At 43.2% G+C, this 71,931-nt stretch overlaps 1 protein-coding gene across 1 annotated transcript; it reads left to right on the top strand.

Annotated features, from left to right (window-relative positions):
- The first annotated feature begins 14,485 nt into the window (after positions 1 to 14,485).
- NEIL3 (nei like DNA glycosylase 3) lies at positions 14,486 to 65,592 on the top strand. The gene is made up of 11 exons (XM_047092340.1): positions 14,486 to 14,591; positions 23,003 to 23,035; positions 24,626 to 24,639; positions 28,916 to 29,046; positions 38,546 to 38,680; positions 38,960 to 39,173; positions 41,912 to 41,986; positions 44,056 to 44,222; positions 54,571 to 54,728; positions 63,433 to 63,647; positions 65,109 to 65,592. The coding sequence occupies exons 1-11, from the start codon at positions 14,486 to 14,488 to the stop codon at positions 65,289 to 65,291; spliced, it is 1,431 nt and encodes a 476-aa protein (XP_046948296.1). The 3' UTR covers positions 65,292 to 65,592.
- The last annotated feature ends 6,339 nt before the right edge of the window (positions 65,593 to 71,931 follow it).

Raw genomic sequence — 71,931 nt, 5'->3', positions numbered from 1 at the left:
CGTTAAAATCTCCATTGGATTTGTCTATTTATCCAGTTTGTTCTACCAGCATTTGCTTTGGGTTTTAATATCAACATAGCTTATCCTTCAGATGTCAGCTCTCAGGGCCACTATATGAACAATGATGGCAGATTTGCCTTTGACTTTGTACCCAGTGCCGCCAACCTAGCACAACTCCCTAGCCTTTCTGCACGTACAATTGGGTCGTTGGTGGTGCTGTTGTGGAGCACTGTGGAAGAATGACCTTGAGCAACAAGCTCTCAGGATGACAATCCTTGAGAACATCAGCTCTGTGCCCTAAAGCTGTACTGAACAAAATCCACTTCTAATCAAGCAAAATCAGGATAAGAAGGCCTGGTGTGCAAGTAACAATCAGAACATCACAGGCATTACCAAATCACAAGGGACCCTGGTAAATATCTTGAAGCAACATGTGACAGAGCATACTGCTTGCCCGCCCAACATCCATCCTCTCCTTCGCCGTTCTCAAAAGAACCCTCATGTACCTTTTATGGGCAGTAGAGCCAAAAAAGAAAAAAAGGGGAGAGGAGAAGACAGGAAAGGAAATCTAAGAAAAGAAAAAATATCTACATTATTTCTCAGACTCTGTTACAGCACAGACTGATCATATGGCCTGTTTTGGTCAATGAAATCAGCTGAAACCCACCAGGAATTTCTATATAGTTTTGCTTTCCTGATATATACGTACCAGCCCTTCCTCCTCGTAACTTTCTTATTCTTCCTGCCCGGAACACGGAAGGAAGTTCTCCAGAGGTAGAGAACGCTATCTTGAAACCATGAGGTATCCATGAGGTTGAAGGAACAGAAAGACAAAATAAGGCCAGGATGTTGATAATGTCATGCCGCAACACTAACCTCACCTACCTATGTCCAGACGTAATGTATGAGAAAAAGAAACCCCTATTTGGTGAAGCCACCATAATTGCATTTCTGTTATATGCAGCTGAACATAATCCTAACTAAGACCAAAGGGGAAAGTCTTAGGAAATCCACACGTCTCTCCGAAGGCAAATTCAAACTTCTGCCAGAGAGTTACACTTTTACATTTTCTACTCTTCTAGCATAGTTTCCATAAAGAAAAATCCTTAAAATTGTCTATGTTATCAATGCAAGAATCCTGTGCAGACTTTCTCCCATTATGCATCATTTTGGTAATGGGGAGTCTTGCGGCTAGTGTTTTTCTCTCTTTGAAATGTCACTCCTTTTTCTAAAATGAAGCACCCAGTGCAGGTGATACTGAGGAAGACGATTGCCCTTCAGTAAAACAGTTCAGCTTCCTACACGGTTTGAAAGACATTCTAAGGTGAAATTGGCACAAAATTATCTTCTTATCTGGAATCCTTGCAAATGTTTCTGGAACTTGCCTGGCCTTTTCTGTCCGAGTTGATGTCATGCTTATTACCCCGTCCCTTTGGGGGAGTTTTGAATTCCCGAATGCAGTGCTAATCCATCCCTTCCATGCTAGCACTCGGCCTCAGAGGCGAGTTCTGACGTGCATGGGCTGAGGAATTAATGACACCACTGATAATCAAGCTGTCACATAAATGTCTGCTGAAGCAAACCTCCACATCTAAAGTAGACCATAATTCCAGTCGGCATTTAGGATGTGGCTCTGTATGCCTTAGTTGAGTTAATGCATGAAGAGAATGCAGAGGTTCTCAGCTTTGCTGATCTAAAGTAGGATATTTTGTAAAGGTGGATGCTTATCCCTGAAAGACTATAAAACGTGTTTGTGTGTATGCACATGCGAGCGTATGAGCGTGTGGGCAGGTATGCACACACGCACACATGCACACACGTACACCTTAGCATTTTTCAGTTGCTTCACAAATGAAAACACTGAAACAGAAAAATCTCAGGTGTCACTATTTAGCAAGTAAGCAAAAAGCCCATAATTTTAAATGTCTCATCACTTTGGGTCTGATAAACCTTTCAAGTCCAAGAGATTAATAATAGAAAACAGAGCCTGTCATGGCTTAATCGCTAGCTCCAACTGGGTCCAAGCCAACAATAATGAGATGAGAAATGGCAAAGAATCCTTCTTGAAGCTCAACAGGTAAACTCTGAACCCCATGTGCATAAAAGGAACAATATCAAAATCTTGTTTTGTTTTTTAAATGGCTCTCAAGACATCTACAAACTACATAAGACAGTTTTTCTGTTGACTTTGGTAGCTGATTAAAATTATTTGCTAAAAGTTAGGGCAAGAAGTGATCTTGTATTTGGCTGCCGAAACGGACCCCTCGGTTCTGTTAGGAATGTAAATCCATTTTACTATATTATAACTATTGTGTTCTTATTAAGACATCAAATACAATGGATTGGGCTCAGCAACTTCCTGAGATTTCTGTTTGGTTTATTATATAGGTAAAGATGGATACTCCTAGAGCTGACAAGTTACCCCTAGGTGTATAAATGTGATGAGAAGGATAGAGCATCTCTGACTGTCTTAGACAAGCTCACTATATTTATACCTGACCTTTAGCTGATGATATAACAACTTGCGTCTATATGGTTGTCAGGCTCAGGATTGAGGATTTTTGCTCAGACATTGCACACCTTTGATCGATTCACGCTAGCAAGGTCTATCCGTTGCCGTCACTTCACAAGCTCGCAATTTCAGTGCTGCCTGAACACAATGGCTCAACACAATCCCGGCGAGTGTGGACTGTCCACAGTGTAGATGACAAGGCGTAATGGCGTGATTCAAGTGCTTCCATTTTAAACTCCAGCTTCATTCTCAGGCTCAAGACCTTCCTGTGCGTCTTCTTTGTAGTGGCCGGAGGAGTATCTGCCCTTCCTGTTGGCAGCCGCCTTCCACTCTGCCCTTTGCTCCCACTTCTCCAAATGCCTTCCTGTCCCTACAAACAAGCACGTGGATTGTTAACTGTCTTCAGAGTTTTCCAGTTCCTCATTATGGAAAACCAGCAGTCATTAAAAAGAACAATGAATCTGCAAGGAGGAAAGATTTCAAGCCTCTTAAAAGTCTTGGTCCTTGGTCTAAAATGAGAAGATCCGTACCTGGGTTTGGAGTTAAATACTAGTAAGATTTGTTTCTCAGTTTTTATTTCTCAAGGGGAGCTCCTCACTAAACCCACCCCCCACATTCTGACCCCATCAAGGCAGATAAAACGGTTGCCCCTTTGCCTCAGTGGGAGTTCTGCACGTTTGAGAAATGATTACCTTGATGCATCTTCTCACTGGAAGAGATGGGGTCCCCGCCAGAGTTCTAACGTTTATAGTAATTGCCTTCAGGGAGCTGATTCCTTTTTGTCCATTTATTTGACCAATAAAGCATGGTGTGTGTTGACATAGTTATTTTAACTTTTTGCACTCATAACCTGACACGAATTGTGGGGGAAGTGGTTGGCAACCAAAACGACAATGCCACGTCAAACAAACATACGTGTTAATGTTCGTAATCCTTTCCCAAACAGCCCAGTGCTATGAATTTCCAAATTCTGCTGTGAAGTTTTAAAGCTCGCTTATCTTATGATGAATTGTAGAAAATACTTAACCAAGTAAAGCAGCTTCCTCTAGAAAATGCCATAGGACTGCTTTGCTATCCATCCTTCCCTTCCTTGCTCACTAAATGTGTCAGAGTTCATTGAAATAGGGTCCGTTAAAGATTGCTAAGTGAAAGTTTAAAAGGCAGATAATTTTATCTTATGAATGCTCTTCCAGAAAAAACAAAGATAGCACAAGTCATTTTATAAATTTAATATCTTGATATAAAATTGAATAAGGACAATATAAAGGAAAAAGGGAAATAAATAGTCTTAGTTCACGTCTGAACACAGATGAGAAAATGAGAAAGAAAATTGTAGGCAAATAAATTCATAATCAGTTAAGAATAATACAGCGTGAATTGGTAGGAAGTATCTTGGGGATGCTATAATGGTTTACTGATCAAAATTCTATCAATGTAATTCATCATCATAATGGACTAAAAAAGTAAAATAAATTATCTCAGTAGATATAGAAAGGACTTAATAAGTTTCACACCTATGTAATGATAAACGTAAAACTAAGAAAACTGAAAACAAATATGATGCCTTTAACTTGATAAAAATATTTACTCAAAAGCCTCAGTTAGTGCTTATGGAAGAATTTTTGAACTCAACAAAGCAAGGATATCTTTTATCACCACTACTATTCACTATAGTACTGAAGGCCCCAGCCAACACAATAAGACAAGGAAAATAATTAGCAATGATAAGAATTGGAAAGGAAGAGATAAAACTGTCATTATTTGGGAATGATAAGATTATCTACATAGAAAACCCAAGAGAATGAACAAATTGGTGTATCTAATGAAAGAGTTCAGTGAATTGCCAGATACAAGATAAACTTCAAAGATTAATAGCATTTTTCTACCAGTCTCAAAATATCGGTTCCCCTAAAAGTTGATAAATAAAATTTAAAAAAAAATTAACTTAATCTTTAAAAAGCAAGCCAACTCCTCCTATGAGCCTCGCATGACTCCAATATTTATTTATAAATTGCAATTCTGTACTTTACATACGATGTCGTATATGTATTACGAGCAAGATTGCCTTGGGTTCAAATCTTGGTTCTGTTACTTAACTCCTTGTGTGTACTTAGGCAAGTTACATAAGTCCTCTCTGCCTTGCTTTTCCTGTCTGTAAAATGAGAATAGTAAGAATAATAATAGCAGCACTTACCACTTAGGATATTGTGAGGATGAAGTGAATTCATACTTGGAAGGCTTTTGTACCTGGCACAAAGGTAGTGCCTCCTAAAAATTAGCTATTCTTATTATTATAGAACTAATGCATTAATACACTAGATACATTTGCCTAACATAAAAATGTTAAAGTAAAATAAAAAATAAGCATACAGAGAAGTGCTAATATTTTCTTTCCTTCCCCCACAGGGTGTATATGTTTCACTGTGTAGTCTAGCACGTCATATAGGAAAAACAACCACAAAAACTAAAACTATAATACAAAATAATATTCCACTTGAAATATCAACCCAAACAATACAATAGTGAGGAATTAAACCAAGGGAGAAAACACAATTTCTTTACCTAGAAACTTATAAAATTTCTAAAGTTGATTAAATGAGACCTTAATAAAAGCAGATATGTTAACATTGCAAAACTATGAATGGCTTCCCAAGCTTATCTATACGTTTTCTGTATTTATAGCCAGTATTTCTGCAGAATTTGGGGGAGAACAGGGAACGTTGTCTAAATAGAACATGAAAGCTTAAACATTCATACAAAGCCAGTATAATTTTGAGAAGGAAGACTGAAAAGGGAGAACCCACAAGACATTGAGACACAGTATAATAGCACAGTCATAAAAATAGTATAGAATTGGTGCAACAGCAGATAGGTCAATGAAATACAATGGAGCCACCACACACATTAATATATTAAGGATAACTTTGCACATGACAATGACGGCATCATCACTAAAATGCCTAAATATAGACATAAGGGTTTTAATCAAAGTTTCCTGGATTATGCTGTATAACAAACCGTCCCCAAAGTCTCCAGCAATGAACATTTTATTTCCCATTCACAAGTTTATGATCAGATAAGAGAACTCACACTCCACTGAGCCAAGGTAGTCGAACGGCCGTTTCTGACAGTGGTATGGTGAGGTCTATCCCTCTATAGGAGCATGCGGCAAGGGTGGGGTTAATAAGTCTGCTTTGGCGGAGTGAGTGGATAATTGGGAACAATAATCTATCATAAGGAAACTATAAATAAAGTTGGTAGAAGAAAATGTAGAGAGATATTTTATGACACTGAAATGACTTTGAATGGGGGAGGAGTGTGAATCATAATGTGAAATACTGACAAGTTTGAATAAATCAAAAGTAAAACTTTCTGTTCAAAATAGAAAACGTTAGCTGATGTACAATGGATTGGGAAAGGAAATTAGCCTTATATAAGGGATTATCTTCTGGAATATAACAAGAACTCCTATAGATTACTGGTTTATAAACATCAAGAGAACAGGAATTCTGTTAGCTTCCTGCCTTGATCACTGTTGTATCTCCAGCACTCAGATAAGTGCCAGGCGATGTTGACATCTCCTTCCTGTTTATTCTCCCTTAAGATTTGCTTCCCATTCACCCCATCCTCCCAAACAGATGTATTAATTTCCTATCGCTGCTATAACAAATTGCCACAAGTTAAGTGGCTTAACGCAACACAAATTTATTCTCTAACTGTTCTGGAAGTCACAAGTCCAAAGTCAATCTTCCTGGCCTGACATCAAGGTGTCAGTAGAGCTGGCTGTTTTTGGAGTCTCTCAGGGAGCCTCGCTCCTCACCCCTTCTAGCGTCTGGAGGCCCCCTACTTTCCTTGGCTCCTGGCTTCCTCCATCTTCAAAGGCATCAGCCAGGTGACATCACATCTCCTTCATTGACTGCTTCTGCGCTCACATTGCCTTTTCTGACTCTCCTGCTTCCGTCTCGTCAGTGCTTGTGATTACATTGGGCCCCCAGATGATCCAGGATATTCGCCTCATCCCACAATCCTTAGTCACATCTGCAGGATTCCTTTTGCCATGTAAGGAGACAAGGTGACAAGTTCCAAGGATTGGAGCGCGAACTTGGGGAGCGGGGCATTAATCAGCATTCCACACCAGGGGTTCTCAACATTGGCACTATGGACATGTTGGCTGGAGACCTCGTGGTAGTGGTGGCACTGATAGCTATTTAGCAGCGTCCCTGCCTTCTGCCCCTTAGACGCCAATAGCACTCCCATTCCCCTAGATGTGACCAACTGTCCCCAAAAGTGCAAAACCGCCCTGGTTGAGAATCACTACTTCACACTTTTCTGGTGATTATTAAGTAAAGCTTATGTAATCATGTCACTTCTGCATAGGTTGCTTTATTTGCTCCCCCCCCCATTACTTGCAAAATAATATCCATACTTCTTTGCATCTCATATTAGATTTTTCACCATCTTGGTTTGCTAACTTCTTTGGGCCCCAACAGTCCTCACTCCCTGACCTCTTTCCATCAGGTATTCTTAACTGTTCCCATAATATGATGTTCTCTCACACCCCCTGGCCTCGAAAATAGCTTCTTCCCCATCTGCCTGAAAATCCCCTTCTCCTATTCTTCTCCTTCTCCTATTCCTACTCAAAATGTAGCTGGAATGTCTGGAATCCCAGTCCCCTTAGGATGTCTTCTTGTGGTGCTAGGAGTTACCTGTTAGAGAACTGGTACTTCCTCTTTTCCCGGCACTAGTCTGGGAGCTGCTTAGATCTCTTTTATCTGTACCTATGGATCTAGCATCTTTCCTGCAACATATGAGGTGCCCAATGATCACGTTTTTTTTTAAGTTTATTTATTTATTTTGAGAGAGAAAGTGGGGAGTGGGGATGGGGCGGAGAGAGGGGCAAGGAGAATCCTAAGCAGGCTCCTTCCCGTTAGTGCAGAGCCCAATGCGGGGCTCAAACTCACAAACCGTGAGATCATGACCTAAATTGAAACCAAGAGTTGTTTGGGTTTTTTTTAATTAAAAAAAATTTTTTTAATGTTTAATTTTTTTTGAGTGTGTGTGAGAGAGTGTGTGTGCAAGGAGGGGATGGGCAGAGGGAGAGAGATACAGAACCTGAAGGAGGCTCCCGGTTCTGAGCTGTCAGCACAGAGCCTGGTGCAGGGCTTGAGCTCATGAACCATGAGATCATGAGTTGAGCTGAAGTCAGGCACTTAACTGACTGAGCCACCCAGGTGCCCTGAAACCCAGGGTTGTTGGTCAGATGCTCAACCGACTGAGCCACCCAGGTGCCCTGCCCAGTGATTGTTTTTTGAATGAATGAGTAAATGGTGCATTTCATGCCTCACCGGGAATACATTCTCTGGTGGCTGAGGCTGATATTAAGATGCCTCAAGATATTAACAAAAAAAAAAAATAATAACTCGCTGTTCTATTTCAAAATAAAAAAGAAATCAATCTGATCCTGTATCATGGAGGGAGTCACAAAGGGATTATTTTGGCTTCTGTGACTGTTTAATAACTATTTAGTTATTAATTTCCTCCAAATCAAGTTCATGCATAGAAACTACCTCTGTTTACTTATGCTTAAATTACAAAATAAATGAGAAAAATCCCTTCCATGGAGAATTTTGCAAAACGCCACAATCCTGGATTTCCCAACACTGTGAATAGACTAGGTAATGTCAGGATGGTTTCGTGTATCACCTAGGAGGCCATGGTCGATTCTGCAATTTAGATTGTGACTTTGCTGGCAGAAAACAGCCGCCTGGCACCTCCAGCCCTCACAGTGGAACAAAATCCACCGCTCTGCAAAGTCTCAACATTTGGTATGTGCTTCCAACAATAAAACTGTCAAAATGGTTTCTGTTGCTGTGCGTTTTATTATTCTTCTGGTAGTCTAATGTTAAAAGTTTCTCTTAATGGGTGGAAACTGGAGACTCTTTAGTAAATACCACCAAAACACCTGCACGTAATGTTCACTAATGACTGTTTCCTCTATTCAGAGCTTAGATTAAGAGGATGTTGAGAGAGGATTGATGTTATCTTTCTATCTGTTAAATATATTCAGGTAATTTATGTAAAACACAGAAATCAAAGAAATTTCCCCCTTGCTACGTTTTTATCATTCCACCTAAAAATCTGCCCACAGGCTTTGTCAAGAGAGGGCTAAAAACAAATTTTCACTATCCAAAATATGTCAAAACTTAATATGCTAAAGGAAGGTTTTTTAAAATTGTCTTTAATGCCTATGTAAGGCTAACTAAAAGGTTGCTTTTCCCCTAAAACACCATTTCTCAAGTCATTGCTAAAAATATTTGGTTGAAGGCCAGTGTAATATAATTGATGTTGCTGAAAATATTTGGCTAAGACCATGGCTTGCCTGGTTGAATCCCAACTCTGTGGCCTTGAACAAATTACCTAACCTCTCTGTGCCAGTTCCTTCATTTGTAAAATGAAGATAAGAATAGTACTCATCTCGGGGCGCCTGGGTGGCGCAGTCGGTTAAGCGTCCGACTTCAGCCAGGTCACGATCTCGCGGTCCGTGAGTTCGAGCCCCGCGTCGGGCTCTGGGCTGATGGCTCAGAGCCTGGAGCCTGTTTCCGATTCTGTGTCTCCCTCTCTCTCTGCCCCTCCCCCGCTCATGCTCTGTGTCTCTCTGTCCCAAAAATAAATAAAAAACGTTGAAAAAAAATTTTAAATAAAAAAAGAATAGTACTCATCTCAGAGGATTATTGTGAGGATCAAAAGAGTCTGCAGAACACTTTGAGCATTGCCTGGCACATAGAAGCCCTAAATAAATATCTGCGATTATTGTTAGTGAAAACAGAGGGATTCTGAACTAAGGACTCTTCAAGGCATTATGAACTCAGCAGTTTATAAGCATCTGCCCACCTACTGTGAGCAATTGTGACCCATCTATTTGTCAATGAGGAATAAATAAGCAAATAAGGGCTCCAAACTGCAGAGCCCGGTCTTCTCCATGGTCGGAATGGAGTTCTGAATTTCCGTTTTAAGAAATAAGTATGGTGAATTCGTGGGCTTGGGGTCCCTACACCGGCTCAAAGGTGTCATGGCTGCCCATATCCCAGGAAAATGAATTCTGCTTTTCAATTGTCCTGGGTTCTCCACGTGGCTGAAGAGAGTAATCTTTCCAGTGTTATCTGCCGCTACTCCCCTCCCTGACAATTTCTGCTTTAATCATTGTGTCTCCAATACATCACCTGTTTTTCTGTATTCCTGTTACTTAAAATTCTCTTAATTGACCTTTCTACTTGCCTAGGGCTCTCCTTCTTGAAGGATGGGCTCAGACCCCATCTCTTCTCTGAACATGTTCCACAGTATCTTACTTCTTTTTTTTTTTTAATGTTCATTTATTTTTGAGAGAGAGAGAGAAAGAGAGAGAGAGAGAGACAGAGTGTGAGCAGGAGAGGGGCAGAGAGAGAGGGAGACACAGAATCTGAAGCAGGCTCCAGGCTTCGAGTTGTCAGCACAGAGCCCCATGCGGGGCTCGAACTCACAGACCGTGAGGTCCTGACCTGAGCTGAAGTCGGACGCTCAACTGACTGAGCCACTCAGCCGCCCCCAGAGTATCTTACTTCTGAGTGATATGTCCCTTCAATGAATTTCCTTAGCATCTAAGTCCTTTGTTGTACATGAGATCTCTTTTCCTTTTATGGTTTTTGAATATCAGTATCTCTAACCACATTGTAATTTTTTGTGTGCAAAGGCTTCTCTACATCCCTTCTTACCGCACAGCCTGACTCAGTGTCTCCTACGGAGCAAGGATTCAGTATGTTTTTATTAGTGAAAGTCTTTGCAAGTAAAATTCATGTTTATTTTCAGCCCCTCTCCATCTCCTTTTAGTGATTCCTTACCCTTTTCGACACATTCTCCACTCATGCCGTGGACCCATGTCTTATGTAGTAGCCACTTGAGGTCCCGGAGAAAGCTATCTTTTCCAACGTTTTAGACATTTTTATTTCATTTACCCTCACCTGCGGTGTTAGTGAAAAGAATATTGGTATCGGAGTCAGAAAACGTTTCATATCTGTATCTTTCTTGGTCCCTAATGTCACCGTGCAAAATAACCACTGGTTTAAAACTCAACTTCTTTATCTATAAACTACTAATATTATCTATCCTGACTATCATACAGGGCTATTGTGAAGCTAAATACACACAAATGAATGAACACCAGTGACTGCACATGTGATTGGTCTGATTTCCTCAAGGATGCATCAAGATTCTTGGCTTGTTGATCTAATAAAGAAAATATGCCAGGGCGCCTGGGTGGCTTAGTCGGTTGGGCGTCCGACTTTGGCTCAGGTCATGATCTCATGGTCCGTGAGTTTGAGCCCCGCGTCGGGCTCTGTGCTGACGGCTCAGAGCCTGGAGCCTGTTTCAGATTCTATGTCTCCCTCTTCCTCTGACCCTCCCCTGTTCATGCTCTCTCTCTCTCTGTCTGTCTCAAAAATAAATAACTGTTAAAATAAAATTAAAAAAAAGAAAATATGTCACAGGGTAATGATGTATTACCTAGTTTTGTCGACGTTGATTTCTAACAAGGACTTCTGAAAACATAAAACCTCAATTCATGAGAATGACGCTAAAGATATAAGGAAAGGTATTTGGGGGCAGAGAAGTCCAGTATTTTCATTTATAAGTTAATAATGATAATCCAATTCAACAAATATTTGTTGAATGTCTATTATGTGCAAAAGAGCATCCTGGGTGTTATAAGAAGTATCAACAGGACACCCACTCTACTGTCTTCAAGGACAAAGCTAGTAGGAGACTTGTAGGTACCCAATTAACTTTAACACAAGGGAAGTTTGGTACAATCTGTGGAAGAACCAACTTCAAAAGACAAGAGATTAGTTCTGACAATACCTGGAAGATTTTTTAGAGGAGATGCATTCAACTAGGACTTCAAAGTTGGGCGGATTTCAGTGAGCTGGGTTGAGGAGTTCAAAGGGGAATAAAAGGTATGGGGCGCCTGGGTAGCTCAGTAGGTTGAGTGGGTTTTTTTTTTAAGTTTATTTATTCATTTATGAGAGAGAAAGAGTGCGCATGAGTGGAGGAGGGGCAGAGAGAGAGAGAGAGAGAGAGAGAGAGAGAGAGATATTGAGAGAGGGAATACCAAGCACAGAACCTGATGCGGGGCTCAAACTCATGAACCGTCAGATCATGACCTGAGCAGAAACCAAGAGTCAGATGCTTAACCGACTGAACCACCCAGGTGTCCCGAGTATCTGGTTTTTTATTTGGCTTAGATCATGATCCCAGGGTCGTGGCATCAATCCTTTCTGTGGGCTCTGTGCTGTGCTTGGAGCCTGCTTGAGATTCTCTCTCTCTGTCTCTGCCTCTCTTCCCTGCTCACTCACTCTTTCTAAAATAAAAAAAAAAAATGTAAGAATAACAGCATGAGCCAAGAAACAAAAAGTACAGAAAATACTCTAGGAGTAGCAAGTCGAATTTATCTTAATTCCTTTAATTTGTAGAGTGTCTTCTATTTCTCAAAGTGCTTTCGTATGTGAAGTTTGAGAATTAGAACAATCATGTGGATGTTTATAGTAAAGTTGTATTTTATTTTACATATGAAGAAAGTCAGGTTTAAAGAAAACAAATGATTTTTATGAAGTCATCAGTGAATAAATCCTGCTTAAGAAGATTACTCTGATAAGAACGTGACAGGGTAAGTGCAGGAAGGATGGCACTTAGGAGGTTTCTGACAGTTTTGAGAGAAACACTGAGACTGTAAACCAAGGTTGGTTTGTTTGCAGTGGTGAAGCAGCTCTTTATAGCTACTGCAGATGCACCACCATGTGATTTTACTGTTTTTTTTAATTTTTTAAATGTTTATTTATTCTTGAGATAGAGAGACAGAGACAGAGTGAGCAGGGGAGGGACAGAGAGAGAGGGAGCCACAGAATCCAAAGCAGGCTCCAGGCTCCGAGCTGTCAGCACAGAGCCTGGTGTGGGGCTTGAACCCACGAACCGTGAGATCATGACCTAAGCCCAAGTCGGACGCTTTACCTACTGAGCCACCCAGTTGCCCCTTCCCCACCCCCACCCCCGATTTGGAAGGATAAGAAAGAAGCATCAAAAGACTCAGAGGCTAGTCACGTATAAACAAAATCTGGCTTGGCTGTTTGGGGCACATCAGTGACGTCTCTTAGTATTTTCAGTGTTCCTGCCCAACTCTTACTGAGCTCTGTGGGGAATGGTAAACTTAATTCTAACTAAAGATTATATTTGATCTAAATGTGCACCCAGCACAACCTAAAGAGAAATGAGAAGTCCATGATGGAGCATTCAGATTAATGATCATTGCGATGGTTTTAAAATATGTTCACAAATTATTTAATACTCCTCCCTTCAAGAGATAAAGCTGCATTCCCCACCTCTAAACCCTTACGGGCCATACTGACTGACTGGATTCTAAGGAATAGAAATCGTGAAGGTGTGGTTGTGTCACCTGGGAGACTAGGTAATAAAGATCCTTGCAAGCTCTCTCCTTGGCTTTTCTTGTAGATCACACCTCTGGGGGAACCCACCCTCAGAAGATGAGAAACCAAGGCCTCCTGTCAACAGCTGCGCAAGTGAGCCACCTCAGAAGTGAATTTTGCAGCTAGAGTCAAGCCTTTGATGATGGCAGCTTTGGCCAACGTCTTCACTGCAAATGCTTGAGAAACTTGGAGGCAGAACCAACCAGCCAGACCACTGCCCAATTCCAGACCTGCAGAAACTTTGACATAACAAATGGGTAATTTACAAGGTAGCAATAAATAGTTAATGAAAAGGGAGAAGCAGATAAGCAAATAGCACTTTCCTGCACCAAAGGGGCAGAGATGATGACTGAATTTGGCCTGTAATGAACAGGATTCTTTCTTGATTAGTCAGTAGCTGGACCTAGAAGAGTAAACACAATTAAACAAGGGACTAACGTACAAAGAATCTTGAAGGTGATCACGCTACCTTGAGCACTAATCTCTCCCCACAAAGAAAAAGGTTGAATTCTTCTCAAATGTTTGAATTCAAGTCTCTAATATATATTCTTCTGCTTTAAGTGCAGCACAGTGATGGGCTTATTGAATCACACACAAAGTAACATTTTGTTTTAGTGCGCTGTATTTTAATTTTCAAAAAAGATTTAAGATTTTTCATTATTTACAAAATTGTATGGAGCCATTAGCTTCATGTATTTACATGGAAGATCTTCGTATAAATTTGAAAAGCTATGCATTGCCCTCATATCTGTATAGACCCCTGGCTTTTACAAAGTGATTTCATATGGCATTCACGCAGCAACCCATAACAGGGTTGATGAATTTGGGTACAACTTAGCTTAGCCATCTAAAAAATGAAAGGGTTTTTAATATGAGACACTAAAATATATTTGGTATATAAAGCCACATTTTCGAAAGCATGCTAACTCTATCCGAGAAAAAATACAAGCTGCTTGTTCTAAAAACCCTCCTCCTTACCCACATCTGAAGAGGGCATACAAAAACTAAAGCCTGCAAGGCTGTGACGACCTTGAATTTTTGAGCAGACTAAGAGGACAAGGTCACAAAACATGCGTGTATGGAGTAGTTCAAGGACAAGAGCAAAAACCTCAAAACAAAAAGTTAGAGTTTCTGACGTCCCAGTTGCCTGGGCTCTTAGAGTTTAGCGGCGTTGGGTGGGCTTGGGGCACCCTGGACGGGGAGGGGCCTGGCAGAGCTGAGCGCCGCGGGGTCGGGGCGGAGCAAGGCGGATCTCAGGGGGCGTGACGGGGGCGGGCACGGGGCGGGGCCTGGCGGATCTCGGCGGGCGTGACAGGGGCGGGGCCAAGCGGGCTTGGGCGGGGCCGGATGCGCGGGAGATTTGAACTTCCTCTCTGCGCCAGCGAGGGCCCGCGCAGAGCTTGAGGTGCACAGCGGCTTTCTCCGCAGGGCCCTGCAGCTAGTGAGCCACGGTGCCGACCGGGAGATGGTGGAAGGACCAGGCTGTACTCTAAATGGAGAGAAAATTCGGGCGCGAGTGCGCCCGGGCCAGGCGGTGACGGACTTGCGGGGAAGCGCCCTGCAGAGCCTGGGTGTGGTCTCTTCCCAGGTGAGCCGTTAATATAATTTGCTATGGGGCCAGCAGGGGGAAATGGCATAAAGACCCCATTAGGTTTCCAGGGCCCAAAGTGTCATCTCTTTGCTCTGGAACAGAGTCGCTGGGGCTCCGCGTTTCCCAGACTTTAACTTGATTTTGCTGGTGGAAGGCCGTGCTCGCGCGCCTGCGTAGTAGGGACTACTGGACCGCTGCGCTAAGGCCACCACAGAGAGATGCCCAGGCAAGAAGTGATGGAGATGTTTCATTAAGAATCACCTTGCTTAACTCTTTACAATCCTCCAAAAGATGGTCTCCGTATAGCTATAGGTGCGTTTTCTGCTGTTAGTATTATCAGATCTCTACATTTTTTTTCGCGTGGTTAAAACAATAAGCTTCTAGCACGAAACTCTCGCTTCTCGCTTGCCTGCTATTCTGCAGCTGAGAAGTGTATCGCAACTAACATATAATTCTAAAATTGCGTATAGAAAATTTAGCCCTGACCCTCCCACTCAACTTAATATTGCCATCTAATGAAGGGGCTGTGAAACCCAATTCTGGTTCCCTTAAGTGAATTTCTTTCTTTTTCAAATAAATTGTAGCACAGCTTCTGGCCACTCAAGGCATTCATTGCAGATGGTGTGATATTCATTTGGTAAGAATTTATAACTTGTACTGAAAATATTCTGATTAAGCCGTCATGCTTTAAAAGCCCTTTAGATGTGTGGATGATTGTATTTCACGGATGTATGCAATATTATAGTGCACTTCAATTTCTCCTGCAAAGCTTCCTCCTAGCCTTTGGTCCAGGAAGAAAAGTTGCTTGCTATGAAATTAGCATACGCTTACAACTTGAAAGAAATGAGGCTCTCGGTCTGGGGAAATACATTTTCAAACTTGGAAAAAGAATAAGTTTTTGTGTGTTCTTCCATTTGTCCTTGTATTTTATTCCTTTTAACTTTATACGTCCTTAAGTGCTCCGCATTAAGCATTAAGTGCTCTTATTGTTTTTAGTGTAGTGTCTCTCAAAATCGTGTCAGGGTAACTCGGGTGGATCTTGGGTGAACTCTCAGTAATATCAAGGTTTATAAAAATCACGCATGCCACAAAATTCGGAATATGAAAATCACCTGGGGAACAAAAACAAACGCTTCCCCTTGTGGAGCCTACACTTTAGTTGGGAAGATACACGGGCAGTCGTTAAGGAAGAACGTAAATATAAATTGGTAAATTCCCTGAGGGCTTTCTTGCATGGTTCTGTAAGAGCTCAGGAAAGTCAGGAAAGTCTTGGGTGGGGAAGTACAATTACACTCAGGTGTGGAAGTTTGGCAGGGAGAACAACTTCAGGCAGAGCGTTTGCAAAGGAAGAGAGCTTCAGACATTGGAGAGATTGGAAGAAAGCCATTGTGACTGGAAAAGGGAGAAAGAGCTAGAAGGAAGGCCATTTGAAATAAAACAGTTGGAGTTGCTGGGCAGGACCAGACCATGGAGATGTTCGTAGACTTGGTTAGGGACTTTGTATTTATCTTAGGAGTTATGGGGGTCTTCAGAGTGTGGTGAGATCCGCTCACACTTTGGAAAGATCACTCAGCCTTGAAAAGGAAAAACGAAAGACTGGAGGAAGGCCCAAGTAGATCCTGCAGCCTCTCTTAGGAGAGGGCCACAGGAATCCAGGGGTGGGGGTGGGGGGCTGGTGGTAGAGGTGAAGAGGAAGGGACAGAGTCGCTATCTCACAAGTAAAGGCAGTAACATGAATTGTGTATGGGTATCATGATTTACATATTCAACAGTAATGTATTTCATGTTAGGTTTTATGCTAGCTCCTGGGGATGCAAAGACGAGTAAGATAAAGTCCCTGCTGTGAGAATCCAACTTAATGTTTTAAATAGATATCACCTCATTGGTATTTAGGCCAAAATAGCATGAACATTTCCTTTAAGTTTGTTGTGATTATCTCTAGTGGCAAGGCATAAAGTGCCTTTGAAGAACGTTTACGTTTCATGTAGCTGAGAGAAATAATAACCCTATGATTCTACAGTTGAGGGATGTGAGAATCAGAGTGAGTTTAATTAAATGGCACAAGATCACATGACTGGTAAGGGGTTGAACCTCAGGGTTTGATCTCCCTCTTTCCCTCCACAGCTGATTCTCTTAGCTCTAGGTTTTCTCGGTTGTAAAAGATTCAGTAGGGAAAGTGGCCAATTCAGCGGCAGGAACACCATATTTCTTAAAATGTAGTACTGACTAATTAACTAGGAAAGTGAGACCTTGGGTTTTTGGTGGCATCTCCCCACAATTTTTAGTTTTGTTTACCTATGCTGTTTTGTTTAGCTAGTTTTGTTTACCTTCGATTTACCTACGCTGATAATTCTCTCCTGAGGGCTTCCTGTCCTACATCCAGATCGAACAAGAGAGTGCAGCCTCATACTATAACATGAATGCTTCATGAATTGTTGGGCATTTGTTAACATCAGTTGGCAGCAATATGAAATAAGCGATACCTCTTAAAAAGCTGTGCACTTAAAGCTGTTAAACATATCTTGATATAAGGAGGTGTTAAAAATTGGAATACATCATTATGATTGGGATCAAAAATCTGGTTTGATGGGAGCTGGATTTGAAAATTAATATGGAATTAATGATAACCTCTTTGTGGTTATTGGGAGAGTTGTAAATATTTTGCCATCGTTTCACTTGCTGGGCCTTTGATCATATAATAATAGCAACAATAATAATCTTTATAAACATCAGAAGTCTCTTGCATTTTAGAGGGTTGTTGGATCCATGGTAAATTTAATCAAAACGTGGTAGGTTGTCCCCAGACTTCCAGAATGCTCATTACCATTACAGATGATCCCACGTTTCCCAGGCATTGATGGCATGGAATTAAAGGTATTAAAGGTATTCAGATGCTACTAGTTTTCGCAAGGCAGAGTTTAAAAATAAATTAACAACGGCCTTGTGTATTCTTTACATTGTACTAAACATGCGAAAATACAAAGGAGAGTTAAATATTAACCGGGCATTTAAAATAATGGGCATTTAAAAGAATTCAGATAACCGTTGTACTGAAAAACCACCCCCAACCCCACACCTATGTAGCTACTGCCATTTTGAACCAGTTAAGCCTGTCGTATGATGTTCCCTCCTCCTTGCTTCAGTTTGGAGTTCACAGAGAACACACTTTAATGTGTGTCTCCTTGTGACAGCCCATCCTCATTTTGAAGAAGAAAGCCTAGCCATACAAGATCTCAGCATCTGCAATTCGTGTACGCATTATATTATTTTTCCGAATTTTGATCCACTGTCTTGTCAGCATAAAATCAGGCGACTGTATAAGCACGTTGCATAAAAACTGTGCTGGAGCTCCTGGAACCGTATGGTAAGAAACCGTGTTGGAATATCAATGACCATTTCTGCTTGACGAGCTGTGAAGAGTCAATCCTCCGATTTTAATTGTTGGGTGGGTACAATATTTTAGTGAAGTCGGTATGTAATCTGCATATGTTTTTAATCTCCTTTCCCGAAACTGGATCTGAAACCCAGTTTATTTGCAAGCATTCCTTTCATTTGAAACGTGATCCTCTGTTCTGTCACTCCTTAGGATTTGATACATGTATTCAGTATGCTGGCGAATGTTGTTCATCTTTTTGTGTCCTTCACGGTGTTGTGAAGAGAGTAGGCATTTAGTAAACATTTACATGGATGGAGAAGAGCAAAGTTTTGAATAGTCCAAAATGCATAAGGATTTAAAACTAAATTTAGTTCGGAATCTTTCGTTATGAGTATGTGTATCTTGTTATGTTTGTTACTTGGAAATTCCTACCACAAGAAAATACTGGAGACGTTGACTAAAAGATTTCCTTCTTCCTTTTGTTCTTAGTGGGGAGAAAAGAAATCATAGCTCGTTTTATTGTCATTGTATGAAGGGATGAGCTAATCCACAGAGATTCATTTCCTAGCTAGACGAGCTTATTCCTTGAAGTCCAAAAGGGTTTTAAAATTTTATAGAACATGCGACGTAATACTTAGCTGGCCGGGGAGATACCATGATCGGGAACATGCATGCTATGATTCCTTCCCTTAAGTGCATACTAATGGTTCCTTAATGACTGAGGATCATTATTATCAGCATATTCGGCATTATGTGGAGTCATGGAATCAAAGATAATGGAGAACAGGTAACAATCTTACAGGTGAGCAGGCTAAGGAAGGTGATTGTCCGTGACCATTGACCATCTTGATTTTGAATTCTAGCTCTTGTGTTACTTCCTCCTATAGAAATGCTTATACTGAAACCTTTGCTTATTTGGTCAGGATTAGATGAGAGGATGCATGAAACTCTTAGCTTAGTAACAAAGTAATCTTAGATGCCCTGGTAAATATCCTGGTAAATGTTTGCTCCTTTTTTTTTTTTTTTTTTTTTTTAATGTTTAGTTTGAGAGAGACAGAGTGTGAGTGGGGAAGGGGCAGAGAGAGAGACACACAGAAGCTGAAGCAGTCTCCAGGGTCTGAGCTTTCAGCACAGAGCCTGATGTGGGGCTCGAACTCAGGAATGGTGAGATCATGACCTAGGCTGAAGTTGGACACTTAACCGACTGAGGCACCAGGCACCCCAATGTGTGCTCCTTTTTTTCCCCCCAGATGAGGGCTTTCTCACTAGACCCATATATTGGAGGAACGCCCTATTCCCTAATGCAGGGTTTGTAATCATTTGGGGCCTTCACATTGTGCACAAAGCATTTAGCCTTTAGGTAAATGCTTGAAAGCTCTGCTTTTAAAAAAACTGTAGAATGTGTTTTGATATATGAACCTGAAGACCTCTCTTTTGGAATTTAGAGACCATTTTAAAGTTAGGTTCTTAGATGGTTTAAATTGGTAGGTAAGTGACCTCTGATTAAGAAAAATGTTGTTGTATTAGGTGGGAAAAAGTCATGTGGGGAAAAAAAAAGGAGAGACTATGAAAGTAAATATGGTATTTTCTTTTCTCTGTGGGGAAAATATATAGTTGCAAGGTGTTGAAACATTTATCTATGGAAAAGTCTTGCTCTGTTCTGAAAAGTTCATCTTCCTTGTTCACCCATGGATAGGCAGGATAAATGGTAATCAGCACAATAAATCATGTGCTGTCTCTGAAGATGTATGTTGTTTTGATGATTTCATATTATTAAGCCACTTGAAAATGAGAAGGTGAACCCTTCTCAATCATACTTAAAATTGTGGCAAAGGAGAATTTCGTCTCTATTTCAGGGGGAGAAAAAGGATGAAATGTTCAAATAACACAGTAACAGGATTGTAAGGGTCAATGTGAGAAAGTCAAACATATATTGGGCAATTGTGTATGGTTATAGCAAAGATAATAGGCTTGTGGAAATTAATTTTTGAATTTGTCTGGCCAGCTGGAGCTTGTACAAAGAGGTGATAACCCCACATTCTACAGTAGGATGAGTGGATATCTTGCAAATCTTAGATTTATTGCAAAAGCCTTGGCCAGTTCATACACAATAGATTTCAGAATAAGTGGCGCAAACTATCACTGGTATACCAGAATTACCTCTTAAAATGGAATTAGGAAAAAAAAAAAACAGTTAAAAACATATGCAGGTGCTTGAGATGGTCAGTCACAAGTGGAAAATTTTATTATGTGCCAAGTATATTATCCAAAGCTGATTATTTTACAAATGATAGTGTACCAGGAAACAGTTAACTTGGGTCCAACGCCCACATGATGGACAACTGAACTAAAAGATCTTTATCATTTCCCTCAAAACCCAAATGAAGTATTAGAATGGGTGTTTTTAAAGCAACCATTGAAATGCTGAGTAAACATCTCCAATAAAAGCTAGGGTGTGCTAGGACTGGTTGCTGAAAATACATCAGTCCCTTCCTAAATCCCTCCCCATAAAGAATTACTAAACAGAATTCCTAAACCTTCCCATAAAGTTCTTCTTACTTTATGGCCAGTTCTGGTAAACATTAGTACTTTACTCCCATCTAGTTTTTGGTCCTTACGAGAATTTGGTTCTCTAATATTTAAACCTCACTCCATTGCAGAAAATTAGAAAACAAGAGACTGGAGTGTTCATCATGTTCAGTGGTAGAGTGGAAGTTTTTGCCAAGAAATCTTGGGAAAGGTTAAGCAAAGATGGCGATGGTAGGTGGGGAGACAGTGAGCCTGTATTTTTTTTTTTTTTTTTAATCATTGAAGTGTAGTTGTTGCACAATGTTACATTAGTTTTAGGTGTACCACACGGTGATCGGGGCAAGCCTGTAGTTTAAAGCCACGCTTAGTTTTAGGAGGAAGGATCTGATGGATCCCCCAGATGTTTACTTAACCCCAGGCAGCGTGTGATGGGCTCACGGATATTAGTTAAACGCTGTAGTCTCTGTCCCCAAGGAGCCTAGAGACAAACAATGGAGAAATGCAAATCACAGACAAATAATCCTTGTGCATCGTAAGTACCATGATCGTGGTTGCCGGGTTTGGCAGGTGAAAGCCTCAAGATTATTGTGCTTCCCAGGTGGGAAAATTCTAGTACCAGAGAGAAATACAATCTCTGTATGTGAGCAAGGAAGAAGTTATGCTCACATTTCATTTTAACTCCCAAGCACCTCATCAAGTATTAAAAAACGGATTCGGGAATGTATTCAAGCCAAGGTCACACGGCGTCTGTAGCTGGAAGAGGTTGTGCTGAACCGAAGTCATTTGACAGTTGCAGATCTGTTTCCACGGCGACTGTTTCCCTACCTGCCATCATTCCTCCGCTTGCCCTTCTGCTGACATCTGTGTTGTGATGCTCCCCATCGTCAGCCCGTAACCGTCTTTTTTCAGTGTTTGTAGAGACCTTAGTATCATAACTGTTAGAACATTTCTTTTCTCGATGTCATGTTGTGTGTTATTTTTAATCATGGGGAATAGGACAAAACATCAGTACAATGAGCCCTGGGTTACACCTTTAAGGATTTGGTTTGTGGTTCTCTTTGAGGCTCTTTCAGCCAGAACGACATACTTCGCTTTTCACTGACAGCTGTGCAAAGAGATTTAATGGTCTCGTGCATTTTAAGTATATTGGCCTTTATATTTTTGGATTCATCCTCCTATGCACAACAGAATTTATTTACAAGGGCATGTACTCCCCTTTGTCTATTAAATAGGTGGTCTAGTATCTGTAAAATTTTGGAGGGCCATCCGCTGAGACTTTATTTTGCTAAATAACCAATTTTCCCATGGTTGGATCTATTAGGTGTTCTAAAATCTCTGATAGTTGACAGTAATTTGAGGAGCATATAGATGTCTGCACCAGGACAGTCTCTGGTGCCTTGAGGAATTAATCCTGGCAGTAAAAACTTTTTTTTTAACCTACCCTTTAACACTGGTTATAAAGGATGTTTCAGCTCTGCTCTCCCTAAGCTGTACATGGAACTCGATTTCCCACAGTGCAGGCAGGCTCTGTGCAGTCCAGAGACAGGACCTTACAGACCCCATTAGCACCTAGTTAGATGTTCCCTGGCAGGGCGGGGGGTGGGGAATTGGGATAGAAATCAGGATAAACTGGGCTTGAATTTCTTCTTAATAGACATTATTAGGAGCTCTGGGGCATTTGACTATTTGGATGAAAAAGGTAGAGGTTTTTTATTAGAAACCCTTATTTATTATTATTTTTTAATCAGATTTTTACTGTTTCTTTCAGTTGGTCTCTGCTGAAATATATGTTATGGAGTGGTTGAAGAAGAACGAGTGGCACAAATTTCGTAAGAATTGTGCTTAAGTGTTTAACCAGCTACAACAAAGCCCAGTGAGGTATTACTGCTGAATTAGATGTAGATGTTTTGATAATGGAGCAGCTATGGGTGGTCCAGTCTAGTCATTGAACAGTGAGCAGTAGTCCTTAGGGAGTGGGAAGCTTCCTAGAGAATAATCTAGGTTTTCAGAACGCATAGAGTAAAATAAAAATCGGGGGAAATTATGATCCTGGTAAGTGCAAGATTGTGTAGACAAATACAAACAGGTACTTACTTTTAATATTAACACCATCAACTGATGAGCTTTAGGTTGATGTCAGTAATTAAGGATACCTAATGTGGTCCTGACAGTGAGGTGTGAATGACATTTTTTCTTGGCTGTCTCCAGGGTGCAACGAGTGGCACCATTTGTGTGAAGCCATTGGCTTCTCCCTGCGAGCGATGACGCTGGAGACATAATGTCAGAATCTGGCAAAATTGAGTCTTACTATTAGGTGCTACGTGTGACTGTAGAGGAACAAGGGCCTTGGGGCCTGCCTGTCTCTTAGCTGGTACCTTGATTCCCATTTTACTGAGAAAATTCATCACCACGAGAGAATGTGTGCAACCACAGGCCCCTGCCAGCACCTGGACCTGTGAAATATGCCTTCCTTCCTGATGCTGTAGATGGGCTGTCCTTGTTCCTGTCAAGACCAACAGGTGCCATGCGTCCTGTGTGACCCTCCTTCCCGGTGGAGACATTGCTCCAGCCATCCTGTCCCCCGTGTCACTGCGTTCCACTCCGCTGAGATGGCCCGTCTGCAAGCAAACAGACCCTCTCGCCTCTGCTTGCCCTCAGCCGTCACCGCGTTTCTGTTTGCCCTTTACGGCGTCCTGTGTTCACGCTACCTTGCCGCCTCTGATGCCTCTGCGCGTAGCCTCTTAAACCCACTTCAGCCAGGCGTTTGCTTCCTGTCACTTCTCCAAAACCCTTGTCACGGATCACTTCCGTATTGCTAAATCCGGCGGTCGGGTCGCAGTCTCCATCCTGCTTGATGTGTTGGCCGTCCCGGGCACGTGTCTTCTTGGCGGTGTTTCATCCGTGGCTTCTGGGACACCACGCTGGCCTGCTTTTGTTCCTGCCTTGCTGGCCATCTTCTCTCCTGTGCCGTTCTTGGCCCGCTTTCCTCTGACGGTTTGCTGGCCCCTCCTCCTCTCCCCACCACCGTGCCATTGGCGTGCCCTAGCCCTCAGCTCTTGGGCCCCTTCTCTTCTTGAGCCGGACTCCTTCTCTTGCTGATTTCATCCAGTCTCAAAGCTTGAGAAGCCGCTGCAGTGCTGACAACTGGACAGATTTACATCTGTAGCCTCGACCTCTTCCCTGACCTCCAGACTCGTACCCGACTGCCTGCTCGACATCTCACCTTAACTTACCAAAAGCCTAACCCTCACCTTCCTCTGCCATCCCCTTCTGCCCAAATCTTCATCTCAGTTGATAGCTCTGCTGTCTTTCCAATAATCCAGGCCCAAACTCTCCCCTGTTCAATGTACCAGCAAATCGTCTCCCTTCCACCTTCAAAATACATCCAAAAATACATCCAAAACTCTGGCCACTTTGCAGCACCTCTGCTGCTATGACATTGCCCAGATTTCCTTTGTCTCTTGTCCGGATTGTTGCAGCTGTTCTTCTGAGATCTTTTCCAGCTTCTACCCTGATCCCCTTAGGCAGAGGTCCCGCCCAGCACCCAGAGAGAACTTTTTTTTTTTTTTTTTTAGTATTTATTTATTTATTTTGAGATTGAGGGAGTGAGTAGGGGAGGGGTAGGGAGAGAGAGAATCCCAAGCGGGCTCCGTGCTGTCAGCATAGAGCCTGACACGGGGCTTGATCTCCGAACCGTGAGATCGTGACTCGAGCCAAAATCAAGAGTCAGACCCTTAACTGCCTAAGCCACTCAGGTGCCTCCAGAGGGAGCATTTTAAAAAGTAATGTTAGATCATATTTTTCTTCTCTCTCATTTTTGTCAGAGAAACCGCCAGACCGTAGAATGGACCCTGTGGGCCACATGTTCTGATTCTCACAGTGTCAGGCTTTGTCTACACCTTCCCCTGTTCTCTGTGCGCCAGCCATCCTGACCTGCTCACTGTCCCTCATACATCAGAAACACCTTGCCGCAGGACCTTTGCATCACCGTTCCCTATGTCCAGATCATGACTCACTCAAAACCCCTTTCAGACCTGTTCAGATGCCATTTTCTTCACGAGATTATGACTGCCTCATCTAGAATTGTAACCTGTGACACGTTCCCCTAGTCTTGATCTCTCCCATCTCGATTTTTTTTCCAAATGTTCGAATGCACTGTCATTATATTCATTGCTTACTCTTCCCTGCCCAGAAGACTATAAACTCCGTGAAGGCAGGAGGTTTTTAATTTTTGTGTTTGTTTGTTTGTTTTTGTTTTTCACCGATGCTTCCTCAGGATCTAGAACAAGGTGTAACACATGGTGGAGGGTCAGTTAGCTTTTCTACAACGAATGAATCCCGTGAGCAGCCACGAAGGGCGCATTTTCGGTGGCGAGGGACGTCTTTCCAATGTCACGTGCCACCTTTGTTGTTGCCAGAGGGTGTCAAATTGAAGACACAGCCAAGTGAATAGCTGACCTGTGGTAGCAGTTGTCTGTGAGCGCGTTAACCTGAATGGAGTAAGTTCTCGTCAAAGCCGTTCATTTAGCGACGTGAGCAGACTTCACACGAGACAGTTGGGACTCATTTACTGTTTTATTAGGTGTTGTGACAACCTGTCTGTTTCAAGGTGACCGTGTCTGTCCCTTTGCCGGGAGCCATCATAAAACCTGGTAAAGTTGGGATTAAGTAGAGGAAAGGAGGTCTGGGCAGGGCACGGGGAAGTGGTGGACGAGCTCAGTCATGGGGTTTCCCGTTGCAGGTGGGGCAGCAAAACGGGGCACAATTAGCTTCCGGGCGGCACAGTGTGAAACAGTGATGTGCGAGTGAGCAGGAAAATCTTCCGCTGGCCAGTGAGCTACTGTGTTTCACTGTTCACTAGGGCATCAGTCTGTGCCGCAGGATAGATTGTATTAACAGGAGCGTGAGCGAGGTTAGGTGCCGCTGGAAGTTACCGGTGCCTGATTCCAGGTTGCTGAGAAAAGACACCTTGTACACCAGGGTCAGGTGGTACGGTAGGTGCTCAGAGCCTGAGGCCAGACAGGATCGAGTCCCTTGCAATGCCTGGGTCCCCATGGCCAGTGGGTCCGCCGTGCAGTTGACACGCACACTGTGCCTGTGCGCGCACCCCACTTTGTGCTGAGGTGGAAGGACCCCTCTCCGTCCCCCTCGGGGGTGCAATGCAGAAAGCTGGGGTCGTGCCCGAGAGCCATTGATGCACACAGGCCTGTACATCAAGCCTGGAAGAGGGAAGGATACTGCCCCCCAAGGCAACAAGGGGAGCACAGGCTTGCGGGCCGTCTGTCTCTAGACAGGAAACGTTCCAGGCCCGAGGGCCATTCTTACGCAGCCCAGGGGGGTGGGGGTAGGACAGACCATTGCCTTCCCAACACACTGGAGAGAGGGTGAGTTAGAGATGCGCTTGTAAAACTTGAAGGGTTCAAGGAGCTTAAAGCACTGTGGTGGCAGTGGTCACCAATTCCCTCTTGGCCAAGAGGCCTGGAAAACCCCTGTGGTGTCTAGGGCTGTGTGTGTGAAATGGGCTCACGTTGATCACCCAGCCTCTGCCGGAAGCTTAACAGAAGCCAGAGGACTTCAGAGGGCATGGCTGAAACCACTTGCTAGTAACGGGTATTGGGCGAGAATAAGGGATTGTTGACATGGGAGGTGGTGGGGAAAACATGAATTTAGAAATGAAGGTTTTTTAAATGTCTCCAGGACCTTAAATCCAAGATCCAAAAATGTGTAAAACCTAATCTATGTTGAGGCAAAGGCCGCCCCTAACAGATCTGTATCTGCTCTGTGTATCGTCATGTCAGAGGTGTCCTGGCTGGTTTAGAAGCGCTTTTTACCTCCTGATTGCTTGTCTTGGGAACCTGCACTGAGCCAGACTGTCTTAGTCGGCACCTGGCTCCAAGCACGTAGATGTGAGGAGGGCAAGTCTTCTCTTAGGCAGACTCCCGTGCCTTCTCAGTTCGGGGCTGTGACAGGTTCACTTACGAAAACGAGGCAGACGCGCAAGTGTATTTTTCTCCCACCGAGAACGCAAGCCTGCCGGGACAGGGCTTGGTCATCACCTGGGCCCCGGGTTCAACCAAGAAGGAGAAGGGGACTGAGAGGCAGATGTTCTGAGGATGTCACATACGCCTCCGTAGCTAGAACCTCCCATGGGTTCTTTTTTTTTTAACGTTTATTTTTTGTTATTATTTTCGAGAGAGAGAGACGGAGACAGAGGGAGAGAGAGAGGGAGACGCAGGCTCCGGGCTCCGCGCTGTCAGCTCAGAGCCCGACGCAGGGCTCGAACTCTTGAACCTTGAGATCATGACCTGAGCCGCAGTCAGACGCTTAACCCACTGGGCCACCGGATGCCCCACCTCCCACCGGTTCTTTTGTGGTTTGGGCAGAACTGGAAGGCTGCCACTTGTAATTACCCCTGTGCATCTGTTGGTTGGTCACTCTGAGCCTGTGATGACCCCCCGTTCTTACTGCGTGAAGGAGGGATGTGAAGCCCGTTCCCCGACCTTCGGACAGTTGGGGGGATCTGCAGCCCGCTGTCGCCATGATCACTGAACGTGGCCTGGGTGGGAGGGCGGTGTCTGCTCCTGCCCCGGTCGGCTTGGGCCACCATGATGAATGCCATAGACCCGGAGGCTTGCGGACATTTATTTTCTTACAGTTCTGGGGGCCAGAAGTCCAAGCTCAAGCAAGGTTCAGGCCAGTTGGGTTTCTGGTGCAAGCTGTCTTCCGGCTTCCTTCTCGGGTGGTGTCTCCTCTGAGCACAGGGGACCGAGCGCAAACTCCGCCCTCTCTCCTTGTAAGGATCCTAATCCTGCTGGATCAGGGCCCCCACCCTTAGGACTTCATTAACCCTAAGCACCTCATCAAGGCCCTCTTGTCAAACGCAGTCGAACGCTCTGACTGGAGGTTAGAGCGTCATTGGAGGGGACAAAACTCAGTCCCTAGATGTTTTCAATCTTTTTTATTTTTATTTATGGTAAATCCATTATCCCTCTGTTCCTTTGAACTAAATACTATGTGTCTTTTTTCACAAGGGCTAATTTCGTAAACTAAAGAATAGAGTGGACATATCATCTTAAATATTTAGAATGACAGATGTCTGTAAACCACAAGTTTGAGAGTCACTGAACAGTATCCTTCAACCATAAGTGGAGGGCAAGTTGGGATTTGCTCCTCGACTCTATCTAAAGTTGTTTTGCAATTATCTCCCTGTCACCCCCACCACCACTACGTCACCCGCAACCAAGATTTTACCCTGGACCTTCTGAGAATGCTGAGGTCCTTTTGAGAAAAAGGAAAGAAAGAAGTGTGTGAAGATAGGAGATTAAGGGTTAATGTGTAAATATAATTATATGTACTTATGGTATCTTATAGTTAGACCTTAGTTTTAATTTTGTTACTATATTTTGAGGGCAAATTTAAATGATAACTTCCAAAGCGTATCTCAAGAAGGAAGAGTAAGGATACGAACCATACCAGGATACCCACTGCCCACAGAGAAAAAGAGCCTTACCAGTGTCTAAACAGTTGCATTCCTGTCGCTTCTGCACAGAAGGGCTGATACTTTGTTTATAACTTCCTCCATCCTTTCAGTGTTCAGTAGTGGATTGTGATCCTAATAACAGATTGTTTGGTTTTGCGGTGATGGGAGGAAGTGGGTTTCTTTTTCCTTTATTGTTAACATTGTGGTTGGGGAGGAAGAGAAGAGCAGGTCTGGCATTAGATCCCTTTCTTGGGGGAGCCCCAGGCGTCACCACTGATGCCCTACCCCCGACAAGACCAGGGAAACGGCCACTCTCAGTCCTTGGGGCCCAGCAGTGCCGTTCGGATAAAAGCCTGCTGCCAGCAGCTTCTTGTCTTTGGGGGTCCCTCCCACTTATCCTTGCTTTGCAACCTCTTATTGTGCCTTCCTGCCTTCTGAGTTCATCATGACACATAAAAATACTTTGTTTTCATAGTGTATCCACTATTTTTAGCTGTTTCGATCCGAATGCTCTTCTGAGACATTGACTAGGCTTCTGGTCAATGGAAGGCTCTATCCTATTTTTAGTTTTAAAACACTCCCATCATTTTTCTGTGCTTTCTTTTCACAGAGCCATATGGTCCTGGAAGAAACTCATTTTGATTGTGAGCCAATTACTTTCTTTTCCATTTATTTATTTATTTATTTATTTATTTATTTATTTATTTATTTATTTATTTTGGCCTCCCTCTTTTAAATGACTACCTAGTAATTTGACAAGATGTATGTAAACAGCTGATTACATTGCTTGACTTGCTGGAGATTATTCTTTTCATTGGGATGCACCTGGGTAGGAAGTATTATAAGTACATTGAAGAATGGAACTGTAATTTTGTTTAGAGTTTGTATGTGTGTTTACATGTGTGTATGTATTCTCTACCAGGCTGCTGCACTGAATAATAATAAAGATTCCAGCCAGAACTTCTCGGGACTGTTTAACGGACACGTTTACAGTGGTGTACAAACTTTGGGGAAAGAGCTCTTTATGTACTTTGGACCAAAAGCTTTACGGTAAGATAAACCTGTACAATGCATCTTATCTCTCTCCGTTTAAAGATGTGTAGGAGGCTTTTCTTGTAGTTCGCCGGGTGTCACATTTAATCATGTAGAAAGTACTCCATTTTTAAGAGGGCTCTCATATAAGAGGTTGAGATTCTATCATGGAAAGCCATAAGCAGCAGCAGAATAAATTGTGATGTCATCGTTCCTTGGAAGGCTAGTCAGTTTATTTCTTTTAAGAAAAACCGATAGGCTGGACGGGCTTCTGGGAGATGTTGGAGGAGCGCAGCCGGGCACTGCTCTTTGCAGATTCCCCACACGGCTCTTCTCCCCTCCTGTTTTCACCAGGCATTTATCGTATCAGTGACAGCAGTTTCTCTGCATTTCTAACAGCTCCTAGTTTGGTTTAAGCCTGTCTGTAGATTTTTATATTTTTCCATCTCCCTTCTTTTTCTGAAGTCTTGTATGCAATCAGAAACTTACTTATAGAATTCCAAAACTGGGCACAGAAGTCACAAATTCTCCATTCTTTCACAGTGCTTTTGCAAAGTCGTTGCTAATGTGTTGGCAATGAACGACGAGCAGTCCGCTACCTTGGTTGACTTAACTACAAAAATGTCACAATGTTTGTACCTGCCAGAGCGTGGTCCCCTGTTTAACGTTTGCAGGAAAATGAGAGAGGCCTGTGGATTTGTATCTTTGTCTTCTCAGAGTTTAGCCTAAGGTATCGCAAACTGTAAAGAATGGTAGCACCTCCTTGAATCTCTTTCAACGTGTCTTTAAGATACTGAGCGATTTCACCTTAACAGAAGAGTCCTGTTCCTAGAGACCTCGTGGTTCTAACTGGAGGCGACTGATGGTCACGAGGAGATAATATGACTGGATGATGGTTATTTACTGCACCTCGTCTCCCACACGAAGTTTAGAGAACTTCGGAGTTGATGACATGGCTTTTCCTTTGTTTTTTTTTGTTTTTGTTTTTGTTTTTTTTTTTTTTAAATTTTTTTTTTTTTTTCAACGTTTATTTATTTTTGGGACAGAGAGAGACAGAGCATGAACGGGGGAGGGGCAGAGAGAGAGGGAGACACAGAATCGGAAACAGGCTCCAGGCTCTGAGCCATCAGCCCAGAGCCTGACGCGGGGCTCGAACTCCCGGACCGCGAGATCGTGACCTGGCTGAAGTCGGACGCTTAACCGACTGCGCCACCCAGGCGCCCCATGGCTTTTCCTTTGAAATGGGCTCTCTTTGTTGTCAGCAGCTGCTGTCCTTGGACAAGTATCACTTCATGGTTTTGTCTTAGTCTGGAAATGATCGCATCAGCATATGCTTACTGGTTCACGCAGTAATGACCCACGGAAGGCTGCATTATCGTTTTGGTAGATGGATGTGATGGGAAACTCTTGACTCTGAACTGAGCGGGACACAATGGAGCCCACGTAAGGTAGTTGAAACACTGATATGTTATTGATTCTCTGGTGTTAGGTGCAGATTTATTTCTGTAGGATGAGAGGGACGTTTTTATCAGGCATTCTCCAGCAGACTGAGAAAGGGGGAATCATTTCTCAGTGCTCGGCTGTCAGTGAGTGTTCCCTGAAGTTCTAAACAAGGGCAGTCACCTCTTTAAACGAACTGAACTGGTACCATCCCTGGGGACTACGTGTCTCCACGTACGGATGGAGAAAAGTGCAGTGTCTGGCTTCCTTTCAATTTCCTACAGCCCTAACGACTATTTGATGTAATAATTCAAGGTCAGTGGCAGATCAGCTATTTGAATACGAGCCGAGTAACCTAAAATCAACTGTATCCCCCTTCGCAATTTAATATAAGTTAAAAATACACACACACATATGCATATATACACTCCCAACCTGCGCTTCTTAGAATGGGTGACTGTCAAAGACATGTGATCGCTGCGTGAGGTTGCGAGTCTGTGGGCGCGAGATAGAAATGCAGTGTTCATTTCTGACCTCGTTTTGCTACCCACCGGGCTGCTCTGCATCTTAGAGAGCAGGTAGCAGGAAACCCACTTAGTGATCGCTTCCATTTATCCCTTAATGCGCACCTTTTTACAGTTAAAAGTGCCCTGGGCTTTAATACATCTTCAGGGCAGGCCATGAATCTTCCTGGTATTCACGCATAATGGAAGTAGAATGTGGCCCGGCGCTCTGTAAGAGGATCTGCCTTGCAAACATCCACACTTCAGAGGGATACAAATTAGAGTGAGTATTTCTGTTACTAAAAGATGTATCAAAGTGCTCAAGCGTTCCTGTGAGTGCCATAGAAGACTGAACTTATTTGCTGCGTGTTTATTTTTGGAGCCCAGTTGTGGCGTCCTGTGTGACTAATACCTGCACTCCTTCTGAACACTTTAAAGAAGCTTGTCACCTATAACAAAACAAAAATCATTTTAAGTTTTTGGCTATACACGTGGCAAATACTCATTAGAGGAGGCCGAGCCGTAAAGAGCAAGCAGGAATAAATGTATACGTTGGCGGTCTCAGTCCCAAGTATCACCTCCCTTAACTGTGGGTGCATGCACCAGCACACGGTACTGTGTGGGCACACAGACACACACACCCTCCAAGCTGCCATTTTCCATCAAACTGAACCCAGCTGTTACATCTTGGACCAACATTCAAAAGATATTTTTTTAATGAATCTCTCTTTCCAAAGCACTTCGCTATTTCCAGCTTGTGACTTATATGACTCCGGTGGCTTGTATCGTATTCGGAAACTGTTATCTGAAACGTTTCGGAGGCTTTGCCATTTTAGAGAACCTTTATACATTATCGATTTTGTAATTTATTGGAGTTTAAGTGATACCATCCTCTAAACAGATTTGCATGAGACAACATGTTTGCTAAACAGCCTTTAAGGAATCTGTCCTATGCTACTCACAAAAGGGTTTTACAGCTTAGACGTGGTTCTTGCGATCTGTCACTTAACATGTTAGAAAAACCGAAGCGTGGGGAGAGATTCTAAATGAAATCATGTACTTTAAGAGGAGTCACTCCTACGATGTGTCTGCCTCACTTGCTGACTTGTCTCTTAAGGATAGCACTTCTTCTGGAAACTGGTCGTCTGGCCACACTAACTGCAGAGTTCCTGTTGACTCTGACACAGTGTTACTGAACCTTCTCTCTCACACAGTGGGTTGGGTCAGTGTGGGTTCTTCTGTGAGACTTTCTCATCTGAAGGCTCTGTGATGTAGGCAAGCTGGGATATGAGGCCTCAGGACTTGTCGGTGGCCATGTTCCCGGGCTTGTGAGGTGGTGCAGGATAAAACCAGCCTGCACAAAGGCTGTAGCCCCTCCTTCCATCCGTTCCTGCGATCCGGCTGTTTTCCTGCGTTTCCTGTGCTTGATTCTTCAGACTTCCCCTCCGATTCCATGAGCTCAGTATTCCTAAACCTGTTTCAATTGGGTTTCTGTTACCTGCAAGTTAAGAAAACTGACCATTATCCAAAGGTACAGACTTGCAGTTTACCGTGTATTTTCTCTAAATACATCCTGCGATATAACATACAGCATGGGGACTACAGCGTTTAATAACACTGTATTGCATGTTTGAAAGTTGTTAAGAGAGTAGATATTAAAAGTTCTCATCACAGGAAAAACATTTTCTTAACTATGTTTGGTGACCTATGTTAACTAGACTCACTGTGATCGTTTTGCAATGTATACAAATACTGAGTCATTCTGTGGTACAAGTGGAACTAATATAATGCTCTGTCAGTTGTACCTCCGACTTAAACGAAGGAAAGAAAGAAGGAAGGAAGGAGGAAAGAGCGGAAGAGAAAATAAGAGCACTCACCATTAAAAGTAATCTGTGGGCAGAAAATTAAACATCTTTAGTTCGTGAGATGATAAATTGTTGACATTTTTATTTTCTATTTCGGTTGTGATGGTCCTGTCAGGCGTAACTGGAGAAAATCTGGAAATCTTCACCTCTTTCGCTCCCTTTTCCTCCTGCACCTGATGGCCTGCATGATTACCAGTCCTGCCTGCCTTTTCCTGTTTTACTTAATAATACACACCTTCTTATTGCAATTTTTTCCTTATTTTAAAAGTAATGATAAGTCAATTATAAAACATTAAGAGAGTTCCAAAAAGTCTAACGGCAAAAGTAAATACCACCCATAATTACAATCACCAAAAAAGGGCACTCTTAACAATGTTTGTACACATCATAGATAAAATACAAATTGTATATATACCATATATTCATACACAGTTTATATCACATGTGCACGGATCATGTGATATTTATGTATTACAGTCTTTATATAAATGGGAATTTTAATTATGTGAGGCTTTTGTTTTACACAGTATGCATATTGGTGTCAAAATATACGTGTGCCTTATTATTTTGCATAGTATTCCACTAGATCGTGTATATATCACTGCTGACTAGCATTTCACCCCATTTTTCACTCTAATAAATAACTCTGTAGTGAACATCCTTGAGCATGTATCTTTTACCATTGTGATGTTTCCTTAGGATAAATTCCTAGATGTGGATTTGCTGGATCTTGGTTACTGGTGCTTTTTTTTTTTTTTTTTTAATTTTTCAACATTTATTCATTTTTTTTTTTTTTAATTTTTTTTCAACGTTTTTATTTATTTTTGGGACAGAGAGAGACAGAGCATGAACGGGGGAGGGGCAGAGAGAGAGGGAGACACAGAATCGGAAACAGGCTCCAGGCTCCGAGCCATCAGCCCAGAGCCTGACGCGGGGCTCGAACTCACGGACCGCGAGATCGTGACCTGGCTGAAGTCGGACGCTTAACCGACTGCGCCACCCAGGCGCCCCAACATTTATTCATTTTTTAAAAAATATTTTAATGTTTGTTTATTTTTGAGAGAGAAAGAGATGGAGCACGAGCAGGGGAGGGGCAGAGAGAGAGGGAGACACAGAATCTGAAGCAGGCTCCAGGCTCCGAGCTGTCAGCACAGAGCCCGACGCGGGGCTCGAACCCACAGACTGTGAGATTGTGACCTGAGCCAAAGTCGCTCAACCGACTGAGCCACCTCGATGCCCCTACTGGTGCTTTTTTATATCCCTTTTGAAAGCGTATGGAAATCTATCATGAGCAGAAAGCACAGGCGTCTGCACCTGGTCATACAGTAGAGAACGGCCCGTGCGTGGCCTGCCTCGGCTCTGATTGTGTAGTGTTTATCCAAACCTCTGTGTGAGGTTATGAAAGCCCAGAAACGTGTTAATGTAAAACCCATGTACAGCACCATAATAGCTGTGGAATGGGGGGCACCTGGGTGGCTCAGTCGGTTGAGCGTCCGACTTCAGCTCAGGTCATGATCTCGCTCGTGGTTCGTGAGTTCGAGCCCTGTGTTGGGCTCTGTGCTGACATCTCAGAGCTCTCTACCCCTCCCACACTCATGCTCTGTCTCTCTCTCTCTCTCTCTCTTTCAAAAATAAACGTTAAAAAATTAAAAAAAAATTGTGTAAGGTTAGGGACCTTATCATAACAGATTGACCTGGCCTGCTATTCTCAACTGATAACTGTAATTTTAATTGTTAAAATGATTTAAATATACCTGCTTCCTAATTCAACATCTGGCACATCTTTGGATCTGGTTCTGTTGACTGCTTTATCCCTTGACATTGAGTCCCTTTGTTTTTCTTTCTTGTTTTTTGTTCTTTATCTCCTATTTTTATGTGCCATAATTTTTTTGGATCCCAGATAACCCTGTTGAGAGCAACAGTAGAGATGGGTAAATAATATTTGAGCTCAAAAATAGTCAGGCCTCTTCCATCAGGTCAGGTGGGAGATTGAGGAGTTGAGCTTGGTTTGGATCCTGTTGTGTTGTCATTGGCTCTGGGGACAGTGACATCGAAAACTTGAGCTGCTGCTCAAACCTTATGCCTTGAGCATGGCCTGGTGTGGCTGCGGCTGGTTCTCTGTGTTTTTGGCCTGCTCTCAGCTTTTACAGACCCTGCGTATTTGTGTCAGGGGATTCCTCCACACGCTTCTCCTCCCCACCCCCGCCCCCACCACTGCTGTTGCCTGTCGTCCAGTGAGAGGTGCATGATGGGGAAAGTGGTTCTTCTAGGCCACTGTGCATTTGGACCTCAGGGTTGCACTTTGCCCAGAGCTGCTGACCCTCTCTTCCCCCAAGGCAGCCACATTCTTACTTCCATGTGGGGGTGGTCTCTAGTCAAAGGGCATTTCTTTCTTCTAAGTGGAACAGATGTCTCGTCGTATCCGTGCAGGAATCCTTGACAAAGCTGATTCCCAGTCTCGCCCCTAAAGACTGACGGTTTTTGCTCTGCTTGTCCTCAGGCGCGGTGCGTTTGGCCTGAGCCCACTGGCCAAGAGCTTCCTGCCCTCCCCGGTGGCAGCCTGCCTGTTTTAGCTCCAAGGAGAGGACTTCCTGTGGGTGCGGGGGGTTCCCGTTACCCATGAGGACCCCGGGCTTTTTGTTTGTACCTCTCCCTCGGCTACAGACAGGTGCTGTGCCACCGGGGGGCCTCCTTCTGCCCCCTCCCAGGACTCCCCTTTCTCCCGCCCAACTGCTGCACGCCGTGCAACAGAGCTCACACACCAGCCCTCACACACGAGCCCGTGCTCTCCGTATCTGGGACTCCAGGAATTCTCAGCTGTTCCAGCAGCCACACTCAGGAGTTAGAGGTTCTTAGATTCAGCAGTTTCCTTCTTACCCATTTCTACAGTTAAGTAATTTGTGTGTCTGTGTTTCCACATGGAGGGACTCGGGACTCTTCGGAATTTGGCCTACCTGGCTGCCTGCAGCCCCATGTCTCTGACGGGCTCAAGAGAACTTAGCATTTTGTCAGTGATAGCAGTTTTCTCTCCGTATCGGGAGACGAGCTCCATGTGCTTTCAGCTTCCATAGCCTAAGCAGATTCAGAACTCCCTGCTGCTGCTTTCGCATCGTTACGTCCAGATTGTTTTAGAACTTCTTTCTTTAAATCCGTACCATAAGCTTTACGATAATTGTATTCAACTATTTTACACTTGTTGTTATCCTCAGGTCACTTCTGACTACTTGCTAATTTTCATGAGCAATTGTCTTGTTAGCAATGTACAGTTGTTACTAAGATGAACCTCTGACACCGTCGCTGATGCTGTTTATGTTTGTGTAAGGATGTTCCGATCTTTCTGATGGAATGTGGCTGCTGTTGAAAACAGGATCAGGTCTTACTTACTGGTCTGTGTTAGGAGGTTATTTCTGACTGGAGGAATTTTCCCAGTATCACTTCAGTTTTTAGTTTGGACATAATTCTTTTATATCAGAACTTTGGCTGCAGGTGACAGAAGCCAAACTCCACTGAGTTCAGTGATTATTTATGATAAGAATATGGAGTATCGTACCTGAAGGTAGGACAGTCGGGTTTCAGGGAGAACTGGAAGCAAAGACTAAATGCTCTGAGGACTCTGCAGTTTTTGATTCTGTCTCTCACTGTCACCTGCTGCAATCTTCCTTTCTGCAGACAGGCCTCTCTTGGCTTCTCTGCTGCCCATGTTGGGTAATATTCCCGGAGACCGTTCCCACATCAGATCTCCTAGTACTCCCAAGAAACTGATCTCTCTGCATCCCGAATCCATAAATTCGTCAGGAGAATGCTGATGAATCTAGATACTGGATACTCATGGACCCAGCTTGACTCAGTTGTGCATTTCTGAATCAGCTATGTCAAGGCATGAGATCTTGAGGAAGGGACAAGAGGTGAACTCAGAGTTGGGCCTAAGGCCCCCTGTTGGCAGGCAGTCATACTACGCAGAGTAAATGATCTTGGGTAACCAGTCTGACTGGGGGTGGAAGGAGCTTGAAGGATCAGAAGATAGAAACAAAGATCTAATAAAATTTTCCTAACGGGTTGATGATAACGAGTCTTAAAAAACATATCTAACTCTTGAATGTAAATGTGATAATGAGCCTATGTCCTGGTCTATAAAAGGTCAGTATGGCAATTTTAAAAACAGTACAGATGTATAGTGTGCCTCAGAAATTTTCACGATGCTGGTATGTTTTTCTTAGTTGAGTGTCAAGGGTACTTAACACAAAATGTGGTACGTTGGGACTCAGTAGTGACAACGTTCTGGTGTTCAATTAAAAGAAATAAAAATAAACTAAATACGCTTTTGTACGCACATTTTCTTGTAAATTGAATAGATGTATAAGACCACACACACACAAAAAAAAAGCCTACTTAATTTGATTCAGGGCTCTTATTGGGGCTACTGCCGCAATTCGTTTGGGTCTTAACCTTTGAGATATTTTATGTGGATGCAGTTTCATTACAGAAGGTGATTTAGAATCCACTTTATGGGCCATGCGACTAAAAAGATTTTAGATGTGATGGCTTCTGGGCATGACAGCTGTATACCTTTCGCTGGGGTTGAACCTCCAGAAGCTAAATTATGGAGTACTTACAGGCACACATTTTTCCTGTCAGGAACTATGGGGCATGTAAAATGCATTTGTGATTGATAGTAGGGCACACAGAGTTTAAAACCCACATTTTTAAAGTTAGACTGGTTAACCTTGTACAATACTGTAACATGGTGCCTCGGAATTAGAAGCACCGTGCGGTAACATTTGCCGCCAAAAGAGCCATATTTATTAACTCAACAAAGCTGTAAGGAGAAGGATCAGAAAGGCGGAACACAGTATTTCATCTCGAGAATCATTTGCGATCTCCATCATCAGAGGCCTCACAAAACCACTTTCTCTCTTGCTTTCTTTCATGTGTGCGTGCCTGCGTGTTTTTGCTGGACATGCTAATCAATCCTGTAAAAACTGAAAGGTTCCAAGTTTTTCATCACTGCATTGTGGCTTTCAAGCTAACCGTAAATATTTATAAATCCCCTCTTCCCAATACGTATAAAGGTAAAAGAAAACTAAAAGAACTGAAGACAATAGCATTTTGACTCGTTCTCTTTTGATAACGTAAGATTTTGCAAAAAAAAAATTGCTTCATTGTGCATCCCGGAGCAAGGGGGAACAAAACAGTGTCTTAAACCGTAGATACCATTTTGGAGTCGGTAAACACTTGCCATCCATTGTGGCTAGAAATACAGAATTTGAACGTTAGTGGCTTTATAGAATTTATATAAAAAACAAACAAAACAGAAACAACTAGAGGCAATTTAAATCTAGCCTCATCTCATCCAAAGCCTTTGAATCTGAGAGAAAGCGGAGACGCTAGATGGTTCTGTGAATAAAAGTACTTCATCTGACGAGAAAGGAAGAACAGGGTATGTGTTCCTGAGCTTATTGTGGGGCCCTCTTATTTTCCTAGGAATTTATTTTATTTGTGGTTCGAAAAACTGATCGTCACACCTAGTTTCATAAGGATACAATGCCCTAACAGAAGAATATATAATACGAACTACATTGTTTGCCCTCTGAAAGCGCCTGTCTTGACTATCATTTGTTTTCTTATAATCCAAAAAGTGAAACAAAGGAAGAAAAACTACATATACAGTATACTTTCTGCCACTCAAAAATGGGTCTGATGTTGTTTCAGGATTCATTTTGGAATGAAAGGCTCCATCATGATTAATCCACTGGAGTGTAAAAATAAAAATGGAGTTTCTCCTGTTCTTGAAGTCCAGCTCACTGAAGATCTCATTTGTTTCTTTGACTCATCGGTAGAACTCAGGTAAAAAGGAGAAGAAAGGAAAAGTACTTCAGCTGGAAAAGTGCAGAGTTAGAGCTGCGGTTTGAAATGTGGAGACAGGTAGATGTTTTAAAAATGGTTTATAACTGATAAACACTCATTTTGGAAGAGGCGTCGGATAATCTAGTTTGTTAGGGTCTTTATTGTTGGGCTCTAGAACTCTTCTGCCCTGATTAACGGAAGGTGTGTGTATCCGAGATCATTTTAAATGACACTGTGTGAAGACTTATGATGAATGTCTTTTATATTTCCTTTCTACAGAAACTCTACAGAAAGCCAACAGAGAATAAGAATGATGGAAGAATTAGATGTATGTTCGCCTAAATTTAGTTTCTCAAGAGCGGAGAGTGAAGTTAAAAAGCAAAAAGGACGGATGTTGTGTGACGTGTTAATGGACCAGAAAGTATTGCCTGGGGTGGGGAACATCATCAAAAATGAAGCTCTCTTTGACAGTGGCCTCAACCCAGCTGTCAAAGTAGGTGATATAAGTATTTTTTTTTTTAAACGATTTCTGTATTTTTAAATACTGTTAAGGGACCAATGTGTGACACTTGAGTCCGTGTTGCAGTAAAACATTCTCCCCAAACAGAGACTTTGAGGGTGTTTGTTGTCGTCAGCTTCTTAATGAGGCCAACACAGACCGCTCGATTGTTTTTAAGTTTATTTATTTATTTTGAGAGAGAGTGGGTGAGGAAGGGACAGACAGGAAGGGAGACAGAGAATCCCAAGCATGCTAGCGGTCAGCGACGAGCCAGACGCAGGGTTTGAACCCACAGCCGTGAGATCGTGTGTGACCTGAGCCGAGATGAAGAGTCGGACTCTTGCGCGACTGAGCCGCCCAGGTGTCCCCCGACCACTCTGTTTAAAATTGCCCTGTGCATCCCTTTGTCCCCACCTCATGTCCCCCATTGTCCCTAACTTGCCTTGGTTTTTATTATCCCCATGCCATGGATCACTTTTTGATCAACCTAACTTTCACTTGTTATACTTACTACTTAAAATCTGCCCCCGCCCCGTGCGGCCATGCAGTCTCTTAGGAGGAAGGTGTCTGTTTCGCGGATTGAGGTAGCCAAGCGTCTAGAATGCAGCGTCTAGCACATGGAAGGCATCAAAGAAATACCTTTTGGGGGGTATGAACGAAGTAAGCTCACAGCTTGCTTTTTGAACCCGGCCTATTAAATTCACACTCCACACACGTATTCCTGCGTGTAGCTGTTCTGACGTTAGCAAATGCTTTGTTGGTGGGATAAGCAAGGAAGAGGTTGAGGAGTAAGAGGTTAGTGGGGGGATGGAAACAAAATTTGGAGCATTTGTTAACTAGTTTAGACTGGAATGAAGGGAAAATACAGATTTCTGGGGAGGGGCGCATTTTCAGGACAAGGACCGGGTTTGGTTGTTTTTTCCTTGTTCTTCAACAGAAGAGACACAGACTTATTTAAATGAGAAAAAAAATGGTAAAGAAGGGCAGGTTAAATCTGTAGGAAAGAGAATGGTGATTTATTGGGCAAAGTTGTAAGAAGGTCAGAGAGCTTACAACTCAGACCCAGGTAGAAGGCTATGTATATTTTAGTTTCTAGGGAAGAAATCTACGTGAGGGCTTTTACCTATATCCAACTAGTCTCTTTAAACTAAATCATCTTCTACATGAATCCAAAGGTACCTTTTGATTTTTGTGTAATTATTTCGTAGTTTTTATTAAATCCAGTCCAGTAAGAAATAAGTCTTAAAAGAAACCAGTTAATGACTTTTCTAGATTAGATTCTGCTTTTTGACTCTTGGAACAGGTTACTTAAATTTCTGTAACATGGGAGTAATTAATAAAACAGATTTTTAATAAGAATGAGCTTTTTAAAATTACCCAGACCTCTATGGAAAACGTTTTTGAAAAAAAGAACCCGGAGTATTGTTATTATCTCTAATAATCTAAGAATTCACTTCTTACTTGTATATCCAGCCAGCCATTCATCTAGTAAAGGAGCATCTGCCCATAATGTCTGGGAGTTTAAAAATTAACGGCAGTTCTCAAGTTTAGCTATTCGCCCCTTAAGAGCACATGCACGGTTATTGAAAAAGTACAGTTTAACATTGCAACGTATGAGTGAATCTGTTATATAAGATATGGGAAGAGACAAGTGTGTTGTAGAAGCGTATATGTTTTAAGCTTTAAATAAATGAAAAATGTACAGAATACTTTCATACTGTTTATGTCGATTAGATGATTTTAGGTTTTATGGTCACTGATAAATGAGTTTCTCTTGTATATAGATGTATGTATACATTCACGTACATAAACAAGGATAAGTCATCAGAATTTTTCCTGGCCTCACCATTGAAACCAAATGCACATGGTGAATAATTCTACAAGGATAACAGTGAGATTTATGCCAGGCTGTGTCACAAAAATTTCTTCAGGAAGGTCTATTTCTGAGTTCTTCCATGTGTTAATAAGTGCTCTGATATTTTTTTTTTTTATTTTAACATTTTTTATTTATTTTTGGGATAGAGAGAGACAGAGCATGAACGGGGGAGGGGCAGAGAGAGAGGGAGACACAGAATCGGAAACAGGCTCCAGGCTCCGAGCCATCAGCCCAGAGCCCGACGCGGGGCTCGAACTCACGGACCGCGAGATCGTGACCTGAGCTGAAGTCGGACGCTTAACCGACTGCGCCACCCAGGCGCCCCATAAGTGCTCTGATATTAATGCATGTATATAAATTCATATCTTTTTTAGGCCGAATAGTGTCCTTGATGGTCATCTATTCCTGTGCTGATTTTTCCCTCCCTTCCCCTTCCTTCCCCTTCCTTCTTTTTCCTTTTGTTTCCTTTCCTTCCTTCCTTCCTTCCTTCCTTCCTTCCTTCCTTCCTTCCTTCCTTCCTTCCTTCCTTTTTGCAGATCCAGCAGGACTTTTCCAGGTGGCTGATAAAGAATGCTGGGACTTTGAAGATGTCTGAAACAGAAGAGATATTCAATAAATACTTGAATTTAGATATAAAATTTATAAATAACAGTGGCAGTTTTTAATCCGTAGTCCTATCACGTAAAAATAAAACCATCGTTACTGACACTAAATAAATGTGCGAGAAATAGAGTTCTGGAAAGTATGCATGTATTTGAAATCTGTTGAGAGTTCTCTTAGGACTGGCAACTGGTATTATTTTTGTAGAGTAATGAGCAAATTATGAAACTGTCCTCACTTGTTTTTCTATTTGAAGGCTTGTCAGTTAACAGATGAACAGACCCATCACCTTGTGAAAATGATACGTGACTTCAGTGTTCTTTTTTATAGGGTAAGAGCAAAATTTTTTCTACTTGTGAAATGTCAACCGCTTCCCTTTTCGTTGCACCAAAAATGTTTTGGCTGTATGTAGCCATCTAGTGGCCAGTGTGTAGAGGTACAATAAGGGAGAGTGATGTGTGGGCATAATGAACATCTGGAAATTTTATGTCATGGCTTAGTCCAAACTTGTCTCACGGTAATTATTTTAAATTTAGACTAAGGTGGGGAAACAGCCATGTTAGCATTTTACTTACAGTCTCCTTCTGTTTTGGGGTATATAAAAGTAAAATGTAAGAACTCTAGAGAGAGAACTCAATTCTTTGGAATAAATAGTCCTCCGTTTAGTCAGATTTTGCCACTTGCTGTCTGTGTGTTTTACATCATGTAGGTAATTTAGGTTTAGTTTCCTCATCTGTAAAATGGGATAGTAAATTTTCTCCATCTACCAGAAAGACTATTTTGAGAATGAAATAAGTACTTGCTAACCTGTAAATTTTGGAAGTTGTAAATATGTGTGTACATGTGCATATAGTGTTCAAAAAACAAATTTTATCTTTTAAACAAGGTATCATGAATGTGTCATTTTTTTTTCTCCACTGTCCATTTTCTGTATTCAAAATTTTTATTTTCACTCTGTTCAGAAAGGCAGCTATGATAGGAGTCTTCCTTAATTGGCCTGGAGTGTTACTGAACCTCCTGCTTTACGTGTGTGCCTTGAGTATTATGACTATTTTACTTCTTGAGAGAGAGAGAGAGAGAGAGAGAGAGAGAGAGAGAGAGAGAATATGAGGTGAGTGGGGGAGGGGCAAAGGGAGAGGGAAAGAGAATCCCAAGCAGGCTCTGCACTGTCAGTGTAGACCCTGATGTAGGGCTCGATCTCATGAACCACGAGATCGTAACCTTAGCCAAAATCAAGAGTTGGACGCTTAACCTACTGAGTCACCCAGGCGCCCCATAACTTTTTTTTTTTTTTTAGTTTTTTTAAATGTTTATTTTTGAGAGACATAGAGAGAGTGGGAGCAGAGGAGAGGCAGAGAGAGAAGGAGACACAGAATCTGAAGCAAGCTCCAGACTCTGAAATATCAGTACAGAGCCCAACGCGGGGCTTGAACTCAAAAACCAAGAGATCATGGCCTGAGCCGAAGTCGGGCGCTTAACTGACTGAGCCACCCAGGAGCCCCACCCCATAACTATTTTAATATTCTGTATGCTTACTTATTCTTCCAGGGGAAGGTGATTATAGAGAACTATCCATTTTCTGCCCCTGTTAAGTTGGGTATTTTAATACTTCGTTTAAATCCATAGAGGTTGTTTGTGTAATTTTCATCTTACATATGGTGAGTCATATTTCTGGGTCTTGAGATTTTCGCAGTGCTGATGTAAACCCAAAACATCCTCTTTTTAGGAGCTTTAAGTATATATATGTGAGTAGAATAAAACTGTGACAGGGAATATCAAAATGTCTTTTGAGTTAGAATGTATACCAAATGGAACATGTTCTTGGCTAGGAAGGCATTTGAATTTTTATTTTCTTTTTTAGTGAATTTGTAAGATGAAAGGTGAAAAAGTATTGTCAGATCAACAAAGAAGATGATCTCAAGTTTTTGGCCCTAGAAATAATGTTTTGTTTTTGTCTGTTGAAAGAAAGTGAGCAGCTTTAGTGTTCTAAAAATAAATCAGATTTCAAGCTAATCTAGTCTTTTTCTTATAACCACATAATTATGTTTAATTAAAAAAAAAAAAAACCTTAAAAGCTTAAGAGACATTTTACATTGTAGAACTTTTGTATCCCATTTAGATAAAAAGATAATTCTATGCAAAGGATAATTTTGAATACTAATAAGTTGTAAAATAATGACTTAATTATTTCACACAAATGTTGTTTGACAAATATTGCTGAATCTTGTCAATACCTTTTTCTCAGATGAAAAGAAAAGATTATATGGACATATGTACAAGCATGTAAATTTTAACCAAATTATTTTCAGAAATGACTTTCAAGAACGTATCTTTGGCTCCTTAGCAACACTGTCTTATAGAAATATTATAATGTTTGGTTTTTTGTTTGTTTGTTTTTAGTGCCGGAAAACTGGATCTGTTATCTCTAAACACTGTAAGGTTTACAAGCGTCCTAACTGTTGTCAGTGCTGTTGCAAAATAACTGTGTGTCGCTTAGGAGAGAATAACAGGATGACATATTTCTGTCCTCGCTGTCAAAAAGAAAATCCTCAACATGTTGACATATGGTGAGTTACCTAATGTAAACGTATATACCATTTGCCCTAATTGGCTAACTCAAAAGCTATTAGTAAGAACATAATTCAAAGACATTTGAACCCTTGGAAGGAAATGGTAAATAACATTATCAAAACACCAGGATAGGGCTCCTGAGTGACTCAGTCAGTTGAGCGCCTGACTCTTGATTTCAGCTCAGGTAATGATCCCAGGGTTGTGGGATCGAGCCCCGCGTTGGACTCCGCCCTGAGTATGGAGCCTGCTTAAGATTCTCAGTCTCTTTCTCTTTCCCCTTTTCTCTCTCTTTCTCTCTCTCCCTCTCTCCCTCTCCCTCTCTCTCTCTCTCTCTCTCTCCCCCCCTCTCTCCCTCTCTCTCTCTCCCCCTCTCTCCCTCTCTCCCTCTCTCTCTCTCTCCCTCTCCCTCTCCCTCTCCCTCTCTCTCTCCCCATCCCCCGCTCATGCACACTCTCTCTGTCTCTCTCTCTCTCTGTCAAATGAAAACAACAACCACAACAGAAATCAGGATAAGCTGAAGACGATAAATGGACCACTTCTGGATTCAGTAGAACAAATGCAGTTCAGATGTTAATATCTAGCATTTGGTTTTTATCTTGTCTGTAAAATGATTACCAGGAGGTGTAGATAGGTCAATAATTGGACAAATGCAACTCTCTTCAAAGGTTTTTGCTTTAGTTAGAAATAATATTAAAAAACCTAAGCCACATCTCTGTACAAAATTCTTGTCTTATTCGTTAAATAATTGGCTGCTTGCCAAACAAGAACGCGGTGACTCTTCCGGCTGCTGAGTATGTCTATTCCAATTACGCCTTCCAGAACTAGGGAAATAACCACAGGATAGGTTCAGGGACCCACTGAGATGGATCTGAGCTACGACTCCATTGATCACCTGACCTCTCTAAGCCCCTACTTTGTCAGTGGAGCGCAGTGCTGTTTTGAGTCTCTTTGAATTAGCCTCTGTTTGGAGCCAGTGTCCAGTGGTCCCCAAAAGGTCTGATTACTTCCTCTTCCCCAGTGCTCAGTTACCCTGGTAAAAGGCTTTAGGTCCCTTTGGGAAAGCCTGGGACAAATATCAATAATATAAAGGAGTGTTGGGCGCCTGGGTGGCTGACCCAGGTGTCTCACTCTTGATTTCAGCTCAGGTCATGATCTCACGGTCCGTGGCATCGAGCCCCACGTCGAGCTTCGCGCTGAGCAAGAGCCTGCTTGGGATTTTCTTTCTCTCCCTGTGTCTCCGCTCTTGTTCTGCTCACACTTCCTCTCTCTGTCTCTCAAAACAAATAAACATTTAAAAAGTAATAATATGAAGGAGTGTATGTGATCATAAGCCAAAATAACCAGTACAGACACAAAGCACATGAAGTGCTGTAAGAGTTCAGGGATGTTCAGTGTTTATATGTACACACAAAGCTGGAAAGATGTCATAGAAAAAGTGTGAAGTTTGCTTTTCTTTTTTTTTTTTTAATGTTTTATTTTTGAGCGAGAGACAGAGCATGAGCAAGGAAGGGGCAGAGAGAAAGAGAGGGAGACACAGAATCTGACGCAGGCTCCAGGCTCTGAGCCGTCAGCACAGAGCCCGACGCGGGACTTGAACTCACGAACCGCGAGATCGTGACCTGAGCCGAAGTCGGATGCTTAACCGACTGAGCCCGCCAGGCGCCCCTGAAGTTTACTTTTAAAAGACAGTTGGCGCTTTGGTGAACTGAGAAAACAAACACCATTGGGAAAGTGGAGCAGAGAGACCCTGACCGTTAAGGAATAATCACAGCATGGTTGAGGGATGGCGGTAACACGGGCCAAGCCACAGGAGGCTCTGGGTTGGTGGATCATAAAAGCCAGTTTTACAGGTAGAATGGGATCAAAGACTAGGAATTATTAGCTGTTCTGGGAATGGTTGATGTATTGCCTAACTCAGGAGATTAAGGACTCTTCATTGGGGGGGGGAGGCCAAGAAGCTGGTGCAGTGACGGTTGCCGGGCCTGAGGCCAGGACCCTGGGAACGGAGAAGGGGAGCGGGACTTGGGTTAAAAATCTTAAAAGTCAGCGAGAATTTTGACAGGTTTGCTATGTAAGGTGATGTAAGAAGTTTCAGACCAAGTAATAGAAATGTTCACTCAGAGGGTCTGGGAGAGTTGGGATAGAGTAGAAAAGGTGAATTTTGTCCATGTAAAGCAACAGTGGACTGTCTGAAGAGATGTGTTATGGGCCCTGTCACAGTTGGCAGGTCATGGCTTGATGGTTATTACGGGCAAGTCTTCGTTTTGTTTATTTATTTATTCATGTTGGAGAGAGGGAGAGGGAGCACCGGCAGGGGAGAGGCACAGAGGGAGAGAGAGAATCTTAAGCAGGTTCCATCCTCAGTGAGGAGCCTGACGCGGGGCTGGATCCCATGACCCCGGATCATGACCTGAGCCCAAACCAGGAAGGAGTCCAACGCTCAACCGGCTGAGCCACCCAGGTGCCCTTACTAAGTGAAATACTCAAAAGAAATCAGTTCACAGGGAATGTAGAGAGGCAGGAACCAAGGTCTGAGCTTCAGGGAATATCCAGAGTAGGAGCAAAAGAGTGAGCCGGGAAGACACAGTGATGTGCTGAGGAATAAGTGCCCAAGCAGGGAAGGAAGCAGCTGTGGACCCTGGGGAGGGAGGCGCCATCTTGCCCAATGGCAGGCTTAGGCCCACGGGCTGGAGGTGATGGGCCGGGGGCGGTCTCTGGGGGAGGCCCCCATCTGCGCCTTCCCCCGTGTGTCTGCGGCAGTCTCCCCGCCCCCCCTGCCCCTGTGGTTTCCTTTTCATCCCCCCTTCTCTTGTTCTAAGCTCCTCAACCACTCACAGCTACTTCCTCTCGGCTTCTTCACCCCAGCGTTCTGCCACCAAGATCTGAGGTATATTTAGGTAATATATTTATTGTGCAGATTTATGGCTTTCTTAGTTTTAATGTTATAGGTGTACTCTTATCTGACCAAATGTGTATGACGCAGTATCTGGCAGAAGGACATTGGATAAATGTTTGTCTCCTGAATAAATGATTGATGTTCTGTATTTGTTTTCTGTGAATTGATAGTTTGGGGGGTTTAAAAAAAAAGTATTCTTCCACATGATGAAAGAAATATGTTGATTATCATGTAAATGTTGATTGCAAAGGTTGTTGGAAACCAGGTTTTAAAGACTGAAGGGTTCCCTGCAACAGACGTAGGGGCATCTGTGAGCTCGGGGAGGCCTTGCTCTGCTGCAAATATTCTGAGCCCTGCCAGCCGTCCCCTCTCCTAAGCTACTTCCGACTTACGCATTGGCATTCAGCTCAAGACATCATTTGGAAGAGCAACTGTATATTGACAAACAAATGTGTGTATAATAGGACATTCGAAAACTAGTAGCATTTGTCCTATTCTTACAGGTTTCTGTACCGAAGTGTATTCTCTTCATTTTCTGGATGAGTTTTTGAACATTTTTAATGTTGATTCCATTTTCTCATCCTAAGTTAAAGTCATCTCAGATTTAGTTGAAGAAACACAAAAGCCCAACGGCATTGATCCCTTTTATTCTTTGAATCACACAAAGTTTATTTAACTCCTTCATGAAGCTCTCCCCCAATTTTAGTGTTTATGGATTACGCCACACTGAATACTTACACCATTTATTGTTGGCTCTTTGTATACGAGCTAGCGTAATATATACAGGTGAGTGTTTTTTCCTTATGAGGAAACTGCTGTCTTTTCCTTTTCTGTGCTAGTCTTTGTTTTATAAATGTTTGAAAATTTGTTACTACTGTCTTAATTAGTGTCTGTTATAATTCAGGTACTGCAAATACATAGACAAAGTTTAGGGGCGCTTGGGTGGCTCGGTCGGTCAGCGTCCGACTCTTGGTTTCGGCTCAATGTCACGATTTCCCGGTTCGTGGGAGCAAGCCCTGTGTCAGGGTCTGCTCTGCGTCTGCTTGGGATTCTCTCTTTCCCTCTGTCTCTGCCCTTCCCCGCTCACACGTGTGTGCATGCTCTTTCTCTCTTTCTCAAAATTAATAAACATAAAAAAACAGTTAAAATTTAGCCCGTCAGAGCCTAAGGTGGGGAGTGAATGAGTAAGTAGATCATTAACCGCCCCCCCCCCCCCCGGGTTTGGAATGGAAGTGCTGCAGAGGGCACTTTTGTACCAATAGCAGTGGAGTCGTTCTTCCACGTTGGGGAGGGCAAGGAAAGGTGAAGAACGTGACCTTTGAGATCTGTGGAAGGAATTCCTCCAAGACATGAGGCAGGAACATGCATGTGGAGAGCTGCCGGGGGTGGGTGGGGGTGGGGGGGGTGTTTGTTCCTACCAGGAGACACGTTCAGGTCTCTGAAAACCATCTAATTTGGAAAGTATTGAGAATTGGTTGCTAGTTAATGAGAAGTTACTGATGTTCACAAGCCAGTTCTTTTTTTTTTTTTTTTTTAACGTTTATTTATTTTTGAGAGACAGAGTGTGAGGGGGGAAGGGCAGAGAGAGAGGGAGACACAGAATCCGAAGCAGGCTCCAGGCTCCGAGCCGTCAGCACAGAGTCCGACGCGGGGCTCGAACTCAGCGACCGCGAGATCGTGACCTGAGCCGAAGTCGGACGCTCAACCGACCGAGCCACCCAGATGCCCCAAGAGCCAATTCTTAAGGCAGGTCTGAGCTGGCAGAGATGTCTGAGGGGAAACGGGGCAATCACAAGGCACTTAGGAGACATGAATGAGGCAAATCTCTAACGGGTTAGTCTTGACAGGACAGCCTTGTTTTGGGAAGCGAGTTTGATCACACGATTGTCATGTTTAAAAACATAATTTAAGCCTGGAGCCTGTTTCCGATTCTGTGTCTCCCTCTCTCTCTGCCCCTCCCCCGTTCATGCTCTGTCTCTCTCTGTCCCAAAAATAAATAAACGTGGAAAAAAAAAAAATTAAAAAAAAAAAAAAAACATAATTTAAAAGGGATTCTTCTGAGTACAAGGGAAGAAACCCAGCTCAAATTATCTTGCACTAGCATGGGAATCTGTGGGTCTTGTATCCAAAACGAACATTGGTGTAATTCATGGGATTGGTAGAAAGGTGTAAAAGCTCCAGTCTCGGGAACCGGAACCCTCCGAGGCGCCCTTGGCTGGGCACTCCACAGACAGAACAGGTGGAAAGGATAAAGGCAGATCTAAGGTGCTTCCTGCTTAAGCCTCTTCTCTCAAGACTCATGATAGTAAATTCCTTTCGGCAGAAGAAGCATGTTCTGGAGGGCTCCCAGGAAGGCCCCGTGCCCCATGAGGGAGGGTCCCGGTGAGACTGGAGTCACCCCGGGAAGTACCAGTGCCCCGTGAAGAAGGGGCCCGATTAGAATGGAGTAGCAGTTGGTTCCACTGAAATAGCAGTTGGGCAGCAGCATGGATGTTCTTTTTATTCAATGTTTATTTTGAGAGAGAGAGAGAGAGAGAGAGTGAGCAGGGGAGGGGTAGAGAGAGAGAGAGAGAAACAGAGACAGAATCTGAAGCAGGCTTCAGGCTCTGAGCTGTCAGCACAGAACCAGACTTGGGACTCAAACCCACAAGCTGTGAGATCACGACCTGAGCCGAAGTCAGACGTGTAACTGACTGAGCCACCCAGGCGCCCCTGGGTGTTCTTTTTATTCGAACGTTCTTTAAATGGTGCTTTATTTTGCCTCACTTTCTTTGTTAATTAATGTGTACATTTCTACCTTTGAAAAAATAGTCTGTTTTGTTTCGACAAAGCAAAATGAGTTGTTTCCCATACTTGTACGTAGTTTCCATTGAGAAGTGCAAAGATTTCCTTGGCGACACCCTCATCCTCCACCTGTATCTTAAGTCTTTGATTTCTGAGAACACAGCCCCTCCCCATTACCTGATAACCTGAGATCATAGTTGAACCCGCTAGTGTTTGCAGTCACTGAGAGTATGTCCTAAGAGAAGCAGGGAAAGTCCCGGAGAAAGCCTTGAGGTTGCCTTCACTTTGCTGATGAGAAGAAGAAAAGGAGCGCTTTGGAAGAGCCCTGGGAAGTGATCCAGGCCGTTAGAGCAGGTGGGGCTTGAGGGATGACAAGCCAGAAATGGTGATCTTCCAGAAAGCAAATTCAGTAGATAACGTAGGACAAACTTCGTTCGTTAAACCTCTCTTTGTGGCATATCTGTGGAACTCTATATTGCAGTGGGAGGAGATCTTCTTAAGAAAAGGCTCTATGTCCGTGTATGTGTAAGATGTCAGATAATGACACGCAGTGCTCAGAAGAAGCATCAGCCTCAGTGAGGGGACACATGGCGACAGGGAAGCTCATTTTCAATAGGTTGGGTGGATGAAGTCCCTGAGGAGACTTTGAGAAGGTCTGATGTCTTGTAAAGATCGGGGCGGAGGAGAAGGCGACTGGAGAAGCACGAAGAAGTCTCTGGTGTCACGGAGAGAAGGAAGGCAGGCATGACTGAGCGGAGCAGAGTGAATGTGGGCGCAGGGCTGCTCCGCTTCGCAGGGCCCGCCCGGCCGTGAGAAGAAGTTGCGGTTTTATTCTGAGTGTGCTAGGATGCCGTCGGAGGTGTGGAACAGGAGAGAAGTAACCGATTCATATGTCAAGTGATCACCGTGGGCAGCGTGGGGTCCACTGACTTTGAGTTAGCCGGGAAGCCACCGGAAGGTTTTGAGGAGACAGATGACGTAAACTGACTTGTGTTTTACGAGGATCGTGCGGCCACCGTGTGGAAAAGGGACTGTGGTGTGACCAGAGTGAAGGAATGACATCTGGGTGCCCTCACTAGTGCCAGTGGTAAATGATGGCAGCTTGGCTGGGGTGGGGTGGGGTGGGGTGGTAAAAAATGGTTCAGTTTAGGCTCTTTTTATTTTTATTTTTTAATGGTTTCATTTTTATTTATTTATTTTGAGAGAGAGAGAGAGACAGTGTGAGTGGGGGAGGGGCAGAGAGAGGGAGACACAGAATCCGAAGCAGGCTCCAGGCTCTGCGCTGTCAGCACAGAGCCCGACACGGGGCTCGAACTCAACGGACAGCGAGATCATGACCTGAGCCGAAGTCGGACGCTTTTAACTGACTGAGCCACCCAGGTGCCCCTTAGGCTATATTAGAAGTTCAGGTAGGGTTAAGGACTGAAACTTAAACAATTTAGGGGACTTCTTTATGAAAAAAAATATATTAAAAAGTATGAATGCAAAGTTTGCTCCTACTGTGAATATTTAGAATAAGAAATAGACAACAAATTTTAGTTTTTAAACACCACGGACATCAGACAAGTAAGACTCTCTCAGCTACCTGCCGTGGCTGGGTGATTACCTTCTTCCATGTTTTGGCTTCTTGCCTACTTCTTGCCTTGTAGTTTCTTTCACCATCAACAGCATCGTATTTTTCCATTATCGATAGACGAGCAGATCGTCCTTTGGCTTCACAATCGGCTTTCAGTGGTGGCACATCTCTCGCTTGCCCTGTACCGTTTTGCTCAAGCGCCACTTGCTGTCTGTGGGGAGGCCCTCGGAGCGACGGTTCCTAAAACGTCCGTGTGCACCACGGTTTTGTGGAGGGCTGTCCGCACAGATGGCTGGGGCTCGGCCCCGAAGTCGAAGGCCCGGGGAGGGCCTGGCCTGAGAGTCTGGGTGTCGGACAAGTTCCCACACGATGCTGATGCTGGTGGCCCGAGGACCTTAGTGTGACAGCTACCACCTTGGAGGAGACAGCCAGCCCTCGGCTCTCCCTCGGCTGCCTCTGACGTCTCACCTCTTCCAGGCTGGTCCTGGGCTGGTGGTAGGGTGGTGAGCGTGGTGAATGGCCTCGCAGCCTGGGTCACCCTGGCCCTTGAGCGAAGGATGGGCGGGCTGTCTCAGGTCCTTCTCCTGAAAGTCGAGATGGTGCAGCGGCTCCCGACGCCACCAGGGCACGTGGTCCCTGGCACCGGGCAGGTGCGGGATAGTGCTGGTGGGGTACGGGCCTTGCCTACCAAGAATCCCGGGGCGGACACCGCCGAGGGTGCTGTCGGCCCCCGGCAGGCGGCTGGGGTTCCTGCTTCCGTTGTTCCCGGTCCCCACTCCGGTCCTTAGAGGAGAACACAGCTGCGGAAGCTTCTTGAGCTTCAGGGTACGTCTGCCCCTGGAGCGGAGCCTACGCGATTTGCTGGTGCACTGGATGTGGGATGTGAGGGTAAGAAGTGTTAGGAATGACTTCTTGTGGGTGTTTGGCCTGACGGGTGGCGTGCACAGTGATGGCGTTTACTGAGATGAGACAGACTGGCAGTTGCAAAGGAGTGTGTGTGTGTGTGTGTGTGTGTGTGTGTGTGTGTGTGTGTGTGTTGGGGCTGGGGAAGTGATCATACGTTTTATTTGCACTAGCTTCCTGTGGTTGCCATAACAAACTACCACAAACCTGATAGTTTAAAGCAACTGAAATGTATTCTCGCACAGTTGTGGATGACAGAAGTTCAACAGCAGTTTCACTGGGGCCAAAGGTGTGGGCAGGGCTGTGTTCCCTCCAGAGGCGCTAGAGGAGAACCCACTGCCTTTTCCAGCCTCCGGTGGTTGCCCGGCTTCCTTCGCTTGTGGTTTGCGTCACTCCAGTCTCTGCCTCTCTGGTCACATCGCCTTCTGTTGCATGGGCATCAAATTCCCTCTGCCTCTCTCTTCCAAGGACACTTGTGTTTGGAGTAAGGGACCACCCAGATAATCCAGGGTAATCTCCCCCATGTCAAGAGGACATCTGCAGAGGTCCTCTTTGTAAATTCACCTTTACAGGTTCCTGGCATTGTGATGCGATGCCTTCAGGACACCGTTCCGCACTCCACTACTACATGAAATTGGAAATTCCTGTTGCACATCCAAGGGGGGATTGGAAAGAATTTCTCGGTAGTGATTAACAGTGGAGCAGTAAGGGGAAAAATGCTTCCAAAGCTGCCGGATGTAGGTCACAGTGAATATATGCTTATGGTTAGTGAAATCTATAGGCTAGAAGATAAGAGAGGTGAAAAATTGAGGCTTGTTGAAAATCTGAGGATTACTTAAATCGTGTTTATTTAATTATGAATAAATACATCTTGCTGCCTTTCAGAGTAAGTTGGGAGGAGGGCAGGACTTAGGTCAAGCAAATTCTGTGGAAGGTCTGGTATTCCATAGGAATAAGAAAAAAGTCAGTAAACATCAAAGGGCCACAGCGACATGTGTCTGATTTCCAGATTTGCTTGTGTTGTTTGTTATTTCACCAGACAAGGGTGAATTCAACAACTGGCGTAATTATATGTAAGGAGCAAAATGTTACAGGAGACCAGGTACGTCTGGGAGTCAAAGAACTCGTGTTGTGAGATGTAAGGCACCGTGGCTTTTACCAAAAGAGCTTTTTCTGTATTAATGTTGGGAATAAAGGGACCTGTGATGCTGCCATGGTGCTTACCCATGTGACATGCTCTACAGAATGGGGTGCTGTTGTTTTGTAAGTGTATTTATTCATTTATTTATTTAGAAAGCAAGAGACTGAGAAAGAGAGTGAGCGGGAGAGGGGGAGAGACGGAGGGGGACAGAGGATCTGAAGCGGGCTCTGAGCTGACAGCAGAGAGCGCGGTGTGGGGCCCGAGGTCGTGAACCATGAGATCGTGACCTGAGGGCAAGTCGGACGCTCAACCCACTGAGCCCCCCAGGCGTCCCGGCACGATGTGTTTAAGAGTAGGACTTGATCAGAGCTTTTAAAGGCATTTTGTGTAACGACAAATAACCAGTCAGGAACTCCAGTTGGAAAATCATGATTCACTTTTGTGTCCAAAAATCAGGGTTGGTTTTACGGTTTTCTTACTAATCTTATTAGATATCTAACATGAAACAGATTTGCCTGAAGGAAAGTACGCCGAGGCTGGGGATCTTTTTCTTCATTACACATCAGCTATTTGGTGTAGTGCTTAGTGGATAATGTTGAGAAATTCTGGAGAGACCTGGACATGAAAGAAGTGTAAAATGTTTCTCGTTCTGCTTTCCACGTTCTAATTTCTGCCCAAGTCTTTGCTTCATCCCCACCTGCCAATTGGGTTGAACAGAGATATCTTAGGTTGGCTCTGGGAAGAGTGCCTCTTACTTAAAACGTTATTTGAGAAATGCTTCCTAGTGGTTACGTCAAATGTTCTTAGAGGGTTTTAAAAAAACAAAACCACAGCTCTGACTGTAAACAAAAACATTTATTTGTTATTTCTGTCTTTAATAGCAGTCAGCGGGACGCAAGCAGAAACATTTTATTCTGAGATAGTTAGGGCTTGTACACATTTGGATGTTAATGTTTCTGTAGGAGTTTCTAAAACACCCTGAATATATAGGAACAAGGCAACCGGAAGAGTGGTAATGGTTAACGTTACAAAATTCTCTGGTAGCACGCTGCCAAGGAGAAACACTACGGTCACCTGGCCGTCCAGCAGAGGGGACCATGTGGCTCGGAAATCCGAAGAGCAGTGGACGTGTGTGGTCTGCACGCTCATAAACAGGCCGTCTTCGAAGGCTTGTGATGCTTGCCTGACTTCAAGACCTATCGGTAAGACTGAATTTTGATTTTGAGTTCAAAGGCGGCTAATTATACAAAGCTATATATCGTGTTCCATCTTGATATTTCCTAAGTAAAATGCTTTCTTTCTGCAAGGTTTAAAGGAATTGCCAGCCTTTGCATGTAAACCATGCTAATATTCTGTTCAGTCCTTTTTTTTTTTTCTTAAACGAGGAGGGAAAACATGCTTGTGCTAAAAGAGTATGTGCCTTTGTATCTCAAAAAACTGAGATGATCACATCTGTTCTCTACTATTTCTAATGAATTATTCAATAAAGCTTTGTTTTATGCAGATTTCAGCAACTTTTGAGTTTGTTATTCAGTCCAAGCACTTCATAAACTGAAAGGGAGGATTTCTGTAAGAATATCTTTGCAGGTGGAACAGAAAAATGCTGAATTTTTTCTCTTCTTTATCCTTCCTACCCCTTGTTATTAAAATCTTTACCCAGACAATTGTACTGATTTCATTGAAATCCTTCAAAATAACTCTTTTTACAGCTCGCAATTTCATGCGTTCAGAGAATGTAAAACCTCAGAGCGAACCCGTGATTAGGAACCAGCTCATTGATGCAGTTTCTATTGTGTTCTCAAAGTGTTCTCTCTCCCTTCAATTAGAGATGAGAAAGTTCATTCTTGACTTATGGACCCCACATTGTGGTCCTTGTCACAGGGTGTTTTGTTCTCTGGGCGAGAAGGGTGGGCCCCACCCCTTGCACAGCGTTGCTGGAAGGGACCACGCCTCCTCTTTCTATCCACTCCCCCCGTTCAGTATCTTTCAGCACAGAGCCCTCAGAAGACCACAGTCTGAGGCCTCCTCATTCATTCCAACATTCTGAAACGCCTCTCTGCATCCCATTAACTATTTTCTTGTTATTTTTCTGAGTACCAAAGACTACAATTTAGAACATAGTATAGATTCCAAAATGCTAGGATGCTTTGTTGAAGCATTTTTAATTAGTGTCAAGTCTTTGTAATTCATCTTTGTCCAATTTTAATAAGGCTTTCCCATTATGTGCCATTCACAGAAAGGGGAAAATGGGTGATGGGCACTGAGGAGGGCCCTTGTCGGGATCAGCACTGGGTGTTGTATGTAAGTGATGAACCACAGAAATCTGTCCCCAAAACTAAGAGCACGCTGTATGTTAGCCAATTTGACAATAAATTATATTTTTAAAAAAGAAACATTTTTAATTAATGTCAAGTCTTTGTAATTCATCTTTGTTTAATTTCAGTAAGCCTTTCCCATTATGTGTCATTCACAGAGACATTCCTGATAATCCGGAGACAGGCCTCTAACTGCTGATCTGTATACCATCCCTTAATTACCACTGCTTTATTGTGTTGCCTAATAGGAACAAAATTGGTAGCTGAATGACTTTCAGATGGTAAAAAATAATAACAAGCAAATATAAACCTCTGTTAAAGCCACCTCTGCGCTGCTTGGAGTTGGTGAAGTGTTGCCCTTTCTATGACACTTTATTTCCTAACGAGAAGACAGTTAATCCTGAATTGTCCAAACTAACTGTGTTGATAGTTCTATGCATTCACCATCATAAGTGAACTAAAAGTTTTAACGATATAAAAAGATGTTTCGGGGCACCTGGGTGGCTCAGTCGGTTGAGCGTCCAACTTCGGCTCAGGTCATGATCTTGCGGTTTGTGGGTTCGAGCCCCGCATCCGGCTCTGTGCTGACAGCTCGGAGCCTGGAGCCTGCTTGGGATTCTGTGTCTCCTTCTCTCTCTGCCCCTCCCCCACTCACACTTTGCCTCACTCTGTTTCTCAACAGAGTTTTGAGAAGGCAGAAGAGGAAGCTGCATTGATTTTGGTGAATCAAACCCGGAAAGGTGACTATAGCCATCTCCTTCCCATGTTTTCTCTAGCTTATGATGTTAGGGAAGGGAAGAGAATGAAAAACAGAATCTTCTACATCTATCTGTAAAAAGTTCTTTTTTTTTTTTTTTTTAAGTTTATTCATTTTGAGAGAGAGAGACAGCACGAGTTGGGGAGGGGCAGAGAGACGGAGAGAATCTCAAGTAGGCTCCTAGTTGTCAGTGCAGAGCCCGACGTGGGGCTCAAACTCACAAAACCGCAAAATCACGACCTCAGCCAAAATCAAGGGTCTGACTCTTAACCAACTCAGCCACCCAGGCACCCCCAAAGTTACTTTATTCTGACTGTAACCATGTACGTGTTCAGTACAGAATATTTGGAAAATACTGGAAAGTATAAAGAAAAATATCACCCGATAGCAATTACCACTGTTAGCATTATTTAAAAAAAATTTTTAATGTTTGAGAGAGAGACAGAATGTGAAGTGGAGGGCAGAGAGAGAGGGGGACACAGAATCCGAAGCAGGCTCCAGGCTCTGAGCTGTCAGCACAGAGCCCAAAGCGGGGCTAGAACTCACACGCTGTGAGATCGTGACCTGAGCCGAAGTCAGAAACTTAGCCAACTGAGCCACCCAGGTGCCCCTGCATTTTTTTTTTTATATTTCCTTCCAAAGAAAGATAGTTCTTCCGAAAGGGAGACTATTAGTCATGAGAGTTTAGTATGTGTCTTCTAAAGAGAGAGAGAGGAGATCCTTTCAGCAGCATTGCTGCCGAAGAAGGTGGCTGTATTCCAGCCGTGTGGGATGGTGTGTGTTTCAGCCACGAAGGCCCACAGAGCGTGTGTGCCACAGTTGTAGCTGACCTTGAAAAGTTGTCATTGCAAATTCGTGAATACAGGCAGACCAGATATGTTTTGAGACTCTGACCTTCCCATCTAGAAGCAGCCTCCCGATGGCTGTCGCTGGAGATAGAGAAATTTTACTAAACGATGTCCCCCTTCTGTGATTACGGCAGCACCTAGAACTACCTGTCCCCACACTCTCGTGTAGGTCTTTATCTGGGGCTTCTCTACTCTGGCCACCTGCTCTTGGGCCTCCATCAGAGAGAGACATGTCTCCACAGTTTTCTTTTTCAAGCTGTGTTTTCCTTTTTCCTTCAGAAAGCAGGTGCCATACATCCTGCGTTTCTAAATAAAGCGAAGTTGGAGCGTTTCCTTCCCATGGGTGTTGTCTTGCCAGTGGGAGAGAGGCGGAGGGAGAGTTGGTGTGCGTGGGATTTCATGCGATCTCAGGCGGGATTTGCGTTACTGGCTTCTCCACCGATGGGCTGTGTCCTGGCTGAGGGGAAGGTTCTTCCCTTGGGCCGCACCACCAGGGGCCACTTGATGTGCAGGCCCAGACCAGGCTCTCGGAACCCTTCGTTCGAGCTTACTTGCTAACAGATTTCCGAGGCGGTGTGTGGTCAGTACATGATTTTGTCTCCAGTTTCCTCTCCCGACACTAAATTTGCCATAGGTTAGTCTTGATGATTTCTCCTTGACCGTCTCTCAAAAAATCTCATTCACAGTCATTTATAATATCTGTTCTAACTTGTGTCCATAATACTAAGAAATGACAGATGTTTGAATTAAGCTATGGAGGCCAAGCATTTAAATGACTGGATCAGGACTAACTTTACATTTTTATCCCAATGAACATCTGATGAGCCCTAATCAGAGGTCACGAAGGAGGTAGGGTCTGGAGCATCTGAGTTGGGAGACCATCCTGTAAGAAAGTCATTTGTTAAGTCTTTCCTGTAGCTTAAGAGCAAAGATGTAGATGTGATCATTTTAGTGTTGTGGCATTCTTTGTACTCAGATGAAATATCTTGGCATATTTTTGTTTCCTTAGTGCTTTGTAGAAAATCTTAGACAATTTAACTAATGAATTAGGGATTTAAAAAATATTACTGTAACCTTAAATTTAAATGATTTCTTCATAAGCCATTAGTAATAGGGTCATATGATTAATCACAGTGCATAACATTACTTAGAAACGCCGCAGCCTGTGTATGTGTTGAATATAAGAACCCCAGGACTGAGACTCTAAAATCAATCAAGATCAACTAGCAGAATAAATGTCAAGTGATGAAATACATTCACCCAGCAGCCCTTCTGCACCCAGCTACTTTACAAGGAATAAATTGCAAATTACTGTCATTTATTTCATTTTTCTCCTTGTCTGGCAGCTTCAGTGTTCATCTTGTGGACAAGATGCCCAGCAGAAGCTCACAACATAATACGTGAAAACAGGTGGTCCACTCAGAGAATTTATAGGCAGTTTTTTTTCTTTAATAATTATATGGTAATTAATTCGCCTTTTGTTCTCTTAATTACTGATCCCATCACTACATGATACATGCTCTGTTGAGGAGGCATATTTTCGGATTGGTCTTTGGACATACCGGAGTTTTATCCAGTGACCGGATTATGAATTAGATGGTCGGTCGAACCAGTTTTTTTAGCAGTTGAGAGTACCTGCTAGAAACAGTTTAAAGTCTTTGATCCAATGAGTGTAAATACAGAGCAAAACACAGTGGTACGTATTCAGAGAATCCATGTGTTTGTTTGGGTGAAGGTTTCTCCTGAGCTGGTGCAGAGGTTTGCTTGGGTGAGGAAATAAAACTGGCAGAATCACTACCATTTTCTCACATCTGCTACATCAAGGTTGGCAGTGCCACCTCTAACACCAGGGAAACACCCCTTCTTCATGCTTCCTGTAACCTTCAGGGTATTTGATCCCGAAGAGAACCACCTGGGGCCAGCTAGGATGAGTCATTTCCCCCCCCCCCCCCCCCCCCGTGTTTGTTTTCATTCTTGAAATGCCACTGAGCTACAAAGTCTACATTCGGTGAGACTGAATGGTTCAAGAAAATGTAGACAGTAGTTTTATTATAAAGAATCACCCTATCTGTAAAATTAGTTAAGCCATGATGAATTGAGCATTGAAAACCTATCCATTTTAAAATTACACAGTTGTGCGTGGTGATGTATTCTCTCTTGAGAAGAGTTTTTATCTGATCTGTGTTCAGTGTTATTTATGTATTCATTAACAAATATTTATTGAAAACCTATTATGCATCAAGCGCTGCTCAGTTCAAATGACTTTTACTTTAGGAAACTATGGTTGGCAGAGCCAAATCCAGCCTCCCACCTGTTTTTATAAATAAAGTTTTATTGGAACACGTTCCATTCCCATTGGTTTCCATAGTTTCCATGGCCGCTTTTCATGCTACAATATCAGACGGAATTGAGTAGTCGCAACGGAGACTGTTAAGACCCACAGGCCAAAAATATGTGCTATCTGATAACATTTGTCAACCCCGATCCATTAACAGACCATTTATAGTCTGTTGTTCAAAGTGATGGTCCTAATTATAAAATAAGTTAAACTATTCTTATGCTAAGTTTACCTGAGAAAATGTTCTGCTACAGTTTACAAAGTTCTTAAATAATGATGGAAACAAAGAGGAACCAGGAAGTCCTCGATTCGTCAGAACATTTAATTATCCTGGATAATGTTTTCTATCATAAAATTAAGATTAGCTGTGCATATTTAGAGTTGATGCGATCACAGGTGGCATCAATATCTCGGTTACGTTCACTCAGAGCTTCGCGACTCAATGTGCATACGAATCACCTGGGAATCTTGTTAACATGCAGATTCGAATTCAGGCGATCTGGAGCAGGGTGGGTAATTCTGTATTTCTTTTACCTTTTCTTTTTTAAGTTTATTTATTTATTTATTTTGAGAGAGAGAAAGAAGGGGGGGAGGAGCAGAGAGAGAGAGAGAGAGAGAGAGAGAGAGAGAATCACAAGCAGACTCTGCCACACTGCCAGTGCTGAGCCTGACAAGGGGCTCGATCCCACGAACTGTGAGATCATGACCTGAGCTGAAACCAAGAGTCGGACGCTTCACAGACTGAGCCCCCCAGGCTCCCCTAATTCTGTGTTTCTCAGGCTCTCCCAGATGATGCCGATGCTTCCAGTCAGCAGCCCATACTCTGAGTGCCAGGGATAAGAGAGCTTATGGCTGTTGTTTTTCTTTAGCTTTACACCAAGGAAGAAAATGGAATGAAAGACAGAAATGAGGAGCCAGAGGGGACCCCTGGAGCCTTTTATCCCCAACTGAATCCTACCTTCCACCCTTCCACTTTGCCCCTCCCCAGGAAAGCTTTACTAGGAAAGAGAGTTTAAACCTCTCTTGGCTATATGGAACTCTGGAGATTTCCAGGTTGAAGCAGATGGCTTGGAAGTGTTCAACTAATTGTTATCTAAGACAGCCATTTCCATAATAATGTAGAAAACTGTTTGCAAGTGTGTATTTTTTTTATAAGAGAGCATCACTTCACTCCTATCAATATTCTTTACCTTTTTTTTCTTTCTCGTGATAGTTTCTTTAAAAGCACATTTATGATCCACTTGCTTTGGTTTCAGTATTTTTTTTTTAATTTTTTTTAACGTATTTATTTTTGAGAGACAGAGACTGAGCGTGAGTGGGAGAGGGGCAGAGAGAGAGAGGGAGACACAATTCCAAGCAGGCCCCAGGCTCTGAGCCGTCAGCCCAGAGCCCGACTCGGGGCTTGAACTCATGAGTAGTGAGATCACAACCTGAGCCAAAGTCAGACGCTTAACCGCCTGAGCCACCCAGGCAGCCCCACGTTTTTGATGTTTCTTGACTTCTCTGCAACCACCTAGATATTTAACTTCTCTTGAAGTTAAAATTTTAATATATCCTCTTTTGAAAGGGGCATCGGAAAAATGGAGGGAGTATGGAAAAGAAAATCCTGTTGCCTTCCAGCTTTGCTCTTTTTGGATGTTAATACCTAGGATTCTAAAGTAGAAGCAACTGTCCTCCACCCCGACGGACGTACAAACAAAACAGTTGCTGGCAAAACACTTAACAGTAATGATTTCCTTAGCAGTGCCTACTGCATGAACAGCTTCGGAGACTACCCTCAGAATGTTTGAGTCAGTTTAAAGCAATTTACTTAAGCATCTGTCTTATAGAAGAGTTTAAACCAGTTTCATCACAAATAAAATATCTTTTCTATGTCAACTGTGTCTCAATGAAAATGGAAAGAAAAAATACCTCAAACTCTGAACATTTCACTTACATAGACCTTGAAGCATCATTACTGGAACATGTATATGAAGAATGTACTTTAGGGGGGTGCCTGGGTGGCTCAGTCGGTTAAGCGTCCGACTCTGCCTCAGCCCAGGTCATGATCTTGTGGTTTGTGAGTTCGAACCCCGTGTCAGGCTCTGAGCTGACAGTGCAGATCCTGCTTGAGATTCTGTCTCTCCCTCTCTGTGCCCCTCCCCTGCCTGTGCTTGCTCTCTCTTTCTCTCTCTCAAAATAAATAAATGAACTCAAAAAATTTAAAAAAGTATGTAGTTTAGGAAACAAGAAACGAGAACTGTTTATAATTTTTAAGTATTTCTAAAGATTATTTAAGGATGATATTTTAACCAAAAAAATAAGAAAGGATGAATTTTTTTTATCATTAAAAAGTTTTAAAATAGTGATATTAAGAAGGACTTCTGAGGGCACCTGGGTGGCTCAGTCGCTTGAGCGTCCGACTTCAGCTCAGGTCATGATCTCATGAACCGTGAGTTCGAGCCCTACGTCAGGCTCTGGGCTGATGGCTCAGAGCCTGGAGCCCACTTTCTATTCTGTGTTTCCCTCTCTATCTGCCCCTCCCCCGTTCATGCTCTGTCTCTTTCTGTCTCAAAAATAAATAAATGTTAAAAAAAAAATTTTTTAAAAAAGGACTTCTGCTTCAATTAATGTGAGCTCTGTTTCTCTTCAACTGGTTTATTAAAGAGACTAACTCTCATAAAGGCATTATAAAAATATGCAGAATATAAAAAGGTTAAAATACCCATGAAGCTCTTTTTCTAAGAGAAAATTTGCTTCTACGATACCAGTAGAAGTCCGGCTTCTGACCTTCGTCCCCTGTACGCAGGAATAACCTCCAGATACAGTTGATCCTAATTGTGGGGGAGAATAAAGCTTCCCTACTGGCTTGACAAAATACACATTTCTTCTCTGCCAGGCAGCCCAGGCCTTGCTGAAATATGACTGCAACTATTATAGTAGCCTTGATCAAAGAAAAGCGTAGAAAATTGTCTTTAAAATGGACGATAGAAAGAGTGATCTTTTTGGCCTTGTCACAGCCATCCACGAGAGCTTGCTACCGATGAGGAAATAATTAGAGAAGACTGTCATTCTAGTTACTTTGGGGGCTGGGGAGCTACTGAACTTGAGAATATTTTAGAGGAAATGAAAGTGGCCACCCTATACTACTGAGTAAGGGAAGAACCAGTTATCACAAATGAAAGCTAAGGAAAGTAGGTGTGCTGGGTACACATTTCAGCTGTTTTCGTACTTCAGAAATTTTAATTGAATGCTTTGGGTGCACAGGTGGCTTTGGAGGTAAGTTAGGATTACCTGAGAAAAACAAGAATTAAACAGATGTGGTAGCAGTGTGTGGAATGACCTGCCATTGACCCTGGTCCCCTTTTTGGCACCTCGTCTTGGTACAAGCAGAATTCTTTTTTTTTTTTTTATGTTTATTTTTTGAGAGAGAGAGAAAGAGAGCGTGAGCAGGGGAGGGGCACAGAGAGAAGAAGACACAGATTCTGAAACAGGCTCCAAGCTCTGAGCTGTCATGACAACACAGAGCCCCATGTGGGGCTCGAACCCACAGACCCTGAGATCATGACCTGAGCCGAGGTCTGACACTTAACCGATGGAGGCAGCCGGGTACCCCCTGTACAAGCAGAATTCTAATGCAGGGGAAGGCGGTGGGGATTATCCCTTTAGCGCTGTTGGGCTGTAGTAACTTTGTAACCTGTCGTTACAGTGAACTTGGAATTAACGTGACAGATGGTACCTGTGCATTAAATGCTGGCAGTCCTCGCTGCGGTAAACACAAGCGCCTGTGTGTTCTACGAGTTGTGCAGAAGGATGGCGAAAACAAGGGCAGGCAGTTTTACGCTTGTCCTCTACCTAGACAAGCGCAGTGCGGATTTTTCCAAGTACGTGTAAGATTTTTTCAAGCTCGCTGTACTGTCATCACATGCTTCCATTATTAAGATGTAATGAGTAGCGATCTTGTTTTCCGCTTTCACCTTTAAGTTTTATTTATTTAATTTGTTCACCTTTAAATTTTAAAGAGCCACACTGACATTCAGTCTAAAGCCTGAATGTTGAAGAACATAAAACTCAAGGAGCTTCATCAGAAACTGAAAAACTAATCAAATAATAGCCGTTAGATGATTCTGGTGTAGCCCGTGGGTAACCACAGGTGCAGATGTGTGGTCCTTGGTTTATAAAGGTAGAAAGGGACTGAGTGATTTACGCAGGTGGCGAATAATTCAGGACACAAACGTGTTTTTCCTCCCTTCCACAGAACCTTTGGTGTATGCCCTGGGGAGAAGTACACGGGGGGGGGGGGGGGGGGGGGGGGTGGAGGGGGGGAACACAGACAAACCTTGGATTTACAGTAAACGTAGTGAATCCTATCACACAAGCTTGCACAATAACAATTTAGATGTAGGGCGATTCCTCCCCCCTTGCCGTTCTGGGAGTGTGTCCCTGGAAGTGAAGACAGGACAGGACCCTAGAGTCTGGAGTCCGTCTTCCTCCGACTCACCTTCTGTGTTTCTCAGAATGTGAGTCTCTCACTATGCTGACTGTGGTTTCAATGTTTAAATACATATTTCTCCAACCAACTGCTGCATCTGGTGCATAACAGCAAATACTGATCTGTCTCCGTGCTGGAGCAAAAATTTTCTGATTGGGCTTACTGAGCTTGAAAACCTCTGTCTTCAGTGTGGTACCTTCCTAAGGAATTTTCCAAGGAAAACTGGATAATGACTGGGTCTGAACCCCTGCATGAGCCGTGACTGCATCCTACTGAACTGACAACATTCCCTCAAGGAGCTTTCGTAGACATAATGGAAAAAATATTAGGTAGAAAATTAATAATATTACAGCCTGCTTTATAGTTCCCTTGAGGCCAACGTTTATAAGAGTAATACAATGGAATCTGCCTAAATTCATCCGTGTAATTCTGTATTGGATTCTTTTTATTCCTAAGAGATGGAGGAAGGAAGTTGAGTATTAAAATCATAACAAATCTTTGATCTTAATCGGTTTAACATAGCAGAAGCACTGGTGATGGCTTTACAGCAAGATGCTGATCGTTCTCAGTTATTTTCAGTAAAGCAAGAGAACCCCTGTAAACATGTCTGTAGACAAAGAGAAGCTGAGCGTTTTGGCAGTCTTTTGTGTGATTCAAGCAAATTTGCAGGAGAGATGCTTCGTACAGGATGTAAGCTTTTTTCAAGGGCAAGCACTAATGACTTCTATTTTCCAATGTCAGATTAACAGTGGCAGGGAACACGGGATGCGCTAACCAGATGCACCCAGGCTTAGGCTGTACGTGTTTCTAACTTGCATCCAAACTTCCCAATCCTTCTGTTTTAACCCTGTAGTGGGCGGATCTGTCCTTCCCATTCTGCAACCATGGCAGACGTGCTATCATGAGAACGGTGTTGAAGATTGGACCCAATAACGGAAAGAATTTTTTCGTGTGTCCTCTTGGGAAGGCAAAACAGTGCAATTTTTTCCAGTGGGCAGAAAATGGACCAGGAATAAAGATGATTCCAGGATGCTAATATTTTCTCCTTCTGTGTGTGGAATATCTGGCATTTAACTCCTTTAAACCATACATAATGTTTAGTTCCCTTTTGTTTAATAGAAAGGTTGTAGAACATCCTGGCACATTGTATAGTGACAGTAATATATGAGAGCTGTTCACTTTTTTTTTTTTTAATGTATGCTGCTTTCCATTCTTGGCTATGTATTTTTTTTTTTACCCTGATAAAGGCTATATGTGTTCCATCAAATGTATAGTATATTCCACTTATCATGTTTATATAATGCATTTAATAATGACAATAAAGAATTTTTAGTGTGCTCTTGGCCTCTTGTAACTTCTTTGGGGAAGCAGTGATTGGTTTCTGTTTTTGTTTTTTTTTTTTTTTGGAGAGGATTATGTAGTCCAGTGAAATAGCTAATTATTTTGTCTGCAATGAGTCATTTTCTCAGGGATTGCCACTGTTCATAGTATATGATTAAAGGTACTTCTTGTTTTCGTAAATGAAATTTAAGATGAGATCACCTCTGGAAAAGAATATTTTTGTATTCTTTTCAATAGCATCAAGTTCCTCTTAGACATTAGAGATAAGCCAAATACTTGGATAGCTTAATACATTTTCATGGAAACTTATGGAGATTCAGAATATAAAAGTCACATTTAAGAACCGAAGAAGTAGTCTGTATATCTTTAAAAGAGAAGTTGATTTAAATGTTTCTGATTGGTTTTAATATCTGAAATTAATTTTTAAAAATAAGTCCATTTATAAAGCTTAATACTGTGCTTTTATTTTTTTATTTCTCATTTTAGTTTCTCTCCCTTATTTTATCCCCCCAAATTTAGTGCAGGTAACTATATAATTAAAGAAAACTTCAATGTTAGGTTATTTCTGCATGTTTGTGCAAAATTCCATTCAGAGCTGATTCAGTCTAGTAAAAAGATTTTTTATAAAGAAAAGGACAAGGGCACCTGGGTGGCTCAGTCACTGGGTGGCTCAGTCAGTTAATTGTCTGACTGTTGATCTCAGCTTTGGTTTTGATCTCAGGGTTGTGAGTTCAAGCCCCACATCGGGTGTGAAGCCTACTTAAAAAAAAAAAAAAAAGTCGGGCTCCTGGGTGGCGCAGTCGGTTAAGCGTCCGACTTGATTTTGGCTCAGGTCATGATCTCATGGTTAATGGGATCCAGCCCTTTGTTGGGCTCTGGGCTGACATCACAGAGCCTGCTTGGGATTCTCTGTCTCTGTCTCTGTCTCTCTCTCTCTCAAACATTAAAAAAAAAAGGACAGCAGAGAAGATAGCTTGAACCTGTCTCCCATTCTGTCACTAAATTGTCCGTGCAGAGTTTTGAGAATCATCAGCATATGAAATCAGCAAGGGCAGAACATAAGGTATCGTCTTGCCAGCGTTTTGAGCTCTATGCTGAAGACACAGCTTTGGAACCAACCTAAAATCAGTGATCCTACCTGAAGAACTGAACAGGACAGTGACAAGGCAGACCGGGAACTGAGCTGGACCACGGGTGATCTCAGCTGATCTGAAGTGAAATACACAGTGTTGTGCGTTCGGAAAAAAACTGTGGATTCTTTGTGCCACAGGGAGGGAAAGGCACCTCTCAAATGAGGCTTCCATAAATTAGCAAATTAATGCCAAGGAAATCTAGGCAAATGAAACACAACCAGGGGCGCCTGGGTGCTCAGACTTCGTCCATCTTCAGCTCAGGTCATGATCTCAAGGTCTGTGAGTTTGAGCCCCCCATCAGGCTCTGTGCTGACAGCTGGGAGCCTGGAGCCTTCAGATTCTGTGTCTCCCTCTCTCTCTGCCCCTACCCCACTCACGCTCTGTCTCTCTGTCTCTCAAAAATAAACATTACAAAGGAAATTTTTAAATGACAATCAATTTCAGTATGATACAATTCGATACTCTAATAAGAAATATACAGGATGTATATGAAGAAAATGGTACCAGGAAGCATCAATGAACCAAATGGATAAGCAGAACAGGGTCTTATTTGGAAAGAATGCTTGAAAAATGGCACTCATTCAAACCTCATTTTGAGTTTTGACTAAATTTCCCCTCAAAACCTCGAGGAGGTTTATGCTTCCATTGTGGAGCAAGCTGTAACTGAGCCCAGCTCTAGATTCTGGACAACCTGATCAATAGATTGCGCCCACAATCAGGCAACACTGGAGAGTGAACGAAAGCAGGCAGATTCTGGATTGATGTAAGACTTGGAAGGGGAGACCAGCTGGAGGTAACCTCCTGTTTTTCTTTTTTTAGTTTTTTTTCCTGAGGGCAGAACAAAATCAGTACCCAGTGGGCAGACCGAAGTCTGGCAGAAAGGGGGCCTGAAGAGGCCACGGTCATTCTGGCCAACCACGGCCACTGGAAAAGGGGGGAATAGGAGAGATCTGAGATGGCGAGCCCCAAGTTTTGTGCTTCAGCTCTGCCCTTGTCCTCGCCTGACCCCTGAACCGCACTCGTGTGTGGGGGCCGACTGAACACAGAACAGCTGAGGATATGAGAACCCAACCAAGATTTAATCCATTGCCCAAGAGAATTTGCAGTTTGAGTCTGACCAAAGTAGTGGCCTGCTGAGACCAACACATCAACCCTCTCCAGAGGAATATTCCAAATCCAGACCTGCCTCCATGTAATATTTAGGATTCCATCCAAGTTATGCAACATAAGAGGAACCAGAATAACGTGACCCAGTTTCAGAGAGAAGACAACCAACCAAGACCGATGCCACAATGACTGAGACGTGGGAATTAGCAAACGAGGACTTTAGAGCGCGAGAGTAACTGTGCCCTTGGTTGTTGACATGATGCCAGACGGAAATGCAAATCATTAAGAACCTGAAAAGGCAAATACCTAGAACACAAAGTATTTCGTATTTTCTTGTGGTTTCTTTACATGGGACTGTTGAAGCAATATAACATTGTTCTGCAAGAGTCATACTGTATGCAGGTAGATTACAATGACCGTAGCATGAAGAGAGAGGGGTCGAAGGAACGCTAAGATGCAGGTTGCCTACATTTTATGCAAAGTGGTGCCATTTTATCTCGGTTGTCAGAGGCGATAGCTGTAATACCTACGGATTTTCAATCGCTCCTCCAGTATTTTCTCAATCCCCCACGCTCCCCCCATCTCCTTCGGAGATTGCGATGATACAGATGTTAGTTAGCTCGTTAGATTGCTGTTGTCCCTGAGTCTCTTCTGTGTTCGTCACTAGGGAGACTCTCCAGCAAGCTTTTTTATTGTGGTGCATGTGCTTTTTCAGTCGTGGAACTTCTACCTGGTTCTTTTGCGAAACTTCTGTCTGCGGAGATTTTCCATTTTTTCCATTGTTTCCGAGAGAATTTATCACTGATTCCGGAAGCACTTTTGGTATCCTTGTTGGATAACCCGAACATCTGGTTCACCTCACTGTTGCCACCGGTTGAGTGTCTTGTCTTCTTTCCATTGGGCCTCTCCTGGTTTGGGGCATGAGAGGTGATGTTTTTGTTGTCTCCTGGGTGTTTGGTGATTAGGTGAGGAATCCCTGGAGTCTGTCTGCCCGAGCCTGCTGCTGCTCCGCTTTGACTGAATGTGCAGGTTCCTCCTTACACTGCGGGCTTCAGTCCCGGGGACAGTGTAGGTTACAGAGCCCTCGCGAGGCGATTCCGGTCCGCTTCATGCTATTCCTGCCGTGGGCCCCTGCTCCATGCTTCTGGTCGGGCAAAGAGGTGACTCCCTAGGCTGCCCGGTGCTCCTAGGCCATCTTCCTCAGGGGGGGCGAGGGCAGAAGCCATTGTGTCTCTGACTCCTGATGCTTCCAGGTCGAGGGAAGCAGGTACCGTCCTTGTCCCACGTCAGTGGCTCTGACGCCCGCAGCAGCAGGACCGGGACACGGCTGTCAGCCTTCGGAGCTGTGTCTGCTCATCCTCGTGCCAGACTTTCAGGAGATGCTGTGTGGTCTCCCGGTTTTCGTGTCTTTGGAGTTCGTCTGTCTGTTTCTTGGTCTTTCAAACCAATATCGTATGAATATAAAGGCTTTTGGTGATGGGGGAGAACTGGGGATGAGGTAGGAAGCGAAATGAGGAAGATGGTTTTAAGAGCCGCTGTTTCTTGGGGCTCCTGGGTGGCTCAGTCGGTTAAGCATCCAACTTCGGCTCAGGTCATGATCTTGCGGTTCGTGAGTTCAAGCCCCACGTTGGGCTGTATGCTGACAGCTCAGAGCCTGGAGCCTATTTCAGATTCTGTGTCTCCCTCTCTTCTCTGACCTTCCCCCATTCATGCTCTGTCTCTCTCTGTCTCAAAAATAAATAAACGTTAAAAAAAAATTAAAAAAAAAAAAAAAGAGCCGCTGTTTCTTGAGCCCTTACTTTGTGACAGCTGCTGTCATTTCCCCAGAGCGTTTCACTTTATCCTCTCAACCACCCATGAAATAGGCTTTATTACTCATTGTTATTTCTCATTTCCCGGTTTAGGAAACCTGGTTAACGTAGGTTAAGCAGGAGATGTGCGTGTGTCACACAGGCCGTGCTCATGCTCACACTCTGAGATAAACTCTTCTCCTTTCTATGCATTGAAGAAAAGTGCTCTTCTCAGAATTGCGCATCTTAAATATGTACAAATACCTAAGATACACAAACGGAAACAACTGTGGTATGATGATAAAATTATGCTAATGTTTTCCCTAAAACCTATCTTGTTAAATGTGCAATATTAAAATGTCTACAAATTAATGAAGCGCCTTGGGGCTCAGTCAGTTAAGCATCTGACTCTTGATTTCAGCTCAGGCCATGGTCTCGTGTCATGAGAGTGGAGCCCCAAGTCAGAGGGGAGTATAGAGCCTGCTTGGGATTCTCTCTCTCTCTCTCTCTCTGCCCCTCCCCTGCTCACCCACACACATGCGTTCTCTTTCCCTGTCAAAATAAATAAATAAACTTGAAAAAGACAAAATGTCTATAAACTTACGTTAAATTTCCACTGCCTTCTGTTGTTTTCATTTATTTAATTTCCATTAATTTTTTTTTAAACCCATTGTTTTCGTGTACTTGGTCAAGGCACCTGTCGCTACATATTCCAAGTCACCGTGGCCAGCAGGTTGGCATGTGAAATCAAAGAATAGATGTTCTAATGAGTTTCCAAAAGATGTAACCTCTTTTTCCTTTGTGGGTTGCACAGCATTTGCTGTCTCTTCTGGAGCTTATACTGTGTCTCAGGCTCAGTTACCTGTCCTGGCAGCATTCCTGATGTTCACCTCCTTAAGGGATTATATATACCTCTTTTTTCTTCCCCACAGAATCTTACCAAGTATTGTGCCTTGTGCACGGTAGAAACTTGGTAAACATCTGTTGAATTTAATGGATAAAAGTTTAATATAATGTCAGTCTGTTGAACATTTTTAACCTCGTTACCGCTACTCAAACACGAGTGCACTTAAATGTCATTGACAAGAGTGTTGCGGGGTTATCATAAAAGAGAAATTCCTCAGTGTCTAAAAGCTGTTAAATCTTTGCAGCAATTTAAATGACTGTCTCCTCTCTCTGTCTCTCTCTCTGTCTCTCTCCCTCCCTCCCTCCCCCCCCCCCCCAGTCTCTGTCTCTGTCTCTTTCTTTTTTAGCATTCCATAGACAGTTGCTTACAAATGGACAGGCCAAAACTAATCAGATCAAAGAGTATGCATTCATTGAAAAGGAAAAAAAAAGATAAAAGTAATGCTGTCTTCCTCCAACACTGTATTTAATAACATAAAGATGAAAAAATGTAACTACGCGCCATGAGTTTGAACCTCTTCATTTTATAGGAAACCAAGTCGACTGGTTTAAATACCTTGTTAGTTTTGAATTCATTTAATCTCTATCATGCACCTTCTATGTAGAAAACTCAATAGTAGGTGGGCTGAAAGGAGCGCCTGCCCATCTGTAAGTGAGGTGGGAAATTGAAAGGAATGAGAGCCCCACAAGTCAGGTGCAGAAAGGACAGTGAAGGAGAGCTCCCATCCGATTCAGGAGCTAGAAGCGCTCCAGGAAAGAGCGGATGATTGGATTTCCTCCTTGGTGAGGATTGCATAAGTAGAAGGGCATTTCAGGCGTGAGCACAGCACACACAGAGGTATCTAACAGCAACGGCACAGGGTGTGCGGGGAATAGCAAATAGTCCCGTTTGGCTTGAAATCGTGTATGTGAAGGAAAGCTATGTACAGGGAAAAAAAATGGACATAGGGCACGTACAGGAAGAGAAATCTGTAAAGGGAGAATTAATTCCATGTCACCGCTACAAATGGATTTTCTGAGAAGGGCCAGTTCTTTGTCCTGAGGATGTGAAAATAAAGAAGTCGCTCTCTCCCCTGAAGGAGCCCACAGGCAGCGAGCAAGCCAGGGTACCCCGGGACCCGTGCTAGATTAGCGATGCAAACAGAGGGCGTTTTGAACACATAAGGAATCTATTCTGCGGGTGTGATGAGAAAAGGTAGCTACAATGTTTAATTACGCAGAATCTGGAATTAGATGGAGTTCTTCAAGACTGCCGATTTAAAGACCTGCCCTCTCCCTTACCTAGACCTTGACCATGTGACTCTGAACACATTTGAAGCTTTGGCTCCTGAGTGCTAATCCCCGGTTCACTCATCGGATGAGTCTCGGGACCAAAGGGCCCACCGCACAGCGCTGTTTT

Source organism: Lynx rufus, unplaced genomic scaffold (genome assembly GCF_022079265.1).
Source record: "Lynx rufus isolate CCGP_SWC_20201006 ecotype Redwood Valley unplaced genomic scaffold, mLynRuf1.p SCAF_3, whole genome shotgun sequence".
Taxonomy (NCBI): domain Eukaryota; kingdom Metazoa; phylum Chordata; class Mammalia; order Carnivora; family Felidae; genus Lynx; species Lynx rufus.
The sequence above is the reverse complement of the archived record's forward strand: the minus strand, read 5'-3'. Positions and strand labels throughout refer to the sequence as shown.

Coding starts and splice junctions, on each gene's coding strand:
- NEIL3 (XM_047092340.1), top strand. CDS start 14,486: ATGGTGGAAGGACCAGGCTGTACTCTAAATGGAGAGAAAATTCGGGCG. Junction 14,592..23,002: donor AAGCGCCCTGCAGAGCCTGG/GTGTGGTCTCTT, acceptor CTGATGCTGTAG/ATGGGCTGTCCTTGTTCCTG. Junction 44,223..54,570: donor CCTCAACATGTTGACATATG/GTGAGTTACCTA, acceptor ATTCTCTGGTAG/CACGCTGCCAAGGAGAAACA.